The sequence below is a fragment of the Pseudorasbora parva genome, chromosome 11, assembly GCF_024679245.1.
Source record: "Pseudorasbora parva isolate DD20220531a chromosome 11, ASM2467924v1, whole genome shotgun sequence".
Lineage (NCBI taxonomy): Eukaryota > Metazoa > Chordata > Actinopteri > Cypriniformes > Gobionidae > Pseudorasbora > Pseudorasbora parva.
This window is the reverse complement of record NC_090182.1, coordinates 13087447-13159535: the sequence shown is the minus strand read 5'-3', so window position 1 is coordinate 13159535 and position 72089 is coordinate 13087447. Positions and strand designations below refer to the sequence as shown.

At 39.2% G+C, this 72089-nt stretch overlaps 2 protein-coding genes and 1 long non-coding RNA gene across 4 annotated transcripts; 2 read left to right on the top strand and 1 right to left on the bottom strand.

The window, feature by feature from the left end:
* Window positions 1–41301: 41301 nt before the first annotated feature.
* Window positions 41302–46234, bottom strand: LOC137092728 (uncharacterized). Its single transcript, XR_010908332.1, has 3 exons — window positions 46119–46234; window positions 41962–42089; window positions 41302–41431 (listed from the first exon to the last, which is right to left on the bottom strand). It is a non-coding gene; the product is annotated as an uncharacterized lncRNA (long non-coding RNA).
* Window positions 45730–62320, top strand: cpxm1b (carboxypeptidase X (M14 family), member 1b). Its single transcript, XM_067457133.1, has 13 exons — window positions 45730–46387; window positions 48124–48233; window positions 48645–48784; window positions 48882–48966; window positions 49911–50061; window positions 50552–50640; window positions 51592–51715; window positions 58626–58822; window positions 59346–59525; window positions 59673–59967; window positions 60861–61000; window positions 61124–61226; window positions 61369–62320. Exons 1-13 carry the CDS (start codon window positions 45811–45813, stop codon window positions 61677–61679), a joined length of 2502 nt encoding a protein of 833 aa, XP_067313234.1. The 5' UTR covers window positions 45730–45810; the 3' UTR covers window positions 61680–62320.
* A 274-nt stretch (window positions 62321–62594) lies between these two features.
* cox18 (cytochrome c oxidase assembly factor COX18) lies at window positions 62595–70432 on the top strand. Of its 2 annotated transcripts, none has more exons than XM_067457135.1 (7): window positions 62595–62753; window positions 63292–63721; window positions 66423–66523; window positions 67736–67902; window positions 68039–68145; window positions 69277–69384; window positions 69838–70432. In XM_067457135.1, the coding sequence occupies exons 2-7, from the start codon at window positions 63305–63307 to the stop codon at window positions 70003–70005; spliced, it is 1068 nt and encodes a 355-aa protein (XP_067313236.1). In that variant the 5' UTR covers window positions 62595–62753; window positions 63292–63304; the 3' UTR covers window positions 70006–70432. The 2 variants fall into 2 exon arrangements, with proteins under 2 accessions (XP_067313236.1, XP_067313235.1); XM_067457134.1 differs by having other exon boundaries at window positions 62596–62753; window positions 68036–68145; window positions 69838–70430.
* The last annotated feature ends 1657 nt before the right edge of the window (window positions 70433–72089 follow it).

Genomic DNA, 72089 nt, shown 5'->3' with positions numbered 1-72089 from the left:
GTATTACAATAAGGAGAGGGTGAGATATGAGGACATTACCTATGGTAAAGGCTTATAAATCATGCAGGATGAGTTTTTTTGAGAAAGTAAAAATGCAGAATGTTTTCTGTGATGGGTAGGTTTAGTGTAGGGGGATAGAAAAAATGTGTATATATACACACATTACACACACACACACATATACCTCTAGGTGTGCAAAAGATGACCTGTTGTCTTTACCATCTGTTTCCTAGTATCATTCTTGCTACTTTCCGTTTTGTCTAAACTTGTTTTAAATGGAAGAGTTAATCGTTGTTCATATGGTATGCATTTGAGAAGCCACACAATGAGTGAATGGTTGCTATGGATGCTGGCCCTGTGGGATTGGGTTAGGAGTTGAAGCAAGAGTCAGACTCACGTTGGGCCCAGATGGAGAGCTGAAACACTTCCTCTCCTTCTCACTCATCCTCTCTATTTCTCTCTCCCACCCTTCCAGGACTTACGGTCCACTCCCACACTCCTCTGACAGACGCGAGATACTCCCTAGGGGCTGGCCATTACAAGTTTTAACATCTGAGGTTTGGGTTTTGATTAGTGCACTTGTCTGTGCGTGTATCCACATAGGAAAGCATGCTTGTGTGTATACGTCTAATAACATTAAAAGAAAAAAAATTGAAAATTGAAATTTAATATTAATTGCTTCCAAAAAAAATCATTGTTTAACCCTTTCATGGGTTGGTCTGCAGCATGCACTATGGAACGATTTTTGTTCTACCAGAAAAACTTGAAAACTTGCCAAATGAAGAAGCAAGCATTCATTTATTGACAGACCAACAAGTATTATATTAAGAGTTCTTTGGCAAAGGCCCCATCCGTAGCACATCTAGAGGATAATGGACTCATGCCTGAGGATGAAGGCAGGGGCGCAGCCAAACCCCTGGGAGGTATAGGCAGGGACCATCCTGGAGGTGGTGTTTTTTTGACAGTGCATAAAGTTACGTTTTAAAATATTATGGCCCAATAAAGTGTAACAGTCGGATTCAGGAAGTAAAACCTTCTGTTAGCAACGAGGTTGTTAAGCCATAGTATTTGCTTCGGTTGAAGCTGTCAGCTCACATTATACTTATTTTTATTTTTTTATAATTCTGTTTAACAGTGGAATTCATAGTAAAAAAAAAAAAAATATATATATATATATATATATATATATATATATATATATATATATATATATATATATATATATATATATATATATATATATATATATACATTATGCTGTGCAGAAAATTACACCAAGCAGAGAGAATTAAAAAGTAACATGCCAAAATAGCTCTCTTGCTCCGCCCACTCCCTCCTCGAATGATGTAATCGAGTGAGTCTCCCTATGCTTTCAAAATGCTTCAAATTTTTTTGTGCGTTTATATACATTGAATTCAGGTGTTCCAATCACTTCAATGGCCAAAGGTGTATAAAATCAAGCATCTAGGCATGCAGACACTTCTACAAACATTTATGAAAGAATGTGTTGCTCTGAGGAGCTCAGTGAATTCAAGAGTGGTACCGTGATATCCATTCGTGAAATTTCTTCACTACTAATCCATGGTCAACTGTTAGTGGTATTATAACAAAGTGCAAGCAATTGGGAACAACAGCAAGTCAGCCACAAAGTGGTAGGACATGTAAAATCACAGAGCGGGGTCAGCGCATGCTAAGGCGCACAGTGCACAATAGTCTGTAACTTTCTGCAGAGTCAATAGCTCCAGACCTCCAAACTTTGTGTGGCCTTAAAATTAGCTCAAGAACAGTGTGTAGAGAGCTTCATGGAATGGATTTCCATGGCTGAGCAGCTGCATACAAGCCTTACATCTCCAAGTGCAATGCAAAGTCGGATGCAGCGGTGTAAAGCACGCCGCCACTGAACTGGAGAAGTGTCCTCTGGAGTGTCTAATCACGCTTCTCTGTATGGCAATCTGATGAGAAAGTTTGGTGTGGAGGAACTTGACTGGCCTGCACAGAGTCCTGACCTCAAATCGATAGAACACATGAATTAGACCGGAGACTGCGAGTCAGGCCTTGTGTTTTCCTTGTGGAAAGCCTTTCCAGAAGAGTTGAAGCGGTTATACCAGCAAAGGGTGGGCCAAGTCCATATTAAACTCTACGGCTTAAGAATGGGATGTCATTAAAGTTCATGTGCATGTAAAGGCAGGCATCCCAAAACTTTTGGCAATGTAGTGTACTTCCGGAACCAGCACCACTGAAAAGTCGCAGTAATGAGCTAAAGTTGCAATTGTGAGATGTATAGTTACAATTATGAGAATATATAAAGTTGCAATTATGAAATGTTGTTACATTGTGAGTTATCCAGTTTCAAGTACAAGTAATAAAGTGCAATTGCAACTGTGAAATATAAAAGCACAAAATTACAGAAAACACTGTAAAAAAATGTTTAGAAAAAAAGTTACCTGGTTGCCTTAAAATTTTAAGTTCATTGAAAATAAAATTTTGAGTTAATACAATGAACATTTTTTGAGATTCGACAACCTTTATTAAAATATTATTAAAAGATTTTGTAAGCATATTGGGGAATGGTGTGTGTTTTATTTCTGATGACGCAGTGAAACATGCCAAATAGTGCTATTTTCATGATTTATCAAATTTTTTATGTGGTTCAGATACAAAAATATTTTGAGTTTCTATTTATTAAACAAATTTCCTTCATTGTCTCAACTCAAAATTTTTATTTCAATAAACTCAAAATGTTAAGGCAACCAGGTTACTTACTTTTTTAAGTTAAACCAACAAAAAACAACAATATTTTTTTACAGTGTAGCAATTCTGAAATAACTCTTTTTAAAACTCTTTTTAAGGATGTTTGAGAACGTATGTAAAAATGTTCATACTCCTGGTCACATACTCATTAATATGTGAATGAGAGGCAGCTTTTTATCAGTCATTTTGGGGCTTGTAAAGAATCTGTTTTGATGTGCTATCATTAGAAAGATAAACAGAGCACTCGCAGATATAAAATGCTAGCGCACTTGTTCTCCTAATTTAGTTGTCCATCACCTTGAACAGACAACATGATTACTTCAACAGGAGAATTAGTTTAATATTATATTGCTCTCCTCTGGGGAAATGACAGCTAATCGCTGCTCTGCTATCATTTGCTTTGCCACGCAGCAGTTACGGTTGCATCTAGACGCCCCCAACGTAAATTAATCACGGCGAAATAATGCGAGATGTCACTAATTCCGCGCAAACCACGTGCGACAATGACAGAAGAAATAATGTGTGCGCATTAGCGCCATGATTGCATTTAGCATGCTTTCGCTCGTGGTCATTCACCGTGCAGACTTTATTTCAATGGTTTGACAAGATTTTCAAAATAGCACTCATGAGATTTAGGTGTAACAAAACATGATGAAAAATGAAGGCCTTGGAAGCACGCAAGCACACAGTGTTGTGATGATTTTTACACATTCGAGCTGCCGTGCTGTTTGTGTTTACACATCGATGTATTGATTTGTTTCTACTACTATTTATAATGCTTCAAAAATATTTCCAGAATGCACTGATCATAGCAAGCATGAGCGGTTTGAGCTGGGTTTTGTGCTTGTGTTTGGGGTCATTTCCTCATATTGATCACTTGTATCGGCAGAACTGGGAGCCACACTTGACTAATTTCTATTCAGCGGAGCTGCTGAGCGCCATAACAGCATGTTGTCCCGATATACCATCCGCAATCCCTACCCTATATCTCACAAAACAAGCACATACAACACGCATGCATGACTCTAGGGGGAAAAAACAGGTTCAGACATTCAAGGGCTTCAGGGAGTTCAAATGAAAACAAATGTGTGACGGGGAATCAGGCTAATTATTTCTGAACAATGCCAGTGACTGTCTGACCTGCACTTGTAATAAGTGGCTACATTTCAGTGTAGCAAAGCTATGCAAATGAAACCTTGTTCTTCCATTCTTTCTCTCTCTCGCTCTCCTTTCCTCTATGCACCTACCCTTCTCACCACGATATCAAAAAACAATGACCCCGGGCTAATTATTAGTGAGCAAGTGCCAGCGCGGGGGAAGGAGCCTTTGTTTGTGGCTTGATTTGGACATTAATGATGGACTGGTGAACAAACAGAGGGAGTGTGTGCATGTGTGTATGTGTAAATGAGTGACTTGCTGTGGTGATTTGGGATGCGGCCTCTAACCACCAGTCTAGCAGAAATAAACAAGTTCAGCCTTGACTGAACAAACAGCCCCTTCAGCACCCTATAGTTACTATAGAGTATAGTAAAGAAATATATTGGTAAAAAAAAAATATATATATATATATAGGCAATTCAGCTGTTACGGAGAGGCCAAAATGTACAACTGTGCTGCCCATGAGGAACAATGGATATATGAATATAATTATAACAATATTTAATTGCAGCACAGCTTGTAAAACAGATTTTTTTAAGGAAAAAATAATACTTTCATTGAGCAATGATGCATTAAAAATTGATAAAAAAGTGACAGTAAAGAATTCTATTTTATTTAAATGCTGTTTTCTTAACTTCTATTCATGAAAGAATCAGTGAAAACTATTTCCAGCATTGAAACGAATAAGAAATGTTGATATGTATAAGAAAAATGTATAAGAAATCATGTGACACTGGAGACTAGAGTAATGATGCTAAAAATTCAGCTTTGATATCACAGGAATACATTTTTAAATATATAGAACTGTTATTTTAAATTGGAACAATATTTCATTATATAGATTTTGTAGTTGTTGTTTTGCTGTATTTTTTGATCAAATAATTACAGCCTTGGTAATCAGATCCCAAACATTTGAATGATTTGAAGTGTATTTTTGATCTTTATGATTAAAATAACTAATAAATGGTGTGGAGATGTTTTCCTTATACAATTTAGGCCCCTTAGTGCCAATTGGGCATCGTTTAAATGCCACGGCCTACCTGAGCATTGTTTCTGACCATGTCCATCCCTTTATGACCACCCATCCTCTGACGGCTTATGTCAAGCGTATATGTGGCCGCTTGTCAAGAATGGAAAACAAAAGTTTTATTCAAATTTTTAATATATTATAGGCATATTACTAAAAAAATATAGATAGATAGATAGATAGATAGATAGATAGATAGATAGATAGATAGATAGATAGATAGATAGATAGATAGATAGATAGATAGATAGATAGATAGATAGATAGATAGATAGATAGATAGATAGATAGATAGATAGATAGATAGATAGATCTCATCAAGACTCACCAAACCATTTGACAAGCGCAAATACTGTAACACGCTTGATCTTTTGCCTACTCTTTTTCACTAACAATATGCTATTACCAAGAAAACAGATCCTAGAACTTAGCTTTTCTCTCTAAATGCAATCAGTAGCAAAAGCAGCAGTCGGCAGTGGTTTGAGTGAGAAAATGACATGCAATTATCAAGTCCGTCTCCCTCGGTCCGGAGGGGGGCACAGGGATTTCCAAGGGGGGGGGGCCTTGGACCCCAAGACCTCCCAACCCCGCCACTGGCACCAGGTCTGGTTTTGTGTTTTTTTTGTGGCATTCACAATGAAAACCAATACTGCCGCTCAGTCTTTTTGCCACTCAGTGGGTATAACCACAATCACTCTGGCCAATGGTTACATTGTGTGCATACCCTCTATTTACTGTTTCATTGATTAGAGTTTCACCTGTTCCTCATCAGCCACTATGTATTTAAACCCTCAATTATCTTCTGTTCATGGTCTTGTGTTAAAGTTTCAGGCTGGTGTTTATCTGTATTGTTCCTGGTGTTTATTAAATGTGAATTCTTCATTCTTCTGTGTCAAGTATCTTCATTTGAGTTATCAAGTCAAGCCTGCACATGACAGCCAGAGGAAGTGTTGAAGTGAAACAAAGGAAAATAAATTCAAGTTTCAAGGTCAGCGAGACTCCAGCAGGTTACCGCAGAAGGGCAGAGAGTATGAAATCATACGTTATGCTGATAGGACTCGGATTCTCTCAGGCCAGGCCACACAGCTCAGCTGGGACACTAGAGGAAAAACACAATCAAAATAATTGAGCCTGAGACCTCAGGTCGGCAAAAGATTATTTACATGCTCATTAATAATAAATAGGATAGACTGGCATGAAATATGGAGCTGTGTGCGGGTGTGTGTGGTGTGTGAAATCATGTCATTATGAAATGTGTGTTCTAGGCCCCACTTGTACAGTATATGTGTGTGTTTAACAGCAGGTGGTTACTCAGGTTAACACACAGGTGCATCTTAAAGGTGTAAGAAGTGAAATCATCTCTATATCAAGATGTGAATCTTTATCCTCACGTCTCCCCATACAAACAACATTCATAGATCGTTATCTGAAAGTGTACGTGTTTTTGCAAATTGTCAGAAACAAAAGCTAATTTCTTGTAGAAAGCTCATTTGCATATGTATTTCTCACCCACTGATACATTTAAATAATAAAATATGTTGTTGAAAGTTTCAACACTTTTGATTAATAATTAAATATACAAGTGTTTCTTCAACTATGGGCATTTTTTCATCTTTTTTTTTTACAACTGTTTATATTCTGATAATTTTATTAAATTATTCTAATGACAATGACCAATTGTTTACATATGGGTGTCCCAGAAGAAATCTGTGATGTCACTTTTTTCAAAAAATATGAACAATATCACTACAGTGTAATTCCCATCACATTTAATTGATGTAAAAATCTGCATTTAAAATCTGTTGTAGTGATGGAAATGACATTTTAAACAAATTTTTCAATCAAACTTTTTAATATTATCATAGTTTTAAATTTAATAAAAAAATGTAAATGAATGTTCTTAGTTTAAAATTGAACGTCTGAGTCTGGGATAAAATGTGTATATATAAAGTAGCAATAAAACGAATGGTAAAAGTTTCCAAGGCAGTTTTAAATGAAGAAACATCTTTAATTTAAATATTATTACCTTGCCTAGCCAAATTATCAGTGAAAATTGATATATTTGTATATTTCAACAGCTTCTTGTATCCAGTTACTCATCAACATGTGTTGTCAGAGTTATTCTTTATCACTTTAAAACCTAATGTAATTATAGACGTACAATCTAATAAAAAATCCTGGACTCATTTAAGTTGTCTGATGCAAATTTTGTTTAGCCCTGCTCCTCCCCTAATTTAGTTGGACATCATGGGCAAACACTGACAGGATATTTTTAGATCCTGTTTGAACTCTTTTGACAGATTAAGAAGGAAAAACTGCCCTGATGTTTATCTGATGGAGAAAAACATCCCAGCGATTTTAGAGTGAAACTGGCAAGGCCGCCTGGGTGGCGTTCAGAGAAATCTTTTGGTTAGCGGTAGGGCAGCCCTCTCCCGATCTCTCCTTGACCTAATATAGCAGCTTTATCAGACATCAGCAGTGACCGTGTGAAAGTTGGCCTGGATAAAGCAAAGGAACGAAACCCTGGAGCCCCTGATTGATGGACTGGACGCTTGTCAATGCTTGAGATTATAGAAACCCTGGCTCTCATCTCGCGACGCCCCTTTTGGGCCGCAAACAGAAACATCTAGGAGCCTCCATGCCAATCCTGCTTCTCCTGTGAATTCCCCCCCGCTCCACACAGGAATTCCAGACTGTGGGGAAATTAATGTTCGGATCTGGCGTAGAGGAGGGTAATGCAAAGCGCTGCCAAGTCATCTGAGATCTCTTTTTTTATTATTTTGTTTGCTCCGTCCGTGAAATGCGGCTGATTCCCAGCTCCGCGTTTTCGGCTCCCAGTCAAATCCCAGCCGTCTTTATGGATTCTCCAGATCTCATTACAGTCAATGAGCCTGCAAAGACTTTCAGATCAAAGTGAAAGACTTTTAGCACTGGTGAGAGAGAGCAAGAGTAAGCCAAATCAAGTAATTATAACCAAGGAAAAGCATATTAGAAATACCTGATAAATAAATACTGGTCAACAAAAAATTTTAGCCATGGGAAAAAAAATCATCCCCATGCAAACAATTTCAGGGTCCTAAATCTATAGCGGCTTCATCTGAACAACATTTATTATTCACAGCCAGGCACAAGTTTCCAAGTTGCAGAAGCCTGCGAGCCATTATGTGATAAGACAAACGAACGCGCGGACCTGACCTTGAATAAATCGGTAGGGCTGGAGGAGCTTCGGGTGAGCGTTCGCCGCACGAGTGTCACATCTCGATGTCGGAATTGAAATGAGGTTTTGTTTATAGACTGAAGCTGTCTGGGTTACGGATGAACCCGAGGAGTCATCCGTCAGACCGCATATGCAAGGCCGAGCAGAAGGAACTGTAGCTTTTTACTGATTCATTGTGTTTTACCATGGGCTTAATCCTCTGATCTAAAATGTATGGCTTGTATCTGTTAGAGATTAGCCCGACGGGACGTGTTGCGAGATGCGAAACAGAGCAAAGGTCAGGAGGGAGCTTGTAAAGCACAGGGCACAGCCAAACACACAGATATGTCAAGCACCTGAACGAAAATAGAGAGCATCTTAAGACCAAATATCTCAACAGCCTGATAAAATGTTGTTACATGGATCCGTTGGCGTCCTTCCTGCGAGTCCAAATACTAGTCAGCGTCAAAGCCAGACCTTCCGCCGTGTTGCCGTGAAATATTTGGACGCGAGAATGAAAAGCATTTTCTCATTACGTGTCAAGCACCTTGTAAATTTGTTTAAAAAGGTCTGCCAGACTGTTCCAGTGATTTTACAGAGCCAAGACAAACTCGAAATGTGCTGTGTAGACTGTTGAGTGATCGCTGAAAATAATAGACATTTGGCTGGAAGTCCAGAGATATATTTACTTTAAGCTATAGAGCATTTCCTCATTTCAAAAGAGTTGAGTTAATGTTATGCGTCTGTGTTTTAGGGCTATTAAAGTTTGGTCCCTTCATTGGAATCCGAGACGAGGTCATTCCTGTAGTACTGGATATTCTAATGCCCCAATTATGGCTTTACATATTGGAAAAAATACTAAACTCCTATTACTTAGTTTTCTTTTACCACAATTAGAAGTGAACACAGGACTACATTTTGAGTTATTTCACTAATTTGGTTAAAGAAACTATCTAACATAAAAACATGCTAATTTACTAAAACTAAAAATGCCTTTCTCCAATAAAAAAAAATATATTTAATTTTGAGTCATTTGTAAAACCCATTTGACGATTAAAAAAAAAAACGTACTCAATGATACCATCCTACAGAAAGTTACATAATGTTGGTGCAAACAAAAGAAAACATGAGCAACTATTAGCAATAGATGCGGTCAAAAATTGTGATTAAAATGTGATTTTAAAAAAGCTCCAGGTTTTCCATTGTTTGTTGGGATGGGAGATTTTTTGATTATATATTATGACTATCATTGTTATATTTAAAAAATGTTTATTAAACAATAAATATTGCTATTGTTTTACGGTAAATACAAGTATTATTATTAATATTATTAATTTACAGTACAATTGTAAAAGTTAAATGGTCATATTTATGGCTGTCTTTATGTCTTAAAGCATTAGTTCACTTCAGAATTAAAATATCCTGATGATTTACTCACTCCCATGTCATCTAAGTTTCATGTTCATGTCTTTCTTTTTTCAGTCGACAAGAAATGTAGTTTTTTGAGCAAAACATACAAATTTTCTAGTGGACTTTAACGGGGTCCAATGGGTTGAAAGTCCAAATTGCAGTTTCAATGTAGCTCCACAGTCCCATCCGATTAATACGGGTCTTATCCAAAAAAAACAATCTGTCATTTTCACACACAAAAAATATATAAAAAATGTATATACTTAACCATAAATGCTCATCTTGGCTCTAGTGTACACAACTTCACGTGTAACGTAATCACGTTGGAAAGGACACGCATGATGTCACGTTAGTCTGTGTACTCCAATTTTAAAAGGTAGGGTAGGGTGATGGAGACGGATCTCACGAAAATGCGTATAAATAGTACGAGTTTGCAATCTCGTGGAATGTATTCGCCAAAATGAGTTTTGGCGTGCATATGGTACGCGGTTTTTCGCGTGCATATGATACGCACTTTATGGCGTATTATACATACGAACCCCCCACCCCACCACCCCCAACCTACCCAAGAGCGTGTCATATGCACGCCATAAAGTGCGTATCATATGCACGCGAAAAACCGCGTACCATACACACGTCAAAACTCATTTTGGCGTATACATTCCACGAGATTGCAAACTCGTACTATTTATACGCATGACCATGAGATCGTGTTGGGTGATAATAACTTTGTCTCATTTTCTCCTCCAACTTGAAAATGGTCTGATGTTGTTTTACCTTTTTTTGTAAAGGGCGTTTGACTTAGTATTTGCATGTTCGCTGGGCTGGTACTTCCACCTGCGTGACCTTTCCAATGTAAAAATAATGAAGTCGTGAACGCTAGTGCAAGAAGAGCAATTGAGGTTAAAAAAATTACTTCTCCTGGTGAAAAAAAATAAAATTAAAGCTGCGAGCAGCGATGACGGGCCCAAGCCGGTGGCACCACCACCCCGGTGGCTTCAGGCAAATTGTGCAAGACAGAGTATTTTAGGAGAGTATTTTAAAATCGCTCAAATATGCCACATTTACCGCAGCAGCTGGTGCCGCTATGACCACAAGCCACACCCATGATGGAATTTAAATATAGATGAATTCTAATGTAATATGATATAATAGGTAATTTTCAAATATGTGCAAAGTTATCTTTTGCAGCTCAAAATTTTGTAAGTCCAGAAGGCCAGTATTTAATTCATGGTCTTTTTATTTTATTAACACAATTGTTAAACGAATTATATAAAACTATATTGTTAGTGCCCTACAAATGAAATTGGATTCACCACATTAACTGCAGCAGTTGGTGCTGCTATGACAACGAACCACAACAGTCACATCTATGAGATCAATTAAATTTAATGAATCATTTCATGTCAGATGATGTCACATCAATTTTAAATGAGTGCAGAATACCGTCCGAATGGTGATATTGTATTATCCTAACACTTCTCTACATGTGTTTTTGACCTACCTTAGCTGTTTACAATCTTATGCAATTAAGCATGCTTTCATTTCAATATTTGTAGCATCCAATAAAAAAATGTTAATTACAAAATTACCAATTGGAGCCAAATCACAGAAACTGCAGCAATGGTTTTAATATTAGTGTCAGGTAAGAGTAAGATGCGCGTCTAAATTTTATGGAAGTTTATTATAAACTTTATTATAAAATTTACTTAGACTGACTGGGTAAACCCAGCCTGATCTGCCAGCGATTTGACTTCGCCCTGCAACACAGTCTGAAAACCTGTACATTCATTTCTACTGCTTCTGTTACACTTTTGCGGGAACAAATCACAGACTAACTTACTCACCTGGCACGCTATTGGCGAGTTTAGTAGTCTGTTTAGTTGACTATCCAATTGCATACAGAGTCATTCAAATCATGCTCATTGATCAAATATTAAATTGAGCTTGGTCTGGTGATACCCAGACAACTTATAAACTAGAAAATCATGTGAAATTTACTTTTTAAATCAATTTGATTTTTATCAGTAAATAATTAATTTTAAGACATGTGTCTTTTCAAAAACAGAATGACCTTCTGTAAAGCCCATGTATAGAAAACACGCGCGCACACACACACACACACACACACACACACACACACACACACACAATTTCAAGCATGCTAAGTCTCAAAAACACCCAAAAAAATAATTAAAATGACACTTTGCCATAGCAACAGTTTATAAAATATCAGGAATCCATTCGTATGTCTATATCTGTCATGTTTTCACATTATACTGATGAAGTTTGAAGTAAATCGGGTGAAAGTAAGACAGTGATTTAAATTTTTTTCAAAAAGTGACACATCCTGCTGCCAGTTGGTGGCGCTATAACTTTGACTGAATATTGGAATGTAGATGTCTTCAGGCCAGGACTCTTGTCAAACATGTGAAGTTTGAGGCAGATCGGACATTGTATGCCTGAGGTACAACAAATTCCTGTGTCATGGCGAAACATCAACATTTGTGAGGCCGCCACAGACACACCCTTCAGGGAAAACTCAAGATCTTCCCAATTTAACACCACAAAGGCCTTTAGATTAGACTGTGCAAATACGATGTTGATATGATTCAATCTCTAGGAGGAGTTTGTTAAAGTACAACGTCTGGCAATGGCAAAAACTGCACCAATTTACCAAAGAAAATTCAAAATATCTCACTTCCTGTTGGTTTTTCAGATTTGGCGCCTTGGGTCTTTTTTGTAGGTATTGGGCTGCTGAATGCGTCTACCGAATTTTCATACTCATACATGAAACATAGTGCGAATGACGCTTAATTTAAATTTTGTAGGTGGCGCTATCGAACCATTTTGCCACACCTAATTCTGAAACCCATATCAGATGTATGTTTTCACCACTTCTGATGCGTGTGCAAAGTTTCATGAGTTTTCATGCGTGTTTAGGCCCTCAAAAATGTAATTCATTTGGGAAAAGAAAAATGATGGTTTTAGCAATTACAATAAGGTCCTCACACCTTAAGCCCTAAATATCTGAGTTCCTGTTCGTCGGAGCTAATGACTGTAAATTAGAAAGTTGTTCGGCTCAAAGAGAACAATATATATACAGAGTTTGGGGACTGAAGATAAAACTAACCCCCCCACTTTTGACAAAAGATTGCATTACTTTTGTTAAAAGATGGCGCTACTGAGCTCCTCAACCATGCCCGTTTTTAAGTCTTTGCCCATATCTACTGGACAGCATGTCTGATGTGTGTGTTGAGTTTCATGTAATTTGAAGCATTTTAAGAGTCTCAAAAGGAGCGAAAAAGAATGTTATAGTTTGATGTGTTGCCGTGGCAACAGTATATACAATATCAGGAAGTGCTTACCAGCTTTATATCTGCTATGGTTTGACATTATACTGATGAAGTTTGAAGTAAATCGGGTAAAAATAAGATGGTGATTTCAAAGCATTTTTAAAGTGACACACTTCCTGCTGCCAGTTGGTGGCGCTATAACTTTGACTCACAAAAGTCCTATCCATGTGATCGGCCTCTTACAACAAACACACAGCTGAAGTTTCATCAAAATGAATTAATGAATGCAGAAGTTATAACACACTTCCTGTTTCCCTTTTCTCGCCATAAATTCGTCTCCTCGCCACAGCCTAACCGTTTGAGATATCAAAAAGTTGCTCGCAATTTAGCATCCTCAGTGTCTTGACTTCATGCTGACCGAGTTTGGTGCTGATCGGGTGAATCGTCTAGGAGGAGTATCGCAAATTCCAGAGCATGCGTTTTCCGAACAACCCATAATAGCTCACTTCCTGTTGGGCTGACACATAACTTAGAGCACGAAAGTTGTTTGGCCCGATGAGCTCTATATGTGTACCGAGTTTCATACATGTGCGTGCAAGTGTGTTTGATTTATAGACCATGTTTTCAGACCCCACTTTAGGGGGCGCTGTCGAGCCCCCCTGCCACGCCCAGGTACCAGCCTCAGCCCGGCCCTGATGGCCGCAGATTCCGATGTGTGTGCAAAGTTTCAAGAGTTTTCGAGCATGATAAGGGCCCCGAAAGTGCCCGAATAGTCGAAAAAGCTAAATTGTCCTTAGAAGAACAATAGGGCTCTGCGCCCTTTCAGGGCTTGGGCCCTAATAAATATAATGACTATAATATTTACTATAATATAATGTTTTTTTTGCTAGATAAGAACATTATTCCTCATCTGGGATTGTGTAGAGCCCTTTGAAGCTGCATTGAAACTGCAATTTGGACCTTCAACCCATTGGACCCCGTTGAAGTCCACTATATGGAGAAAAATCCTGGAATGTTTTTCTCAAAAAGTTAATTTCTTTTTGACTGAAGAAAGAAAGACATAAACATTTTGGATGACATGGGGCGAGTAAATTATCGGAAAATCTTTATTCTGAAATGAACTAATCCTCTAACAGTAAACCATCAAGCTTTTATTTTGGCGAAAAAAGGTTCTCTATAAAGCTTCTCTTTTGTTGACAACAGCCGGTTTATAAGCATGGGATGATGCTTGGCACATGTCGCGTTCAAAAAAGCACACTTTGAGAGACCCAAACTCATAGCATATGCAGATTTTGAGTTTGTACTGTGTAGCATTTACATTTTCTGTCTATCACCAGATCAAGCTCTTTTAAGATCGACAAGCATAATTCAAATAACTCTGTACGCAGTTGGATAGTCCTTCAACTAATCAGACCACAAGAGGTAGAGGTCCAACCGAAGAGGCAAAGCCAGCAAACTATAATAACACTATGGAGGGATGACTGCGCGGGCCAGTTTTGCCCCTTTCCATAATCTACTACACTGTGTGTATTTACCACAGTATGCAAACAAAACATTTCTATAATGAAGCGCGGATGAAAACAACGTTCTAATGCACTGTAAACGGAGAGCGCGCATCACTCGTCACTTCAAGCGGAGGTGTGCATTAATTATTCTTAACTCTGACATGCTCATCTTCTGAAAATATTGCCAACGATCTATCAGGTAATAATGTCATGCACACAATGTCAGCGCAGCTAACTACGGCAGCTGGTTTAGTCCAAAAATGATCAGTACTTTTGCAGTTGGTTCTGTTCGAGGTCGGATCACGTTCTCACCACAAACGAACCGCTCCAGAGTTCGTTTGAAAGCGTACCGAGACCACCTCTTCAAGGAGGTCTCGGTACGCTTGTTTATTCCGCTTTTGGTGCGCACCCGAGTGCGATTACTTATTTCAGACCTGACCAAACGAACCGCACCAAAGAGGGAGACGAACTTTAGTACGATTCAACCGAACTAAATGAGGCAGGTGTGAAAGCACCCTTGCTGTACTGCACCAGCTCGCCTCATTGCTTTGTTTGGGCCTCTTTATGTGGAAAAAAATTAAATAACATTTCTGCACCAGCACACTAATAACAACCCACGACCAGACTGCAACCCACACACATACTGCTCTCCTCTCCCTCACTGCCTTCATCTCTCAGATCCCCTTGCTTGCTTCATCTCCAAGTCCCTCCATCCAAACCCCCAATGCACTCAGCATCTGCTTGCAGGATGAATAAATCAGTGCTTCTTCCCGGCTGCGGTCCCCTGACTGACAGAGGCCCGTCTTAATTGTAGCTGAAAGCCGGCTTTCTCTGTGCTAATTAGCAGAATGCGCTGCTAAATGATTTAAAAACTCGGGGCTTATACGAGCCCTGCCGATCATCACTTATTCACATGGAGCGCGGCACTTTGTGAGAACATGGCGCCCGAGGTAAATTAATTTACTCCAATTAGCAGGCCCTGTCAGCGCGCATCAATGTCTCTTCCTAGACATGCCTCTGAAAAAATAATGCACTTGTTTTGTCCTCTGCTTTGGTTACATCTGGTGTGCAGTGGAGGGGAATCGGGTGAAGCAACCGTAGGAAAACATACAGCTCTTGTCTTGGACGACTAAATACCTCCATAATGCCATCCGAGATGAAGCGGAACAGGAAGTGGTCACCCTAAAGTTGGGACTTTCAACCACATGCAGGAAGAAATCGGAAAAAAATGGGATTTTACTATCTGTAAAAATGGACAGAAAGCCAAATGAGTCTTTAAAAAGTGTTTCTAAATGTGCAAGTTGCACCACAAACACTTAGTTAGGGTCCGTTTACACAGGACGTGCTCTTGCATAGATGGGGTGCAACAAAACTGAAAGCAGGGGTCTGAGAGGAAAACTGAAAAAATACTTTTTTTTAATGACACAACATGCAAAAAGTAGAAGGAGAGAAAGTAAACAAACTTATGGAATCTACCGCAGCAAGTGCCCCTCATCTATTATTATTTTTATTTTATTTTTTTCTGGTTATAATTATGTTGTAAATTGTGTATGCAATTTACATTTTTATATGTATTTTGTTTTTTATAAAATTTGTAGAAAATAACATCATAATTTCATATATAAGGGGCATATTATTGGCAATAATTATAATTGCTGAACCATCAAAGAATCCTGAAGAAGAAAAAAAGATTATCATGGTTTCCCAAAAACATTAAGCAGCACAACTGTTTTTCAACTGAAAATAATGAGAAATGTTTCTCGAGAATCCAATCAGCATATTAGAATGAATTCTGAAGGATCATGTGAAAATTCAGCTTTGCCATCACAGGAATAAATTACATGTTGAAATATATTAAAATATAAAACAGTCCATTTAAATTTTAATTATGTTTTACAATATTACTACCTTTAATGTATCCAGTAAATGTAGCCTTGGTGAGCAGAAGAAACTAAAAGAAAAATATTTTACCGGTCAAAAGTTTGCATACATTTCTCTTACCTTATCTCACCAAGGCTGCCATTTATTTGAGTTAGTAAAAATAATAAAATTAAAACAGTAATAGTGTGAAATATTAATATATATTAATTCATAAATATTAATTTACAATTAAAATTAACTGGTTTCTGTTGTAATATATTTTCAAATGTAATTTATTCTGGTGATGTCAAAGCTTGAATTTTCAGCAGCCCATACTTCAGTCTTACTGAAGTAATAATAATAATAATAATAATAATAATAGATTTTATTTATAATGCACTTTTCATTCCGAAGAATCTCAAAGTGCAACAAGGGGGGGGGGGGGATAACACAAAAAATGAATAAAAAGTAAAAATATAGAATACTACAAACAATCAACCAACACAGAAAACAGAACAGAAACAGAGCTGATGGTGAACATAAACAGAGCTGATGGTGAACAGAAAACAGCTGATGGTGGAAGTCTCTGTTAGCTCCGCAGCACACTGTGGTCCACTCCATGTTTCAGATTTCTCCCAGCGGCAGTGTGTCCTGATGATATTGCCGAGGCAGGACAGCTGAAGACCAGATGATGGGTCTTCGTGACGATTCAAACGATGGGGATCGCCGCAGCACCATGCAGGAGGCAGAACATTTTTCCGGGCACTTCTGTGGACACACCGGGGTCGGCGCAGAAGTCCAAGCCGCTCCACGGCCGCAATGCAGGACGGAACAGCGGCGCAGCCGAGAAGCGGAACATCCCAACATCATGCCGGACGCCGATTACGATGGCCCAGATGACGATAGCCCGGTGCAAACTTCAGCCACCATGCAGCTTAAGCCCAAGGGAGACCACCAGTGAGCAGTCGCGGCGAGAAACATCAAATGTCATCCAAACCAGAAACCAACCGCAGCAATTCAAACGTAAACATAAGAAGCGGTGGAAAACGGCGAAACGAGGAACAACGTCCTCTCAGTGGCTGCCAGCAATCAGCAACAGCCCCAAATGTAGCTCTGACTGTTAGACTAGTCACAAACATAAGGAAAAAAAATAAAATCTAAATCTAATAGTACAGTAACATGATTTGTGGGTGGAGAAGCGGCGAACAGACGACGCCAGCGTCCTCTCCCCCACGTTGCCTAGCAACCAAAAGTAAGGGCTGAAGTTATGATCCTTCAGAAATTTAAATTGTAATAATATTTCTTAATATTATTTTTATTGTATTTTTGATCACATAAATGCAGCCTTGGTGAGATTAAGACAATACAACAGAAGAAAAAAAACTGTCTATTGAAGATAATAGAGTATAAATATAATATAAATATAAATACAAATTGCATTGAAGAAAACGTCTCAGGTTACGTATGTAACCCTAGTTCCCTGAGGGAACGAGACGCTGCGTCGAAACGCTGTGAGAACGCCTCTGCGTTAATGCGTCGTGAAGCGCCTGTAGAACCATTCCATCGGAAAAAAGATCGATCGTCGGCGTGATGACGTCATCGACCGGAAGCTATAAAACGTCCGTGAAAACAAACAGGAACTAACTTCTGATAAAGCCTGAAGTAAGTGATCACGGACACGCCGGGAGTATGGCAGAGCGACGCAGCGTCTCGTTCCCTCAGGGAACTAGGGTTACATACGTAACCTGAGACGTTCCCTTTCGGGGAACTCGAGCTGCGTCGAAACGCTGTGAGAACGCTTATACCCACATCGCCATAGGACCAAGTGTCTCGTATGTGTGAAACCGAAGCGCACACGGTTACGAGAGAACCTGTGCCCCTACTGTAGATGCCAGGTCTAGCTCGTAGAACCTGACGAAGGTAGAAGGAGACGACCATCCGGCCGCGTTACATATATCATGGAGGGAAGCCCCCGACAAAAGTGCTTTAGAAGCAGCCATACCCCTGGTAGAATGTGCCCGGACAGCCAAAGGAGATGGCTGCCCGGCAGCTTCATAAGCAAGTGAAATGGCCTCGGCCACCCACTTGCTCATCCTCTGCTTGGATACAGGAGCCCCCTTCTTAGGGGGTCCGAAGCAAACAAACAATTGTTCAGTTTTTCTCCACAGGGCAGCTCTGTGGACATAAGTATCCAGTGCCCTCACCGGACACAGCAGATTTAATCTTTCCTGGTCTGACGTCAAGAATGGAGGAGGACAGAAGGCTTGTAGAGTGATGGGGCCCCGTGGGCTCGTAGGAACCTTGGGGACATAACCCGGCCTGGGATGCAGAAATGCTTTCACCATCCCAGGCGCGAACTCTAGACATGAGGGCCCTACTGACAGGGACTGAATATCTCCTATCCTTTTAAGAGATGAAATGGCCAAAAGGAAGATGGTTTTCAGGGTGAGGAACTTATCCGAAACCTCCTCCAAAGGTTCGAACGGAGGTCCGGACAAGCCCCTCAAACAATGGCCAAGTCCCATGCCGGGACCCTCGAGTGCATAACTGGCCTCAACCTTAATGTGCCACGAAGGAAGCGTGTAATTAGAGGGTGTCTTCCCAAAGACACTCCACTGCAAGGGACGTGGACAGCGCCCAAGGCCGCCACGTACACCTTAAGTGTGGAGGGGGTCAACCCTGCAGAGAACCTTTCCTGCAGGAACTCCAGCACTGTACCAACCGGGCAGTTAACTGGATCCCACTGGCGTTCTCTGCACCAAGCTGAGAAAAGTCTCCATTTCAAAGCGTACAGCTTCCTCGTGGACGGAGCTCTGGAGTGTAGGATGGTCTCTACGACCTCGGCCGAGAGACCCTCCTCTATGAGCCTAGCCCCCTCAGAGGCCAGGCCCACAGTTTCCACATCTCCGGGCGTGGGTGCAGGAATCTCCCGCCCGCCTGAGAGAGTAGATCCCTCCTGGTCGGAATCTCCATCGGAGAGCCTTCCAGGAGAGATATCAGGTCCGAAAACCATACTCGGGTCGGCCAGTTCGGGGCCACTAGGAGTACCTGGGCCCCGTCCCGGCGTACCCTCTCCAGAACTCCTGGAAGCAGAACAATCGGGGGGAAGGCGTACAGAGGCAGCCTCGGCCACTCCTGTACCATGGCATCCAGCCCCAGCGGAGCCGGATGGGTCAGAGAAAACCACCGCGGGCAGTGAGAGTTCTCTGCCGAAGCGAACAGGTCTATCTCTGCTTTCCCATAAACCTTCCATAGGAGCTCCACCACCTCTGGGTGGAGTCTCCATTCCCCGGGCCTCGGCCCCTGTCTCGACAGGTTGTCTGCTTCCTGGTTTAGGGCCCCCGGGATATATACTGCCTTGATTGACAGCAATTTCCCTTGGGCCCACAGGAGGATCCGATGTGCCAATTTGTCCAACGGACGAGACCTCAGACCCCCCTGGTGATTTATATAGGCCACCACGGACGTGTTGTCTGTTCTGACTAGTACGTGGTGGCCCCTGAGGTCGGGCAGGAACTGTTTCAATGCAAGAAACACTGCGAGCATCTCCAGCCGATTTATGTGCCAGTGCCGCTGATGTTCCTGCCATAGACCCTGGGATGAGCGACCACTCATGGTCGCCCCCCAGCCCGTGAGGGAGGCGTCTGTCGTTAGCGTTACGCGACGAACATGAGCCCCCAACACGGGACCCTGAGATAAAAACCCCGGGTTTTTCCACATGACCAGAGCACGTAGGCATCGCCGCGTGACTTTGATCGTGCGGAGCGGATTTCCCCTTGGGGAGAACCCTTGTGTTTTGAGCCACCACTGCAGTGGCCTCATGTACAGTAGGCCAAGAGGTATCACGTTGGACGCTGCTGCCATGAGACCTAACAGTTTCTGGAACTGTTTCACAGTGACGGCTCGGCCTAGCTTCTGTTCTTTGGCGGCTGCCAGGATCGACGCTATGCGTGTTGGCGATAATTGCGCCCGCATAATTATCGAGTCCCAGTTCACACCTAGAAAAGTGGTTCTCTGAGCCGGAGAAAGCACACTCTTCTTGGCGTTCAGCCTCAACCCCAGCTTCGACATATGGGCGAGAACAGCATCTCGATGCTGAACCGCCATCTGCTCTGTATTCGCTAGAATCAGCCAGTCGTCGATGTAGTTCAGTATGCGGATGCCCTGAAGACGCAGCGGCGCCAGAGCTGCATCCACACACTTGGTGAACGTGCGGGGTGACAGTGCTAGACCGAAGGGAAGTACACGATATTGGTATGCCTCTCCCCCGAAGGCAAACCTCAGGAACTTCCTGTGATGTGGACGGATGGAGACATGAAAATACGCATCTTTGAGGTCTATGGTGACAAACCAATCCTCCGATCTGACCTGCGCTACAATCTGTCTGAGTGTAAGCATCTTGAATTTGAGCTTGGCCACCGAGCGATTCAATAGCCGCAGATCTAATATCGGGCGTAAGCCCCCATCCTTCTTCGGCACGATGAAGTAACGGCTGTAAAAGCCAGACTCCCTGCTGGGAGGGGAAACCCTCTCTATAGCCCCTTTTTGCAGGAGTGTCTCTACTTCCTGTGCCATTACCAGAGCCTGCTCCGGGCCCACCACTGTAGGTAGGACACCGCAGAAAGGAGGTGGCCGACTTCTGAATTGAATGGCATACCCCTTTTCTACTATCTGCAGGACCCACTGAGATATATTTGATAGACGTTTCCATTCGTCTAGAAAATCTACTAAGGGAACCAGCCTCTCGAGGCTGGCCTCTGGTGTATTTTGAGCAACAAGCACAGTGCCCTGAAGCGGCGGACCGGCAGGGAACAACTGACTTGACTGCTCGGGGACCCCCCGAAGGGGGTGCGGACCACCCTCGGGTGGCCCGCGGAGACCGACTGCGCCCCGGCATTGCGGCAGGGTTGGCAGCGCGGCCCCCCGAGGGTGCCGTAGGGAAACGGTGCTTACCCCTGCCTACGGTACCCGTTTCCCTACGGCACCCTCGGGGGGCCGCGCTGCCAACCCTGCCGCAATGCCGGGGCGCAGTCGGTCTCCGCGGGCCACCCGAGGGTGGTCCGCACCCCCTTCGGGGGGTCCCCGAGCAGTCAAGTCAGTTGGGGGGGAACCACCCTCAGCGTCCTGACGCTTCTGGCGTCAGGAACGCTTCGACGAAGCCTTCTTGGCGATCAGGACTGTCCGCAGATCAGCCCTGCCCCTCGAAGGCTTCGTCTGAGAGCGCCGCCCCTGGTCCCCGCGCTGAGGGGGAGCCCGAGCGGCGACGCTCTGCTTTTGTTGTGCCCTGTGAGCTGAGCTCATACTCGGCTTGGGCTGCCTGATGTCAGCGGCAGCCCCAGGGACCTGGACTCGGAGAGGGAGAAACTGCTTCAGCGCCGCAGCTTGTTTCTTTGACTCCTGGAACCTCTCGGTGACAGTGTGTACTGCGTCACCGAAGAGGCCACCAGGAGACAGCGGCGCGTCGAGCAGAAAGCTCTTCTCCCTCTCTTTGATTTCGGTGGGGTTGAGCCATAAATGTCTCTCCGTAGCCACCAATGCTGCCATCGAGCGGCCAACACATCTGGCCGTCTCTTTGGTGGCCCGGAGAGTTATATCAGCTGCTGTTCTAAGCTCATTTATGACGTCACCCCCCACTTCATCGCGTCCATCTAGATCCCTGAGCAGGTCAGCCTGATAAGCCTGCATAATTGCCATGGTGTGAAGGCATGCAGCAGCCTGACCTGCCGCCGAGTACGCTTTGCCCACCAGTGCCGACGTTGTTTTCAATGGTCTGGTGGGCAAAGTCGGGGCCTTTAGGGACGATGCCGAGGAAGGCGAGAGATGGCTCGCAAGCGTCTCTTCTACCTTTGGCATCGCCCCATAGCCGTAGTGCTTCAGCCCCATGATGTTACTATAGACCGTAGTCTGAGGGCTGAACACACGGTATGATGCCGGTCTCCTCCATGATGTTGCCACCTCGGTGTGCAAATCATGGAAGAATGGCAGGCCCCGCCGCTGAGGTTCTGAAGCGCGAGCGGGCAGGAATCTTTCGTCTAATTTACTAGAACGTCTCTTTCCTGCCTCAGATCTTTCTACGGGCCAGTCAATGTTTAATCTGGCCACGGCTCGCGTTAGAACCTCAACGAGCTCATCACTCGCAGGAGACTGAAGTGGCGAATCTTCAGTCGCGATGCTCTCAACGTCCACCTCCTCGGAGCTGGATAGTTGGAGCACCGGCGGCTCTCTCGGGGGGGAAGAAACCGCAATGCGTGCTTCCAAGCCCCGAGAAGAACCGCTGGATGGAGCGGGTGAGGGCAGAGATAAGGCAGCGCCCGTCTCAAACCCCTCCGCAACATCCAATTGTGAACCCCACGACTGCAGCCTCCGCTCTGCCTCGGCAGCAGCGGGACCAGAGCCGCGGGGAACACGAGCCGAGGCACCCTCCTCGAAGAGTGCCCGGCGGGAGCGCAGCGTTCTCAGTGGCATACGCTCACAGTGCTCGCAAGCAGCCCCCTCGAGGGCTGCCTGGGCATGCTGCGCTCCCAAGCAGGCAACACAAAGAGAGTGTGTATCCCCACTCGTGATGTAGCGTGGGCAGGGATGAACACACCTCTTAAAGTTACTGCTTTCGCTCGCCATTTCTCTATCTATTTTATTTTCTCTTTTTTGTAAAATATATGGAATATTTAACAAAGGGTGGAAAAACTCTTTCAATAGACAGACAAAAACACCAAATAGACAGACAGGTTCACACAGATCGCTTACTGAAGGCACAGAAGCTAGTTCCTGTTTGTTTTCACGGACGTTTTATAGCTTCCGGTCGATGACGTCATCACGCCGACGATCGATCTTTTTTCCGATGGAATGGTTCTACAGGCGCTTCACGACGCATTAACGCAGAGGCGTTCTCACAGCGTTTCGACGCAGCTCGAGTTCCCCGAAAGGGAATAAAAAGTAAGCCAAAAAGACACCTGTCACCTTTGCCAACTGAGTTACAGAAAGTATTACCACACAAAATTCATACTAACTTATTTCTGTTGTTACATAAAATACTCAAAAGGCAATGAAAACTTCTCCTAACCATTCATCATGAGGAAAGGAATAAGATTTGTTCATTTTTTTTGCCTGGCAGCGTACAACCCTTATATCTCAGTTACAGTCTAGTATCAAGAGACAATAATACTGCTCACTTCCTGTACCTATTTTAATTTCTGCAAATGCATTGCAGAGGGCAAATTCCTCTTCCATACACAGGGATTTGACATGTCACTATAGCTGAAGATATAGCAGCAGAGATTAGAGTGAGTAGACTGTTGAAAGCTGCCTTTAGCTGCTAATGATCCAGCCCACTGCAGGTAAGTAGAAAGAGATGGAAAACACTACAAGCGCTCATCTTTTTCTCATCCTCCACAACTCCTAAAAGAATGATGTTCTGATCCATCTTAAGAGAGAAGCTGCAGCATGAAGGCAAGTGCCAAAAACGGCTTCATCCGGCAGGATTCAGACAAAGGCACAGGACAGGTTTGCTTGGAATGCCTTCCAGATGATGTCAGACTTGAGCACAGGCAAACATACAAATCCAACCCGGGCGTTTTAGACTTATTTATGATTCCACTACGATGAATCTTGCAAGTGGTGATTCTTTACGTGACCCCAGGGATCTCTAAGCATTGTGGGAAGCCCACATGTTATATATTGCATCCTTGTTTTACGTGGAAATTATATTTCAACAAATGCAGCGCCTGGTTATGGCCCTACCCATGATGCATCAGAACCTAGCTGGATGAGCATAGTGTGTCTCCAATTCTTTTTCTACGCTAAAGTAGTGAAGTAGTAAAAGAACACAGCAGTCAGGAGACCACAGCTGAAAGAGAAATAAGGGAGAAATCACTTTTAAATTAGGCTATTTCACACCCCACTATAGCTTCCTGATCCTGCTGCTAAGGTGTGGACGGCGTGAATAAACTTGACATTGATAATATGTTCTCTTCAAATAGGTATGATTGCATACAGTAAAATAGAGTTTATTCAAAAGGATCACATTCTCCTTGTATCAAATTAATATTTGATTAACTGATGTATTTATACTTGTATACACCGATGAGCCAAATCATTATCACCACCTGACATGCTATTGGTCCTCTAGAAGCTGCCAAAAGAGCACCAAGGCATGGATTCTATAAGACCCCTGAAGGTGTCCTGTGGTATCCCGCACCAAGACGTTCGCTTGTAGCAGATCCTCCAAGTCCTGTAGGTTGCAAGGTGGAGCCGCTGTAGATTAAAGTTGTTGGTCCAGCAGCTTGAACTTCGTCATGTTCCTAAAAACCATTCCTGAACAATGTGTGCAGAGTGCGTTATCCTGCTGAAAGAGGCCAGTTCCACCAGGGAACACCATTGTCATGAAGTGGTGTGTCTGGTCTGCAATAACGTTTAGGTGGCATTTGTCAAATTTACATCCATATGAATGGCCAGACCAAGGGTTTCTCAGCAGGACCCCCACACACAGCAAAGTGTGATGCATATTCCCATAACCACCACTAATTTTTTTGTGACTTCTGCCACAGCCAGAGGCGGACAGAGTACACAGCTTCATTAGTTGAGTAAAAGTACAGATACCCCTACTAAATTTTACTCAAGTATGAGTAAAAGTACTACAGTCAGATGTCTAATAAGTAAAACGTTTTTAAAAGTACTTGAGTATCGAGAGTACAAGAGTACATTTTCTAAATATTGCATTACTACTGCCAGTGCTTACATTTATGTACAGAAATGTCCTACATGGAGTTATGGAAAATGTTAATGTTAATACCTTGGAGAATGTAAAAGGAATTGAAAGTAAAATCAAGTCATTTTTATCTTTTAACCATGTTGCTTTTTTCTTTACATTTCTCCCTTGCCCACAAGGCAATCGCACAATGGCAACTGACAAACCTCTCAGTTTTAATTGATTTTTTTGCACCCACATTTGAACCTGACTGTGTTAAACTCACCACATACTCAAGAACATCACAGGTTGGCACATTCCCGGGATGGACCTGCTGCATCTTCATCCATTGTTTCATTCATGGTTTTGTCTTTTATCTAAATCTGACAATTGAGTTGACTTTGGCAGAAAGCTGAAGGTGATTGCTGATAGGCTGTCCCAATCAGTGGCGTCTGCACAATCCAATCACGTTTCAGAGGGAAACAACAAATTGAGGGTTTCCGAGAATTTTCTTTTTTCCTTTATTTTAGAAGTATTAACGGGTACTTATGGATAGAAATGTAGTGGAGTAAAGAGTACAATATTTGCCTCTCAAATGTACTTGAGTAAAGTCATGAGTACTCTCCAAAAATGAGACTTGCCGGTTTGTGGTTTATCCCTCCTCGTACCATTATTGTTAAATTCTCACACTGCTGACCGGGAGCAACATTGCCTTGCCATTTCTGAGATACTCGGACCCAGTCGCAATTTGGTCCTCGTCAAACAGATTTTTTGTTTACCATCTAATCTACCCAGTCCCAGAAATGTCTATGTTTGGAGATGATCACGATATTCACTTCATAATGTTTTGGCTCATCGGTGTATATAAAAACTTCAATTAAAGGTGCACTATGCAACTTTCCGTCCTGGAGGGTGCCTATTCAAAACAAAGGCATAGTTTGATGAAGCAATGTGTGAGCGTAGTATCTTGGGACATGTGGTCTTTACCTCACAGCAGGTGGAAAATAGGACTTGGGCAGAAATCATGTTCATGCATGCGTTTATTAACATTACTGTAGTGTGAAGCAGAGCAGGACAGAGTGTTGAGGAGCTGAACGCGGTTGCTGGAGCGATTGTTAAACAAACACACGGCTCGCGAGCACCGGGTCTTTTATTATGACGGGACGGGACACAGTCGCCGGGCGCCCGCACTTCCGGTAATGATTATAAGGTAAAGCAGCTCGGTTTATCATATTAGATACATTTAAGTGTGTTTAAAATTATGTTACGACGTTACTCGCGTGACTTGTTCACACTGCTAAGAGAAAAGTGCTTCTGCCAAATAAAACCAAGGGTAACGCAGATATGATGCAATTGACAGGCGACTTCCTCAAACGCTATGCTGGTCCTTAGTTAAAATAGCAATATTACTGTAAGTATATTGTAAGAACTCAACTGAACAAAATATATAACACTGGCCGAGTGGTTTTTGGATATTTTACTGCAAAAATACTACATAGTGCACCTTTAAGTGAAACACTACTTTCCATAAATCAATGCTGTATTCATTTTTGTAGAAAAATATTAAATAATTGTTATATATGTATTAACGCAATTATATAATAATAATAAACAACTCCAAATAATTGAATAAATGTAATAATAAAAAACTGATAATCTATCAATTTGATTGTAACACAGCTTTGTCATATGGTATTGTTTATACATTCTATAGATAGAATAACAACTAACTAACCTATCAAACATGCAGCAAAAAAAAGCATGATGTAGAAAAAATGATGTTGCCATATGGCTACTCCACGGAGAGTAAAAAACATGGTGTCACCATGCTCTAACCTTTGCTCCAAATGTGAATGTCCTGATGCATCCTCCGCAGTAATGGTGCTCCCTGTCTTGATGATCAACTGAGAAGAAATTAAATCATGGTTTGTTTTTTGGCCAGCTAAACTCTGAGCAAACAAGCGTCCAAACATCTGGATTAGCATTTGGCAGCTGTGGAGTTGCTGTTTTGTAACCTTCTGGCCCAGGTGTCTTTGTTGTTAAGCACATTTGGCTTTATTCTAAGGGCCACACCTTACTCATCCTCTCATCTTCAACATGTTTGCAGATTTACGGGTCTTTGGAGGCGCTGGTTGGATGTGGTAAGCAGCATGTGTGTCAGTCTGAGGGCTTGTGAAATAGCGATGTAGAAAATGATATGACACAATGACAGAGGAGGACTCACTAATAAGATGAGAGTGGGAACATTGAATTATGACAAGTCTAAAACTAAATTACATGAACCAAATGGACATAAAACATTATAATGTACAGTCCAGTCCACAGTCCAAAATCGTTTTTTTAATGCCACCCAAACAGTGTTGACACTTGGTTATTTCTATTAGGCCTTCACCAACATGAAAAACAATAGCATGTATAAAAACGTTAATAATTATTTAAAATTATTAAAATTATTAAAACGTTAAAATATTTATTTTAAACCGATAAGTGTAAATTTGAATCGATTAATCCCTTCATTGGATGCTGAATTGGAATTTTAATTGTAAGACTACTTTTTGGGTGAGGAATTTAATGCAATCACTATAAGTTTGAAAACAGCATTCAGTTAATACAAATAAACACAAACATCAGGATTCTTGGAAATTAAGGGCCCTACACACAGGTGTGATGGAAGTGTTTTTTGCTAGTTTTAGCCCAACGCAGTTATCATTTTCACATCCAGTGGCCACGGTGTTTAAATAGCAAATGCACTCGCGCTCATCTGTTCACACATGGGCGTGCTGGTCTAAAAACAAGGTGTGTTAAGGTGCATTGTTGGCGTTTTGCTATTTTGAGGCAACTGAAATAGACTTTGACCAACTAAAACCTGCTCTAAAGTCAATGGTGCAGTATTTTTTGTGTTACAGTATTTAAAGGCCGCGTTTGTAATATGTGCCTATATGAAGGTGCACGATGCGTGTAAACTCTGCTTACACACAAAGGGACATGCAGCAGCACACAAACGTTATTAAATATTTAAAAAATAAAACGATTCCTCTCTGGAGAAGCGTTCAGTCTTCCTGCTCGCAAATTCAGCCATGTAAATAGTGAATCCACCATGGTTTGGAGATGATCACGATATTCACTTCATAATGTTTTGGCTCATCGGTGTATATAAAAACTTCAATTAAAGGTACACTATGCAACTTTCCGTCCACTGGAGGGCGCCTATTCAAAACAAAGGCGTAGTTTGATGACGTTACACTAGTCTGACGTGCAAAACCGTTTTGCTTGCTACTGCTAAGGTTTAGTCGCATACAATAGTCCATAAACCGAATCATGTCCTCATAAACTGCGAGTAAACACACACAAATGTTGACAGGCCACTAAATACAGTACATACCACAGAGACGGACGTCCTGATGTTGTTGCTTTTCCTGTTCAATTTATTTCAGCCTCCGGATCTGATTCTGGATCATATATGTATTAGTTGAATCTGATTTAGGGTAGCGTTTTCTTCTCCACGCTTGAGGACGTCACCGCTTTGTGTGTGCTCGTCATTCTTTATCTCCACCCACACGATACGCCTCCAGGTGCTCGTTTTTTTCCGGAAAGACTCAGTACAGCCTATCTTTCTTTTATAAATATAATAAAACTAAAGACTTTTCGGAGATATGAAGGATGCAATACTACTCTATAGGTACTCAAGATTGACATGAGATTGACTGAAACTCAATTGACTGGTGTTTCACCCCCCCCCCCCCCTTTAACGTTACTGTAGTGTGAAGCAGAGCAGGACAGAGTGTTGTGGAGCTGAGCACGGCTGCTGGAGCGATTGTTAAATACGTTAACATGCCATCTCACACCTGGTTAACGCAGCATCAAGCACATTAGAATCAAAGGTTTGAGTTAAACAAACATACGGCTCGCGAGCACTGGGACTTTTATTATGACGGGACACAGTCGCCGGGCGCATGCACTTCCGGTCATGATTCTAAGGTAAAGCAGCTTGGCCAGAATAGTTTTTGTGCGCCAAAAAAATCAAAATAATGTCTTTATCCGCCAAGAAATTGTCTTCCGTGTAGGTCTCTGACGTGAACTCACCTGGAACTCACACGATAGCGGCGCTGCTCCTCTTCTGGATCATGTATTCGAACGGCAGAGCTGCGTCGTATTCTCACGCATGCGTCAAGTTCACATCAATAACTTAGTGGATAAAGTTGTTATTTTGATTTTTGTGCACTTAATAACTATTTTTGTAGCATTGTAAAATGATTGTACAGCCACTGTAGTGAGATGGACTTTGTAATGTCGTCTTTAGTGCCTTTATGGGTCTTGTGAGTGGGTCAGTGGGAATGTACTGAATGCCAATGGAGGCCTATCTGAAGCCTTTCTCAGCCATCAGCTTTCAATAAAAATATCTTCGTTTGTGTTTTGAAGATGAACGAAGGTGTTACGGGTGTCCAACGACATGAGGGTGAGTAATTAATGAAATAATTTTCATTTTTGGGTGAACTTACCCTTTAAAATAGAGTCTTTTTTCCACCGCAATCTATCAAATAAATAAAAAATGATAACACTTTACCTAAAGTCTTTATCTATAATCCATTATGAGGGTATTCATAATGTACGCTATAATATATAACTTTTCATAAATAATTGTAAAGAAAGTTAAAATCCATTGTATTATTTGTAGATACAGTACCTTGTTTTCTGAAATTGTTTGTTTGACATGTGTTTAATGCAAAATAATTCTCAAGGTGTAAATTTATAGTTTAGTAACTGTGGTTACAATTATTCATAAGACCATGGAATGCATTATTAATGCATTCAAAATACATTTAGGATGTATTATACACTAAGCCAAAACATTATGACCAGTCACAGGTGAGGAGAATTGTGTTGATCACCTCCAAACAAGGCCACTGGTTAGATTTGATGGTAAGCAAACAATCAGTTTTTGTTAAATGATGTTCCTACTTTTTGTAGCCTCACACCAATCAGCCTTCAAGTGCCTACAATGAGCATGCGAGTGTCGGAACTGAACCTTGGAGCAGTGGATAAAGCTTGCCTGGTACAAAGAGCCCTGTTTTGTTTTATATCACATGGATGGCCATATATGTGCGTCATTTATGGAGAAGTGATGGCACCAGGATCACCGTGGGACAATGACAAGCCAGCGGAGGGAGTATATCTGGACAATATTCTGCTTGATCCGGCCATACATTATTGCAGACCAGGCACACCCCTTCATGACAATGGTGTCCCCTGGTGGAAGTGGCCTTTTTTAGCAGAATAATGCACTCTGCCATACTGCACACATCATTCAGGAATGGTTTTAGGAACATGATAAGAGTTCAGCATGTTGCCCTGGCCTTCAAATTCATCAGATCTCAATCCAACTGAGCATCTGTGGGACGTGCTGGTCTGGACCAACAAGTTTGATCCACAGCGGCTCCACCTCGCAGCCTATACAAGGCTTGAAGAATCTGCTGCTAATGTCTTTGTGCCTAAAACCAAAGAGCACCTTCAGATGTGGAGTCCATGTGGCTATGCTGTTTTTGCAGTATGCGGAGGACCAACAGCATTTTAGGCATGACTTTCTTCTTTCTGATGAACACAATTAGAGATATATTAATAAATATCCTGATGTTTCCAAGCTGGGGGTTAATAAAGGCCATTTTGGATGCACTTTTTTAGCTTAAAACTCTTGGCCCCATTCACTGCCATTATAAAGTTTGAAAACATATAATACAGATTGTGTTCATCAGAAATATACTGTCATACAACAAGGATGTCTTGAGGGTGAGTAAATCATGGGGTCATTTTCACTTTAAAGTGAACTAATCCTTTAAAACTGAAATTTGAATTACAATTCTGCATGTCTGTTCAAACAGGAATTCAAATTCAGAAACTCAACTAGAAATTAACATGCATTCTCAAATGAATTCTGAATGCTGCACAGCTCTGATGTGCCCAACCTTAGCATCGCTCATCGGTTTCATCAAAGCTGCCCTCGCTGCGGCGGCTTCAAGAGCTCTCCAAGGTGCTGAAAAGGCCACTTCCTTTTACCTGCGAGGCCCACTGACTCCATGTCAGCCCGTCATAGCAGTGCACTGCACAGAACTTTGAGCTGCCTCTTTTGCACTCACTCTTCGTCTCCTCCATCCTGAGCAGAGGACGAGCCTGAGCAGAGGGAGTCGCGGAAGACTCCGGGGTGTCTTTGTTTAGATTAATGACTTTTGAAAATGCAGCAGTCTCACGGATTCATGGCCAGTGCCCCACGTTGAGCTCTTAAGGGGCTGCTGCAGAAGAAGGCCGACTGACAGTCAGGCTGTCAGCATCATTATCTGGCTTGAGTCCTGCCATTAAGGTGGCAAAGAGCTGAAGGGTGTCACCCTCCGGAGCAGAGATTTAGCCTAAAGCTCTCATCTGTGCAGACAGCAAGCGAAGAGGACCCTCCCAGGTGAGAGCGCCGGGGTGAACTCTGTTTCATTACCTTTCTGCACTAGTACATCGACCTGTTAGTAACCTTACCGTGACAGGGAAAGAGACTCTGTTAATGCTTCTCAGCTCTTTTGTCTCAGACTGACAGTCTAAACTGAAGTGAATATGGGAAGTGTAGCAACAGTTTGTGTCCAAACATGCCCTTCAGTTATGATTTCTAGTTGCATTAAAGACAACATTTCATGACAATAATCAAACATCATCTATGAAATGAATATTATTCTTCATGTTGCCACTACAATTACGAAATATACTCCATTTAGATCATCCGATTGCAAACTGTAAGTTGTAATGTACCTAAAACATAAAAAATGGTAATCACCTTTGAGTTGCCGTTTCTAAGCTGTGGGGCTTTTCATTGAGCAGTTGATTCAATTCGCACTTTTGAAAGCATATTTGTTCATTTCACTTATACAATTTAATTAGTTTTTCTCCTTAGTTTTGTATTTTACTATTAGTTTACTCTACTGTTCAAAGTTTTGTGCTAGGAAAATGGACTTCAAATGCAGTTTTTTTGAAAACTACACTGTTGTTGTCTCCCTGTAAACAACAAAAATAACAAATTGTGAAAACGGTGACATCTTGTGCATGCTTATTACATGTTCAGTCTATAGGTGCGTAGTGTCGCTTTACAAAGTCACCTCACTAACTATTGCCCTGGCAGCAGAATACAGCAGTTTTAGTCATTTTTGTGGATCCGTGTGAACGGGATCATTTTGACGGGATCGTTGTCGTCTGTAGTGAAAAATGGCAAGACTTTTCTGCTTTTAGTACATCGTTGTTGTGTAAATTTACCCTTAGACCTGATTAGTGGTTTTTAATGGGAAATTGCGTACAAACGTCACTCGCCAGTGAGCGTTTCATCATATCCGTAAATACCGAAAAGTTGCTCTGCTACCCTGACACATGTATGGTGTGGGAGTGTCATAGGTTAGTTGTCACAATAAGCAAAAGAGGTTGACATGGAATACGCTAAATCTCAAGGGAATCTCCCATTTAAATGTTTTTTGATAAAGCTTGTAATAAAACAAGAATCAACATCGGCTTGGCTTTTCGGAGATGGCAAGAACTGAGGGAATTGCAATGTTGTAAAAGCAAAGCAGAGATGATGTTTTTATAACAGTCTGCATAACTGTATACTGTCTCCCTAACAAATTTACCCTTGAGTACTAATAAAGACACCGTGAGCCTTGAACCACAGCCAAATTTAATGGCACAGCCATTATTTTATTGAACAGATAAATTGCTATATGTAGCTCTCTAACAGAGTTCACTGTAAAGCATATGTAAAGCATTGTCTAAAGCATTGTAAAGCATTATCTATTACCTATCTATCATATTCCATCATACAGAGACGAAGCACAGCCAAAACAATGTTCTTTTGCATGCAGTTTTTTTTTTTACCGCTAGAGGGCCAAAAGTTACATAGGTTCATGTTACTTTAAATATTGCAAGCTATTTTTTAACCCTTAGGTTGAAATGGGCTTCCATACTTTAATTGACATTTTAACATTAAAGTCGCAACTCTGAGAAAAGTGTAATTGTGAGATAAAGTCAGATTATTAAATATTACAATTTCAAGATTGCAATTACAAGAAGTAATGTGTGCATACATGTGAATCTTTATGTACACATTTGTCTTTTTTAAAGAGCTTTGTAAGCATTAAGTGGTGCTACAAAAATAAAGTTTTACTTACTTTTACAAGTGTGCTGATCGAATCTAGTTTGTGGCATTTCCAGGCGCAGTTCCAACTTCTCAGCATCATTTCTGGTCATCTCTCATCTGTTAATTAAAAAGAGGAAGAAATATGATAGGTATGAGTTGTGAAGAAAACTACTTTCCTATCTCAGTGACCAACACAAACTCATCCCTGCTTGATTTAAACGATGTTCAAATGTGTAAATGTTTGTAGCAGAACAATTAGAATTAGCTCTAAACTGTACCGATAACCCACAACACAGACAAATCTCATTTCAGTCCATTCATGTAAACACTATCATCTTCCTAACACAGACAGTCTTCTTGTCAGAGAAAAGCAGCACTGATGTTTGCCACATGTCACGGCTGTGCTGAAATCAACACATTGTCATTCACTCCATAAACAAGTCACTTCTAATTAATCTTCTCACTGTAAGACTCGAACACGTTTATGGTAAGACTTTAAATGTTTCAGCACAGCTCTACAGCTCAAAGTAGTTTTAGGTGGTTGGTAGTGGGAGTCACAGCTATGTAAATCAGTGGCTCTGTGGTTTATTTTATTTGGCAAAAGCTCATGGAGGAACGGTGTATCCGAGTGTGGCTTTACAGTTGGAAGTGGTCTCAATGAAGGCCTCTGTGAAAACCTATACTCACCAGGAGTGGTCAGAATTAAGTGTAGAAAATGACACAAGCCAGTTAGCTTTTCCACAGGGCCGGCCACATATGGCAGCAGTTCAGATGCGAGGCCGTCGCCGCCACTGCTGCCGCTGCTCGGGAATGGTCGATCCAGAGCAGCTGGGCTGCACTGTTTAGATTAATAAGCTCAACGTGGAAGACATTAAGCACTAAGCGCTGACCATGCCAACTCCGGAGAGGACCGTAATGGCTTCAATATTACTGGGGCATGTATGAAAGAAACCTTACATTAATTCATTTAAACAGCCATTTACATCCTGTGGAGAAGGAGGCGGGTGTGAGAGCAAGCCACGAGAGGGTTGGGCAGTGATCTAGTCTCGCTGTCATTGTAATAGGGTCACTTTGACGCATTGGGCCAAGTCCAGCTTGTCTGATAACGGTCTGGTTTAATCTTCAGGACGAACGCGTGGAGCAGATTGTTTCTGAAAAACTAAAAGCACAATCCAAAGTGATTTAAGTGTGAGTAGCACAAACTAAAAGACATTTTAGTTACAACAGTGCTACAACTCAATACTGAACAGAACTTTTGAAGCTTTTGAGTGCTAGGTTTTTATGAACATTTAGAATTTATTTTTTATTAATTTAATTTAATTGTATTTTTTTGTTATTTATGTTATAAATATTCCTATATATTTTTTATTCATTTTATTCAATTTTAGTTTTTTAAGAACATCAAATTAAACTATATGTAAATTAAATGTTACATTGGAAAATTGCTCAAATAAAATAAATAAATAAATTGTAAAATGTATTTATTTAATGGTTTTAGTTAACTATAAGCTAATAACCCAGTGAGGAAACAGTAGCAAAAGTAACAGGTTGCAACACTAAACTCCTGCTACAAAACTTGCATCTACCCTGGAAAATCACACAAGAAATCCTCATTGTGTCGCAGTCGGCTTTGAACAGTTCTCTTGAAGGCGTCCCTTGCGTAATTGTCAAGATGTCCTTCAGCAGCGATCAATGGGGCACCCAGGCATAAATGGAAGTTTCAGAGTTTTGCGATGATATGAATTCTCCTCAACGTCCCATCTATCAAGATAAAACAAATGCTGCTCATTACTGGGAAAAAAATACACCAGCGTTCCAGCAAGGGCAATTTTGCCTCCCCAAAAACGTGTGGGAGTTTTTAATATTGTGGAGTGGAGCGTGTGTCACCCAGGGACCCACTTCAGCTCTTCATCAATCTGCCGTTCCCCCCTCCATCCCTCTACCTCCCACCCCCACGGACCTCGCCTGAGATCTACAGACGAATCTGTGCCTTATCGTTTTAGAACAATGCTTCTTACTGCTCACCAGAGAAATGTCCTATTTGATTTCAGGGGAAGTAAATGGTCTTTTATCTGTGGTATAAAATTGGTTAAGTTTTAGCACCAATTGTCTACCCTTGAAGAAAGAGAAAAAGAATATCTCACAGATTTGAAGATTTAAGACTAAGATTTGGAGAGTTTGATTGATGTTTCAGTCATACAAAACCCACCATTTTCATTTTAGATGTGCAGGCTGTTAATGTATTTATCAAGGTGGCACGTGGAGACAAGAAAAAGCTAAGTAGGTACAAAGAAAACAAGGCAGGTGAGAGCATGAAAACGGTTCATCTCATCTCTCTACAGACCTACAATTTAACTGAAGAACGGAGCAGGGGTGCTTGGGGGGAATGTTCAGAGAAAACTTCTGTATTAAAATACAAGTTTACATTTACTGACTTTGCATAAAATAATGATAAAAAATTACAAGGAAAATGTAAAAAATATTCTATTGGTGTACGATAACGTACTACAAAAGATAATGTCGACTTAAAGGCGCAATATGTAATTTTCACTGCTAGAGGTCGCATATTCAAAACAAAGCCGTAGCTTGATGACGGTGTGAACTAGCGTGGAAATATGGGTGTTGTTATCTTCACCTCCACAGCCGGTAGAGGTTAGATCGGGCTCAAAAAATCAAGCTCGACTGGTGACTGGTGAGGCTCATGATAAAACTACATTTAGTTTTCAGTTTTCTCCACAGCGACTGTACAGCCGAATAACATTTTGTTGCAATATTTTCATGTTTAACACTTTGAAGCTGCTTTGAAACAATCATCATTGTAAAAGCGCTATAGGCTATAAAAAGCGCACACTATAATCGTGAGGTGAAGTCGTGGGAGTGATTGCTTTCATTGCTCATGAACTGGAGCGCACGTCTCATAAATAAAACGAAACTCAGCAGGCTATACTTGCCTCACAGACATGAGAAATATGCGTATAGAAAGCTTGAAATGACCACTTTTAAATGAAACGATTCGAAGATATTTAATTAAGCAAAGTGCAGTGTTCACGCAAGCAGCTCTTGACACAGAGCATTTCTGTTTATAATGCTGCGCTCCATAACTGCTCTAGCTGTGAGTTTAACACGCATTTTTACACTAATCCTGACTTGTGCAACTTTGTAGCCTACACATTTGTTTCTTAGTTGTTGTATTAGTTCTTACTTTGCTGTATATATAATTTCTGATTATAGCATAGCTTTCTGCCCACCCAATTAGACTAGTAAAGTAGGCTAATGATTAAAAAAACAAATGCTTGGTCACGGGCCCGGCCCTACCCGGCCCGAGGATAGTGCAGGGAAATCTCAGCCCGACCCGGCCCGCTGGTCGGTTCGGGTCAGGTTCGAGCTCGGGCTCGGGCAGAGAATCTAAACTCTAATAGTTGGTGGAAAGGAATCCAACGGTCATGGGAAGAAATCACGTTCACAGATGAGCTAATATATTAAAGTTTTGTTAACATTACTGTGGTAAGTATGGCGGGCCAAGAGCTGTGGGGGCGGAACGAGGCCGCTGGAGCGAATGCTAATGAGAGAACTGCAGTACACACCGGATATTTGCCAATGCAGCACTGTTTTACATGGTTGAAATAACTTTCAATTCACTCAAATGTATTGATTATGTTATAACGTAGCTCTGTGCATTCGCACTTTGGCTAGAAAGAGACACTTGATGCACTTTGCAGTAATCTATATAGATATAAGAATATTATTTTAATATAAACTGGATGACAGTAATTTTTGACATTGAATGACATTCATTTTCTGGAGAAAGCTCTCTCTGATTATGATATATTAGCCACTTGTCAAAATTGTCTCTGAGGCATGGTAAAAACATAGTAATAACTGTGTTGAGCTATATAACAATGAATCATTTTCCTTTTAAAATGTATCCAAAAAGTTACTCATCAGCCTAATAAAAAAACTGGAAATTGATGTAAATGGTCCTGGTTGAAATTACTGATTTCTCTGGATTTAAGCAAACATTTGGAATAATGTAAGTACACAAGTCAAGAAAATATATAACATTCCTTTTTACATATTTTAAACAAAAATATATTTTTACACATTTTGCATGTTTTTACAGCATAAATGGGTCTTTATAGATAGCTTTTTATTTTAGGAAGGGGTCCTTCACGAGAAGATCATCATATTTTCTGGTCTGTGGCATCAGAAAGTTTAAAACCCCAGGTTTAAGGGACCTGATTTTGGGCATTACTCAAAAATTGCTAGTTACTGCACTTTGTGTACTCAATTTGATTAATCCAAATACATTCTCTAAAATCTCTATGACCCCTTATTATTTTTCCTTACCCCTTATTATATTTCCTTACTATGTGTATCTGCCGTTGAAGTCTAGGTACACTGATTTAGCTTAGTCGGGAACTATGCTTCATTCCCCTGGGCTTTTGGGATCTAAGCCATCTGGTTAGCGTTCTCACAGTCCATTTCCCCGTGCTTCGCTCTCCACAACACTGGCTGAGAGGAACTAATGTGAAAGTGAGGGAGAACCATTGAGCACAAAAGCTCATTATACATCACCAGGCCGAGCAGCTTTCACTGGGTCACACACCAAGCAAAAAAAAAAAAAGAAGAAAAAAGTTGCAGGTAGATTTTATTTAACAACCAGAGGAAGGGATTGTTTCCCATTGACAAGACTTTGCCTTAACCTTGTGCTTTTCTCCTTGGCTTGTCATAAGTTTCCTATCACAATGCAGTGGAAAATAGCCCTGGAAAGAAAGGGATTAGAGATCCTTACAAAAAAAATCATTTCCATCTGGACAAAGAAAGGTGGGGGGCGGTGGGAGGGAGGAACTGAGAGGGGTGGGGGATTTCTTCCCCAAAAAAACATCTGGAGAAGCAATTTGGTGTAAATAAGGAGACAGCAACTCACTGCCCACCCAATAAATAACACACAGGGAAGGAGCTAGTTCACAATCTGGGCTTCCCCGGAACACGACACTGAATTAGACTCAGCCAGCAAGTATAGGGAAAGCTGGGAATGGGGTGGACACAAGTGTGCATACAGCGTTTGCTTGCGTGCATGTGTCTGATTTGCCATTCCAGGGTTTGTCTATTGGCTGCGGGACAGTAACTGGCTGGTAACGCACATTCTCTTCTCGTCCACACACACACAAAAAAAAAAGTATCCTGCCTTCTTGGGTGACTGCATGTGCCAACGCTCTCGAGCAGAGGTAGGTGCAGAGGTATTGTGCTGGAGAGAACACAGCTCCTGTCTGCCCCCGTGGGACTTTCAGCGCCTCTCTCAACTAGAAATATTTGTTTTCTCTGCTCAGATAGTGGTTTAGGTAAACAGCATATTGCCTGCTCAAGTTGGCACAAACATGGTTTGTTAATTACATTTTCCATGCCAGACAAACATTCGAAGTAAGGCGTATATTTTTGTGCGATTTGTGAACAAAAACAAATATTCTTGTATCACAACAGCCGTTGTTTAATCATTTATAACTGCTAAATGTTAAAATACTTTCTCCTATCCTAGTTTAATATACAAAGACGACTATAAGCAAGTCATCTAAAAGTTGTTTTACCGGAGTCAAAACATGTTTGTTTGAGTATTCCGACCAGCAGGACACAGCAATACTGGCTCAATCAATGGTGTGGGTGGTTGGGGGTGTGGATGACCAATCATATGACCAATGATAGGGTCAGTTTGGGAAACCCAAGCAATTTTACATTTTAAAGGTTTGAAGGGCATTACGATTTTAAAAATGTTTTTGAAAGAAGTCTCTTATGCTCTTAAGGCTTAATAAATTTGACCCAAAATACAGTAAAAACATAACTCGTGAAATATTACAATTCTGATAACACTTACAATAAGGTCTCATTTATTAACATTAGTATTAACTAATATGAACTAACAAGAGCAATACATTTGTTACAGTATGTTAATGTTAGTTAATAAAAATCCAGCTGTTCATTGTTTGTTCGTGTTAATTCACAGTGTATTAACTCGTGCTAACAAATACAGCTTTATTAATTAATATTAGTACATGTTGAAATTAGCATGAATTAAGATTATGTGGAAGTAGTATAGTTGATTATAGTTCATGTTAACTAAAGTAAATAATGTTAACTAATAAAACTTAATCATAAAATGTTACCACAATTTTAAATAAACATTGTTATTTATTGTTGTTTTCTATTTTAATATAATTGAGAATGTAATTCATTCATGTGATGGCAAAACAGAATTTTCATCTGTCTTTAGTGTCACATAATCATGCTTTTTGGCATTCAAGAAAAAAAATCTTCTAGAACAATTCTGGAAATTCAGAAGAACAGTATTTATTTAAAATCTGAATTTTTTTATGAAACAATGCAGAAGTCTTTGCTGTCAATTTTGATCATTTTAACGCATCGTTGTTGTATAAAAATGTGTTTATAAAAAACTTTACTGGCCCCAAACTTTGCAAGATAGTATATTTAAATATAATAGCAAATCCTGAATCCTAAATCATACAGCAGCATGTAATAAATTGCACAATGACACTATTCATTTTTCTCTCTTCTGTTTAAACTTAATAAACTTCATGGTTCGTAAAAAAGCTTAACTTCATAAAAAAGTAAACTTTCAGTTTACCTATGGGCTGAAAAGATTCAGCAGCCACAGCATGAGCGGGTTTCTTGCAGCAGAAGAGAGAAGAGCAGATGGCACAGGCCCGGGTCTAAGGAGAGACACACGGGGTGCCAGGGCTGCACGGGCAACCCAGGAGAGTCTCTCAAGGAGCAGTAGGCCACCTCTCTACATCTATCAGGGCCGGGGTGTTAATGAGAACGACGGAAGGAAGAACGCAAGGGAGGGAGGGGAAGAACAGAAGAACCACGCATTGATAAAAATTACAAAAGAACAGATGCAGGTGAACAGGTAGAGAGAGAGGGAGGAGTGGAAGAGGACAGGTTGAATGTCTAATGATAGCTGTGAGATTACTGGAAGTGCATGAGTGGGAACATCAGGTGCATAGTGTGTGTGTGAGTGTGTGTGTGTGTGTGTGTGTGTGTGTCGGGGGGGAGAAAAGAATTTCAAGTCTTGGAATTGAAATAAAAGTAAAAACTCAGAGCTGGTCTTTACCGCAGGAGATCATGCTTATATATCGCACCATTCTTTGCTCTTGCAGCCAGGTGTGTGTTTTTGTGCGAGCGGGCCCAGCAGAACATCACACATGCATTACGGGATGTTGAGGGGGCGGGGGCAGGAAGGGGACAAGAATCATGAATATTTTATACAACATGAGAGGGACCAAACTGGGGTCGTCAGGAGATCATCAGCTGAGCCCATCAATATTACATGACACCTCCACATTTATTGTTCATGGAAGGGGGAATGTCGTGGGAGGGGATTTCATCCATGTATTCTTTTCAGATGAATCAGTGGAAGTCAAGGGAGGAAAGTTTTATAGGTTAAACTTTTTCTCGAAGATCTCAACATATATACATGGCTGGTCAACTTGACATTTAGCAGAAAAGCTCTGTTCGATATAAGATTACAACTTTTTAATTCTCAAAGTCGAGACTGCTGCATGTTAATGCCATACCGTTATGCCTTAAGAAGCTTTTGCCACCTGCTGATCACAGCTTCCGTTTCACTAAAGCACACCAGATGTATTTACCCTATTAATCTCGATTATGCAATGCAAAACTTAGCATGATTTTACTTCAAAGGCTTTACATGGGAGTTAAATAATAAAAACAAATGTCAAATTAGCATAAATCTACACATGCACCATCCTGCATTATTTTGTCTGAGAAACAAGATAAAATAAATATTACATTAAAAATGTAATAAACATATTAAAATATTATATTATTGTGATGCATCATAATGCATCATTCATGAATTAATATATTTTAAATAAATTACATCACTTTTTTATTTTACTTTTTTATTTACTTAACCAGCTGTTCCACGAATTCTTCTTAACAATCCAGAGATTCTATACTTTTATAAGCCTGCTGGAAATCAATAATTGAGCAGTGAGGTATAGCATGCTGTTAGCTTTTCAGGTGAGGGGAAGAATTAATATTTATTATTCTGAATTCCTGTAGCGTTCAGGTAGTACACCGTGGTAATGAGAGGACACATCGAGCAGATCCCGGGGAAAAAAAAATAATCAAGCTGTACAAGAACATGAAAGAAACATCTGAAGGCACTTTACTTAGAGTATGTCCTGTGTTTTATTTGCTGTTGTTCACATCTCTGGTTTTAGGTCAGGACAGTGCGGTTTTCATCAGGAGGTTAAATTTCTCAGGCTGTGGAGCTCTATGGCAGACTCCAGTGAATTGATGCAGCTCACCTGCTGTATGAGCAATATTGTGGTTCATTTGAGTGGTACAGTAAGCTGAAAATGAGAGCACAGAGTCAATGTGTTTCTTTAAAAGCTCTCTCTCTCTCTCTCTCTCTCTCTCTCTCTCTCTCTCTCTCTCTCTCAACTTCTTTGTGTGAAACAGAAACTTTGTGGCTTATTATAGGACACTAGCTTTTCAATTCACACATAACTACGATTACAGACGTTAAGATGCAGAACTGAATCTGACATCTTTGGCAAACAAACAAACTCACTTAGAGTGAATCATAAAATGTACAAGAACTGATCAGAGAGTAGCATACCGAGCTATCAATAATTCAAAGAACAATCGTGCCATAAAACTCCCCATACACAGACTCAAAGTCTTGTCCCCAGATCTCTCTCTCTCTCTCTCTCTCTCTCTCTCTCTCTCTCTCTCTCTCTCTCTCTCTCTCTCTCTCTCTCTCTCTCTCTCTCTCTCTCTCTCTCTCTCTCTCTCTCTCTCTCTCTCTCTCTCTCTCTCTCTCTCTCTCTCTCTCTCTCTCTCTGTGTCTGTCTTGCAGGCTGGAGTGTGGGCCCCTCACCTGGCTTAGATCAACAGAAGTTGCTCAGCAGGTTCTCAGGTTCCCTGTGTATGGTCTGGGTCCACAGCTCTCATAGGTCATTAAAGGAGCGGCATGCTGCTAGCTCTCATACAACCGCTGCTGGGTCACTGTACAGGACACACACACACACACACACACACACACACACACACACACACACACACAGACCTGCTCCTAATGAAACTCTCATGACTTCAGAACTTACAAAACAGACCAGCTGAAGAGTGCAGGGAACCAGATATCCTTTTAGAAATAATATATATATATTATTTGTGGCAATAGTCAACATTACATTATGGGTAAAAATTATAAATTTTTCCTTTATGCCAAAAATGATTAGGATATTATTGGGATTATTATTAGAAGATCATGTTCCATGAAGATATTTTGTACATTTCCTACCATAAATATATAAAAAATCTATTATTAGAAGTAATATGCCTTGCTAAGGACTTCATTTGGACAACTTTAAAGGCGATTTTCTCAGTATTAAATTTTTTTGCACCCTCAGATTCCAGATTTTCAAATAGTTGTATCCAAATATTGTCCAATATCAAAAAATGTACCCTTATGACTGGTTTTGACATATACGTCTTATACGTATGTAATGTATGTATATATATATATATATATATATATATATATATATATATATATATATATATATATATATATATATATATATATATATATATATATATATATACACTTTGCATAGACATTTTACATAATTTTCACAAAATTGCTCAGACCCCTAAACTTGTTTACAATCTGATATAAAAACCAGGAGGCTATATTTAATTGATATGTACAATCAAAGTCTAATTAGTAACTCAATTTATAGAGCGATAACCACAACAACTATTGCCAAGCAGACCGCTGGGAGCAATACAGCATGTTTTCTTCCAGTTTCATTGCAGTTTCTAGTACCAATCCAATTTCATATACTATAAGACACCATCAGCCACCTGACAAATGCATCTCTTATGGTTTGACATGAATAGTTAACACAGTACTCCAGGTAAAGATGACCTCAGACAGTGTTCAATGAAGTCATGCTAACACCTATCCAGCACAACAACAGACACTATAGCACATTATATTTAAGGAGCAGAGCAGGTTATGAATATTTCGCAGTGTTAAGTTTCCTATTAAGCGATGACATTTCACTCCTCACTGTAGGTGGTACTGGGGGAAACTGACAGGTTGAGGAAAGGAATTTCCATGCAAGCTTCATGTTTTTTTTTCTCACATCCGGTGTGTGCATGTGTTAAAAGGGTAAATTGTATTTTTCAGGAAACTACAGCCACAGCTTATAGACCTTAAGTTAGTTTTAGCTTGTTTCAGACACTATTGTGTTTAAATTAAAAATCACTATAATCAAATAATACATATTTCCATCTTCTGAGTTTACCTGCATTAACCTTCAATCCATAATAGCACTAAATTAATTTATAATGTAAAAAGACACTGAAATATTTATATGAAAAAGACAAACTAGACCAAACATTACTTAAAGAAAAGAAGAAACAACACTCATTCAATAATTGATAGAACATAAAATGATAAACTGCTTAAATGCTCAAAATTGTTTGTCTGTTTTTCACAATTCTGAAATGGTTGTATGAAGTTTATTGATGCGCGTAATGCATTAATAATTGATGAGGATGTGGTCTCTAACCTCGTTACTATAGTAAAGCGCAGCGGGAGCTCAGATTGGACATGGAAGTCAGTCACTAGAGCAAATAACATCTTTCCATGCATAAACAATATCGTATTGTATTTAATTGATCAAGACCGCTTGCACATTTTATTTCGTTCATGTCCAAAAAAAAAAACCTTGTAATTAAAAACTCCACAATATCGGTCCTCGTGTTTAAAGCGGTCAAACTTTACGTCACATTAATAAATACACAGTGTTTTGTCGCCATCTAGTGGAATGTTTTATGTAGCATTCTTTACAAAATGTAGGCGTAAGTGTTTTGCGTCATGTTTGGGATTGGATACAAGTTACTTTGCTATTCGTTGTTACAGTCATTAGGAAACAAAAACAGGACGCCATTGTTGTCATTCATGACAAATATATTCTGACTATTAATTTTCCATATGGAAGTTTCTAAAAACTGCTATTTCCTGAAACTTTCTTATTTACAAACGGTCAGGGGAAGAAGATGAGAATATTTAGAAAATATTAATTGCTACAGTTTTGTATTATTTTTATATGAGGGTTTGCAGAAAAATGCAAACATGTAGCACGGGTTTTAAAAACCCTAATGTCATTTTATACTTTTTTTAAATTATGATTGTAATTAGGTCATATGTCAAACTTAAATAAAAAATTTAATAAAATAAAAAACTGACAAATAAATTGATTAAAAAAATTAATTACAAATATTTACTATAATCATAATTTTTACATAAAATGTTGAATTAATATTAAAGGAGCCTAATATTTTAATTGTTGGATACAGCCAAGAAGGTCAGGAGCTTCTGAGGTGGGACAGGCCAAAATTACCATTTAAGCAGGACTGAGACATGTTAGATAACAGTTTATCAGACATATCTAAAAGGTCTAGGTATCCAAATAACGTTTTGTGTAAAGAGCACATTCAGGACGTTTGTTTTTTAGTTTTCACCAGGACAATAACTTCTCCTTGGTCTTTAAAAATGACCAAATTATCAAATTTAGCACTCACATGAAAATATGATCATGTTTTGTAAAAATTTTTTTTTAAATATTATCATTTAAATGTGACTACTTTTGAAATTGTTTGTTATAAATCATTATTTTAGGAAAATGTTATGGGGTTTCTAATTAAAATATGACTTTTTATTACAAAACAGGGATTTCATACATGTCCACTGTAGAGGACACCGGGACTAAAGCATGTTTATCAGGCATTTTGAGAGACACAACAAGTGAATATGGAAATAAATATCTAATATTTTATGCAACTGTTGGCAACTATTACATCCATTTTTCATTACATGTTGCTCCAAGAACACATCACTATGCAAATTAGATAGTGTTAGATACATTGCATTGAATGGGAAAACTCATGTATGGCCATTTTACCCATATAGAGTAAAACGGTAGCTTATATCAATTCATTCCATTATGTCTTTCATAACTTAGTTGAGAATCACCTTTAAACAGTTTGAAAAGTTTGTTAAAAGTTTGGTTTTAAAAAAAAATCCTGAAACATGAAAACTAATTGGTGAATAAAGAAATATCCCAATGTCTTTTTTTGCCTATAGGCCTTAATGGCGTTTTTTTTTTTTTTTGTAAGTGAGTCCTAGTGTCCACTTACGAGGATAGCGTAACGTGAATAAAATATATATTTTTCAAAAACAAAATCCATTTGTTTCTTATTCTCTAGTCTAGATAATGTAATGACATTAAAAAAACTACTAAATTCTAAAACTTTATTCCCCTGGGAGGTTTAAAAAAAAGTATGGTCTATGATCGCCACTAGATGGCGGGCTGCTACAACTAATTGGAAGTAGCCTACAAGCCTTCAACATTTTTGAGTTGAAAAGTGTGGTAAGAAATACCACAAGTAAAAGCGTTAAACTAATTCATTACATTTGGCTTGATGCTCAAAATATATTTTTTTTTCTTAACGAAATCATTTGTCCCTAGCTAAGGAATGTGTTTTGCACACATTTCCCCTTCAAACTCTCCCTCTCCCTCTATTCACAGTATTATGTCTCAAGTGTGCTTTGCAACTCGAGTGGCGCGTGATTTTGCAACATTACGGGGTTTGTGCGTTCGGATAAAGCAACATTTCTGGATAAGAATTTACAGTTGGTAATAAACAGTGAACCATGGCACCAGCCCTTATACTTTTATCTTTGTTAACGTTGGTTGTTTTAGTTGGAGGGCTAACTAATTCACCTTCTCTTAAAAAATCAGCTACAACTGCATCATATTTAAATGACACTCGGACAACATCTGTAACTGGAATCGAAAGAGCCCGTATTAAACACAGGACCACAGGCACTTATGGAAACATCTCACCTACTAAGGTAAGCAGATTCTCCAAGACGGTCAAACCCACTGACGCGACCACCAAAACTCTGAAACCCACTGAGGGTAGCACCAAAACTCTGAAAGCCACGACATATAAACCTACCCGGGCGACCACCAGAGCTCTGAAACCCACGACAGTGAAGCCATTCAAGTCAACTAAAGGAACCACGAAAGCCCAGGAGCCCACAGTGAAATGGACTGAGGTGAGCACGAAAGCCCTGAAACTAACAACAGTGAAGCCAAAAATAACAGCCACAAGGGCGACGACCACCCCAGTACGCTTCCACACAGAGGACCTGAATGAAAACATTGATAAAAAAGTGGAACGCAGAGTTTGGAACACAAAGGAAAGTGAAGAACCACCGGTGTTTGGTAAGGAAATCTGATTTATAATTGCACCATTAATATCATGCAATTATAGCTTTATAATTATTTTAACACCGACAATTTGCTGTTATAATTTGTTCAATATAAAACATTTTATCATAATGATAAAAGCGAGGAGAGGAGAGTATGTCTGTCTGTCTAAAACTCCCAGATTATCAGTTCAAAAATATGCTTGCAAGCATTGTTACATAATTCTGGTCATATTAAAACACTGTATAGTCCTTTTCCTGTTTCAAAAGCCAATTGGGTCACTTAGTCAGTGAACTCGTTTTCTCCATTAAGCAAACAAACCACAGACCTGAAAAGCATGATTTTCCTATTATATTCAACTGCAGGAATTCTATGGTCAGAATTAAAAGAAAATCAGTTTGGGTCATGTACCACGTGTATCAAGTTGACAAAAAATGAGGACGTACAAAATATCTGCTAGAAATATAAATCTACAGTTGAATTCTTTAGACACATTCAAGAACATATTGATTTAATGACGCACCACAAGCAACAGCTCATCTTTTCAACTACTCAGTTGATATTTTATGCTCTGCAGAAACAAACACAGCAGAATTGCTGATTTGTGGAGATGTAGGGGGAGGTGGTTGTGTAAGAAGGCCATTTACATCCTCTCCAAACACTTCTTAAAGACAAGCCCAGGGACATTTCACTCCACAGCCCTCTGTCCACTTGGAGCATAAAAAAATTAAAGAGCAACTGGACAATAGTCCAGGTCAAAGTAGTTGGGCCATCTAACCATCAGCAATGGCAGGAAATCTCCCCCACTTTCAGATGAATTGGTAAGGAATGCTGACTCCACAAACCATCAGACTGACTCACCCGCCACAAGAACCAGATGTGCTTTTCTCTCCTGATCATTTTTACATAATGTCCAGATAGAAGTTCAGATGCAACAGGGCACAGTCAGCTGCAATAATGCTAACCAACAAACAAGACATTTCTAGAAATGCTATCCAAGCTTTTTGCTTGTTAAACAGTTTACAAGGTTAACTGGGAGATCTACATATGAACCCTAACCCCACCGGCAGCAGTTAATGCAAATGGAAATTACAATATGAGCAGGATTTCCTGCACAAAGAAATATATAAGTCTATACCATGCATGCATAATGCAGCATTTCTATATAATTAAATAATATAAACTAAACATCCTGGCAGGATGCGGTCCATCACATGCAGTTAGTCAGTCAGTATTGCTTTTAAAAATTATTTTGTTTACAAGAAAAAGTTATGATGTAACACTCACATTGTTGAATATTAACATCATAAAGCTTGTATATAAACTAAGCCAGGGCATTATATCAACACAAACCTGTTTAGAGAGGATGATTATTGCAAGTATACATTACAAATTAATACATAACCATAAATACGGTAAATTTGTCAAATCATCAGAGGTTAGAAGGACTGAGGCAAACCATGTTCATATTATGACAGTTTTGGGTTCAATACAAAAACAAACCAAAAAAAGAGCTAAAGTATTTGGAAGATGGGACAAGCTGAGCTATTCAAACAATAGTTTCCTGTCTGCCCTGCAGCTGCACTGACTGTATAATCTGATGGACTAATTTTACTCAAATGTTTTTAGGAAATTGCATTCAAAATCACTTGGCTCAAAAATCTAAGGAGCCAATTATATGATGCTTCTGCTCTCAAAATCTTTCCTTATTTCCTTCCTTCTCTTTAAATCATATCTATTTTCTTTCTCAGAGTGTCCTCCTTTGGGTCTGGAGTCTCTAAAAGTTAAAGACTCGCAGATTCAAGCCTCCTCTTATAAGCGCATGGGCCTGGGGCCACACAGGGGCCGACTCAACATACAGGTTGGCTACACTGCAGAATAATAACAAACTACCACCCAAAAGTTTAGGATCGGTAAAGAGTTGTTTGTGCAATGTCATGAAAATGCATGACGGGTTCCACTAAATTTTCAACATTGATAATAATCATATCAGAATGATTTCTGAAGGATCATGTGACACTGAAGACTGTAGCAATGATGCTGAGATTTCAGCTTTGCCATTACCAGAATAAATTTCATTGGACTGTCTTTTTTATGCAGCCATAGAATTAGAGATGTTTTCAAAAACATTCAAAAAATTATACTGACCTCAAACTTTTAAACACTGGTGTATATGTATGTCATTATCAATATTGTTTATAAATGATGCATTTATCAGTATATATGGCATATTTGGTTTTTGGTATTTATATTCCATGTTCGTTTTTTGCAGTCTGGTGTAGAGGATGGGGATATCTATGACGGAGCTTGGTGTGCCCAGTATAAAGACCAGAACCAATGGTTACAGGTAGATGCCAAGAAGCTCACACGGTTCACAGCAGTGATACTACAGGGTCGCAGCTCTATATGGAGGTACTTCATATCATATAATATATTTCTCTATCATAATATCATTATTAAAACAAATAGTAAATTGCAATATTAACATTATTTTACTCTTATTCTGTAGCTTGGACTATGTGGAAACCTTCAAGGTTCAGGTTAGCAATGACACCATTAAATGGAAGCCATGCATGAATGGGACAGAAGAGGCGGTAGGTTGTTCTCTGTTATTAACTGTAAAAAAAATAAATAATAATAAACAATTACTGGTCAAAAGTTTGAAATCATTTTTTTATGGTTTTTAAAGAAGACATACAGAAAAATACAGTAAAACAGTAGTACTGTGAAAAATTAAAATAATTTAAAGGTGTAGTGTGTAGTATGAGGATCTATTGACAGAAATGCAATATAATATACATAACTATGTTTTCAGTGGTATATAAAGACCTTACATAATGAACCGTTACATTTTTTTTAGCTTAGAATGAGCCATTTCTATCTCCATACACCCTTACAGTGAAGTCACCATTTTGCGCCCATGTTTCTATAGTAGCCCTAATAACTTAATTATTACAAACTATTGACCAGTAATGTATATTAAAATAAGTTATTTACATATGATGTCAGAAAGTTGCCGTTTTTGCTGCTTAGTTTTAAGAAATCTCTTTGGACTTAAAATTGAGTTCTAAGAGTTACAGTATTTTCAGAGAACACTGATCTCTGAAAAAAATGTAGAACAATTGATTTTTTTCATTATATAACCCTATTAAGCATAAGTACTATGAGGCTACATTACAATTTCCCTCTCAATTAACTGAAATCCTCTAAAAAAAAGTCCCATTTTCCAGACAGTAGGTTGTGCCATTCAACTCTGCTGGTGTATATTAGCTTTGCTATCTTTGTAACATCATTATATCCATTCAGTTTCCAGCTGGCACAGGGTCATTTGTACTAACAGAGGTTGGAGGCAGGCGCTGGCAGTAGTTGGCAGGGTTAAGCGGCTCTTTTGAAAGAATAGCCTGCCTACTGCGGACTGCACTGTGCCAGCCTCTCGTGTGCCCTCCTTGGACATAGACTGTGCCAGCTGCCACTGGCAAATGTCACTTGGATTGTATCAATAGGATCACTCACCAGAAGTGATCTTGTATGCTAACAGGTGTTTGAGGGGAACAAGGACAGCGAAACGGCAGTCTTGGCCGTTTTGCCGGAACCGGCGGTGGCACAATACATACGTATTAACCCTCAGACCTGGTTTAAGAATGGGACCATCTGCTTGAGAGCTGAAATCATGGGCTGTGAGATACCAGGTATGCCAAACACAAACCTTTCACTGATCTCACATATGGAAGGTCTTTCTTTTACACATCATAAACCTTACACTCCTGGTCTCAGGAGGTGTGTTTGCAACTGACACCAGAGACCGTTCTTAAGCGTCCTTGTAAAGGGCTGGTTAGATATGCAAATGATAACAGTACTACTTAAATGTCAAAAATGGCCCATTTACACCAAGTACTGTAACAATAATCATAAAGATGTTGTTCTAAAAATCGTTGAGTCCACAACCACCACTATAATGATAACAGAGGAGGCACAGAGGAACAATATGTTTAAAATAACTTTCAGAACCATTTTTTCCCAGATGATGAATGATAAAAACATTGACAGCCAATCTAAATCCATTAAAGAGCTTGAGCATTTAAAGCAGATGACAAACCTGCAACACAGTTATCATTATATAGTTATCATTCTTGATGTGAACAGGCCTTAATATTCATGAACTGTACATCATGTTTTAAGATCCAAACAATATCTACCCGTGGCAAGCTGAGGAAGGCACCAAGGACAAACTGGACTTCAGACATCATAACTACAAAGAGATGAGAAAGGTGAGGAAGCATCAGTAAGCCTTGTTGCTTAGTAAACATGAAATGGTGCAACTCACTGACATATTGACCATTAAAATCATGATATAATAGGTTCAATCCTATATTTACATATATGTAAAATGGGCTATTCTTTTTGGAATTAATTGCTCTTCAAAGTGAGGAGCCCTACATGCTAGTACAATCCACCGCGGATTGACAGAGATGGTCTTTTTAGACGGCTGCATGATCTAAAAACCAGCCCTTGATAAAAATACAAACCTTTTCCCAGATTGTCACATTAGTATGTGAGCACTGCCTTGCAGATCACTTGTGGTCAGTCTGACCGCCATTATTCAACAGTGTCTACATTGACACAAGCCTGCGGGCAGGTAACAAAAAACACATTTATATACACACAGAAAGATTAATGCAAGGAATGTATTAGTTTATTCTCCAGTCCTGGATGCTTGTTTCCTGTGCTGCTGTTTAGAAATGTGGTATCAGTAAAAAGAAATATGTTAATTAAGTCTCTGATTCTTATGCTCAACAAGGCTGCATGCATTTATTTATCAAAAATACACAGTGATATTGTGAAATATTATTACAATTTCAAATAATTTTCCATTTTAATATATTAAAAAATTTAGTTATTCTAGTGATGCCAAGCTTACTTTTTAACATCATTACTCCAGTCTTCAGTGTCAATCATTCTAATAGGCTGATTTGCTGCTCAAGAAACATTTCTTATTTTTATAAATCTAGAAAAAGGTTGTGCTACTTAATATTTTTGTAGAAAATGTGATTCCTTTTTTTTCAGTATTTTGATGAATGGAAAGTTAAAAAAATAGCATTTATTTGTAATAGAAATGTTTTGTAACATAAATATTTTTACTACCACTTTTAATTGAATGTATGTAATGTACATTAGTAGTGTACATTATGTAAGAATAAGCTGTGACATTTGTCTTTCAGCTCATGAAGTCTGTGACCGAGCTGTGTCCTGATATCACCCGCATTTACACCATTGGCAAAAGCTACATGGGCCTTAAACTGTATGTGATGGAAATCTCAGACAATCCAGGCAAACACGAACTGGGTGAGTTTGAGTCCCAAAATACAAGTTAACCTACTACCACTAACGATACATGTTTAATGGTGCACTATGCAACTTTCCATCCACTGGAGGGTGCCTATTCAAAACAAATGCGTGGTTTGATGACGCAAAGTTTGAGCGCAGCATCTTGGGACATGTGGTCTTCACCTCACAGCTGGTGGAAAATAGGACACGGGACATGGTCCGCCATCGACCCCTAGTGGTCCGCGAAAAGATGACCTAAACTAAGTGTTTATAAAACCGTCACTTATTTAAGTAGATTTTTTATGTACTTGCGAAACAGTTCTTGCCATTCTGTTTTAATAACGTAAAAATAAAATCCACAGATCTATTAGTTTGGTAATGTACTAGTTTTTGTTTCATGTGTAAAATCCCAGTAATTTCAGTGATATTGGACATTAAAGGCCCTTTCACACCGGACGCGTAACGAAAAAGCGAAACGAATAAGCGAATATTTTGCATGCGAATACTTTGCGTCAAAGCCATTCACATCAGCCGCGACACGAATTTGCAACGTTCAGAGCTCCAACATTCCAAAACATTTGCTGCGTCAGCTGAGAAAACACGGACAGTGAATATGAGCTTTTCATTTTATTTAAAAAACGATTTCGGGTGCAACCCAGTCTTGAAGGACAGAGAGTCTGAAGGGGAGTATGCTAATCATGTAAAGGAGCTTAATCTTTATCATGGCCGGTTCTGCACTTTAGTACTTTCTTAAGTCTGTGGGACAATTTGAGGATCTCATCCCGAGACAGCAGCGCATCTGACGAGACAAACCGCGATTAAATGTATCATATTAGTATACATTTAATATGATTAAATGTATCATATTAGATACATTTAAAGGTGAGGGTAAGTGCTATCTGGAAACCGTTGTTGATATTTCAAATCACCAAAACAAACACGCTTCTACCCCCAAAAAGGGTCTCGGCCCTATTTTAATAGCTCCGCCCCATACATACGTAACCCAGGCAACGACTATGGCAGAATCTGTGTGTAACTAATCCAGGTCGAATATTTAATGAAAAAGTCACCCCTTTCATCACAAAAACACAAACCGTTCTCATGACAACTCGATAGCACAACAGTCCAATTAACGACATATTACAATTATGAAAAGATTAGAGTTATAGCAATCGCAAAAACACAAACCATTCTCATGAACAACACGATAGTACATGGGCATGACAGTCCAACTGAAGACACATTACAATTATGACCAGATTAGAGTTATAGCGATCACAAAACACAAACTAGTTCTCATGAACAACTCGATAGTACACAGGATTAGGATTATATAGATCATGAAAAGAGGAAAAAAACATATATTAGGAGTATAGTATCTTACTTGTAGGACACATTTTGTAAGCTGACGCTTGAGACAGTGAGGAGATTCAGATGCTCATTACGGTGTGGAAATGAACGGGTCTTTATCATCGCTGAAGTGAGCGACAATACGATCGCAAATGGACAAACAAGTGAACATGACACACGTGCATATTCAAACAAAAGCCAGTGTATATTAGTTCTCGGCTAATGTCCGTTATGTGTGTCTTGTGTTTTGAATAATGATGCGCACTGAGCCTTTCTTCTCACCATCATTAGTAGACACACCTCTTACCTGCTGATTGGCTACAAGTTTGTTATTCCACTCGGCCCGAGTCCTTTTTCTAAAACGGTTTTGAAATAACACTTACCCCACCTTTAAGTGTGATGAAAATTATGTTATGATGTTACTCCGTGCTTTCACTTGTTCACACTGCTAAGAGTAAAGCGCTTCTGCAAAATAAAACTCGAAACCGAGGGTAACGCAGATATGACTCAATTGACAAGCGACTTCCTCAGAAGCTAATGCTGACACCTCTCGTCCTTAGTTAAAATAGCAATTTTCTCACAATTTACAAATAGTTGGAAACATTTGGGATATTGTAGTTACTCAACTGAACAAATAACACTGACCGAGTGGTTTTTGGATATTTTACTGCAAAAATACTACATAGTGCACCTTTAATCGTGCATTAAGGCTAATTTAATTACAAACATTTATGATAAATCAAAGAAATTAAAAGTTTTCATCTGCTTTAAAATAATCTAACCTTATATGGGCTAAAAGCAATCGTCTTCAGCTCACTTTCAACATGTTCGATATTGAATTTTTTTTTTTTTAAATCAGTAAGCTTGTTTTGTGAGTAAATTCAAGGGCAAACGTCAGCCCTTATGTTATTAGTTATAAATCTTTGTGCCTAAAGCAGAATTATCAAATACTCCATGTAATATGCAGACTTTTCAGTGCAATTTTGGTGGGGAAATCTGTGGAAAGTCTCAATGGATTCAAACATGGTAAAATATGTTGAACTAAATAAACATATACAAACAAAGGGTATGTGGAATTTTGTGAATAATTGAAGTTACCATGGCTGAAATCTGGGTTAACGGGTTAATCTGGGTTTCTTTGGGCAAGATTCAACTAGGTTGCATCTATCAGTTTGTATGCTGTAACAAGAGCAATTGGAACTTAGCTCATAAAACCTCTGCCTCTCTTTCACTCACTCTCATTCAGTCTGATTTGCCCTGTCTATTTACACTGGGCAACTCTAGTGTTTGCATTGGCCTGTGGGTTAGAGATTGGTTCCTTGGTGAGAGAGGCTGCCAGCTCTGGCAGTGGTTTACTCATCTCCTGCCAGCACTCATGATGCAGGCTGGAGCCAGGGATGCAATCGCAGAAGGCCATGGCGGCAGACCTCAGAAAATGTCTAGAGAATGAAAGTGGGAAGAAATAACCTCACCCGGTGTTATAAAACCATAGAGCATTTCACAAGTGGGTCAAGGCATGTGGCGATTCTGTTTAAAAGGAAATTTGACTTGATTAATCTAAAGTCTCTCCGGGCACAGTGGAGAAATGCCAGTCTACAAGAATCCACAAGTTATGGCCTCTTTGGAAATAGATTAGCTTTATGTTGGCTGTGCTTCTTAAATGAGAACCGTATGAAAGTGTATTTGTATGCTCTAGTGTTAAAAGCCACATGCATCATGTCTGAGGTTGAATAAAGCCCTATTTGGACAGTAATAAAGCCCTATTAGTTTTACGTGGAGAGGTAAAGTAATTATTACCAGAACTTCTCAGTGATTTTCATCCTGTCTGAATGTGCCATCTCAGTAATCATTATGGAAAATGTCTTTAACCTTCTGTAAAAAGGTCCGGAGAAATTAGGTAATGCTCACGATTATTTAGGTAATGCTCAGGTAATATTTATCCTGTGCGAATAGACCAGCTGTAATTATACAGTATATGTTCATAATATTCAGTCATTTCCTGTTTAAAGGGGTGGTTCCATGTTTTTTTTCTAGGCTTGCTTGTGTTTATGGGGCGCAGTATAACATGTATTAATACTTTTTTTTTTTAACGCCGTATTTTTCTTATATTTGACCTTTATTCCACACCGCTGTCTCCACTGTCCTTTGAGCGGCTCGTTTGCTTTCTGCTTCTATGAAGCTCATCCCTCTGAAAAATGCAATGGTCTTAGATTGGTTAGATGGCCAAATTAAGTTTCCTGTATTTTTATTGGCTGAAGTGCCAAGCACAGGTTGTCCGGAAACGCCACGCCTCTTAACATTACGGGCAGAAGTCACATCTGCGGTGACTAGCAAGGGTTTATGATGCCACCAACCCAGGAAGAAGCTTGTTGTAGTCCAACCAGCCTTTTTTGTAGGCAATAAACTGCCATAACTTTAAAAGACAATATCTCTGTTTGCATTGAACTTTCAGCGCTGTAACTGCAGACACTGTTTATGCTCAGGCAGCAACATTACACACTAACTAAAGTTTAAAAAAGTGAAATTGCATGCAACCACCCCTTTAGAGGTAGTTTCCCATGATTTTCAAGTATGGAGGTGCTTGAAGAAATTTTTGGTTGCATTTTAGATGGAGGAACAAGACTTTGGCAAGTGTTTTCCAGTGGTTTGTTGTTGTGTGTTTGCGCATGTGATATCAAGAAGCAATTCTTCTCTACAGACCAGTGTAAAGAATTTGCATTAATCCAGTATTTAAATAACATTACCCCTAAAACTAATACCGTCCGAATAGGGCTTAACACACCTAAATGTCATATTGTCATAAACCCTTTTTCATAACACATCGTCATAACTCATTGTCTGAGTTCCACCTAAATTAACCATTAGCCTTTACAAATCGGTTTTGATATAGTAATTTAAAGAGATGAAATGAGCACAACAGTGACCAAACACTTTTTCAGCAGCCTTGATGAAATCAAGCCTGCAAATTAATGATACCTAAATTGAAAATGATGGTACAATTTAAAACAATGAATTAGTAATAAAACAGTATATTTTATCTCTTGAAATACATAAACACACTCACAAATATGTCATTTGAGAGAGGCCATTCCAGTGCTCAGTGCACAGTTTACTACAGAGCTGCTTTATAGATGAATTGATCTTATTTCATATTTGATCATCTTTACACAGTTATTTAATTGAACTGAATTAACACTGAATTTAACCTCAGAAGAACAATGACACCATTTTCTTTTAAGAGTGGCAGAATTAAACTTGGTGTGTGTTATTGAATCATTCTATAACAATCTGTATTGTAGAAAGCGTTATATAAATAAAGGTGACTTGACTCAAAAAAAATAGACTGAAATTAAATTGACTAAAAGAAGCAAATCAATAAAACCAAATAATAAAGAACTGAATTTGAAGTTATTTGTAAATAAAAACATTTCTATGGAGAATGTTTTACTTGACTTATCATGACTGCTGTGCTCTGCACAGGAAAGGAGACGTTCTTATTCTGTCTGATGGGTGTATAATCTTCTTGGTTGCACGCTCAATACGAATGAGTCGCTTGTTGTTTCGGGGGTTTCCAGACTCATGCGTTTCCTGCCTGTATTTAAATCAATGGCATATCAATGCTCTGCTCTGCAAGTGGGGGGGTCAAAGTTCAGTTAGTTACTCCTCTGGAAATTCCTTCTCTTTGGCGGGATGGGTGATATTTTCTTAGTGAGGCTAACGTGAGCCAGATTTCTGAGACTGAATGGGTCAACTGTTAGCCAAATACTGCAGAGAAAGAGGAGGGGGATTTAACCTTGCAGAGGACCTGAACCTAATGACGTTCAGTTTTGCTGTCAAAACAGACACAACTTGTGCTCCTCTTGACTGACAAAGAGGCAGCAAGCTGCAAGCCGAATCAATATTTATAGAAATAAATCAGCTGAGCTTGGTAAGATATGCACAGATGCAGCTGCTGCACATAAGCTATGTCCTGTTTTTGCTTAAAAATTCAGAAAAATGGCACAATGTGCCTGTTTTTTCAATGCATCCTAAACTGTATCCAAAATTCCATGATAGTATGATTGAAAAAGGCCATGAATCCCTCAATCCTTCGTTGTCATTATATATCATGCAAAGTATTGCCCTGTCATACAGGGCCATAGTTTTCTGAAGACAGAAACTGTTGACTACAGATTCATTTTTATAATTTAGCAAGCTATCTAAGAGTCTCAAATGTGTAGATCATGTTTTACCACATTTAAAAGCATTTTCCCCCACCAGTTTTACATCAAAAAGAAATGCATGATAGATACTTTTCACAAATGTTTAAAGTGGTAAACTTACATGGATCAAGACTCGGACAGAAAAATCGTTTTCATTTTACATAATGGTAAACTACTGAATGCTACTCACTGTCTCTCAGTATCCCAACTATCAAAAAATTTAATTTGTGAAATACATTAAAGGGGGCATAAAAACACATCGTTTCCGCCAGTCTCATGTTATTATTGAGTACCTATAGAGTAGTATTGCATACTTCATATCTCTGAAGATTCTTTAGTTTATCATATTTATTTAAAAAAAACGCTGTACCGATTCTTTCCAAAAATAGCCAAACTCGTGAAGGCATGCAGTGGGCGGAGCACACACAACACACATACACACACTCCCTGGATAACTTTCGATTCCCTATACATTCTTGTTTTTTACATTATATGCACTTATGCACCGATTTCCAACAAAACAGACATTTGATGGAGTTTCACTCACCGCTTGCGGTTTCGACTCATGACTGGGAAAAACACAAACACTTGCACAACTCTTCCAGAAAAACAAACTGCATCCACTGTTCCCTTAATGCTGAGTTATTTGGGAAGCTGAACAACGTTATCTTTCCCTCGCAACCAAAAACACACTTCTTTAGAAAGATTGTTGATTTTGTGGTCTAAAAACCAAATGACAGCGCTGCTGAGGGTTCCCATAACCTCTTGCTCTAGTTCTGGTTGATGTACGCACATGCATATACAAGGAATTCCGGCCTTTATGATGTTGTATAGGGCCATACTCACAAATTTTTTAGTTTCATCATAATTGACATTTAGCTAACTATGACTACTTCCACTTCTAAGAATCCTGGAAATGGGAAAATGGTCCACTGCCGATAAAGCAAAAACAATAGTGTGAAAGCGAAATTTTATATGAATATTGGTTGCACTTTTGTAAAGGACAGTAAGTAAAATCTTTTTTGCCTTTTTTTTGTTCTCCCCACCTGACAGCACTGGATATTTTTTTTGAAAAGTTTAAAACAAAATGTTGGCAAATTATGAAAAATATTGAACTTGAAAACAAAACATTTAACAGACAGAGATTTTTGCCTCACTGAGCTGCTAGAGAGAGGGTGCCAGATTTCAAACACCTCTGTTAGCACACTCTATAGAGGAGGAGGAATCTAGGCAAAGCATGGAGTTCAAATGTTCTTCAAAACAGAGCCCCACATCTGTATACTGAAGTACCATAATGCTCCTAATAACTGCACACACCTAAACTAATTTCTGTGAAGAAGCATGACCAACTAAAAACAGTTGGGCTCCCCCTGCAGGTGAACCTGAGTTCCGCTATGTGGCCGGCATGCATGGAAACGAAGTGCTTGGGAGGGAACTACTGCTCAACCTGATGGAGTACATATGCCAGGAGTACAAACGCGGTAATCAGCGCATAGTTCATCTAGTCAAGGAGACACGCATCCATCTTCTGCCCTCGATGAACCCAGATGGCTATGAAATGGCTTACCAAAAGGTAGAGTTGGGAAAGCAAGGAATATTCTGGCATTTCCAAAATGTTTCTCTACCAACACACTACCGCTCAGATGTTTTTAATATTTTTGAAATAAATCTCTAATGCTTATCAAGGCTGCATACATTTTTAGTAATATGCTGATTTGATGCTCATTTGATATTATTATAAATGTCAAAAACAGCTACTTAATATTTATGTTAAAACTATATTTCGTGAATATAAAGAAAAAAAAGAACAGCATTTATTTGAATCTTTTGTAATATTATAAATGTCTTACTGTCACTTTTAGACAATGTACTGTGCCCTTGTGGAATACCTAATTTCTATTAATTTCTGTCCTAATCTTACTAACCCTAAATGATTAAACTGTAGTTATTCATATCATGTCACCATCATAACGTTATTCATTGCACACTAAATAACGTTTATATTGTATCTTTACAAGCAATCTTAAATATTCTAAACAAAAAAGCTAATTTAATCAATGACTTTATAACGCTTGTGAACGTGTTTTGTTTTACAGGGTTCAGAGCTGGCTGGGTGGGCACTGGGTCGCTATAGTTATGAAGGCATTGACATGAATCACAACTTTGCAGATCTGAACACAGTGATGTGGGATGCCATCGAGCTAGAAACAGACCAGTCTAAACTAATCAATCACTACTTTCCCATTCCAGAGCACTACACTTCAGAAGACGCTATGGTAAAGTAGGCCTATAAAGCTCATATATGGGATCTCACTGATTAAAACATCCCTCCCATCGTTAAACAACTTTAAATTATCGTTCTCGTGTAATTTGGCCATTATAAATTTTAAATAAATCACATTATTCTGGTATTTATATTGAAGGTGGCTCCAGAAACGAGAGCCGTCATCAGTTGGATGCAGACTATACCGTTTGTTCTCAGCGCTAACCTGCATGGAGGAGAGCTGGTGGTCACGTACCCGTTTGACATGACGAAAGACTGGGCCCCTAAAGAGCACACGCCCACCCCCGATAACAGCTTTTTCCGCTGGCTGGCCACCGTTTACGCCAGCACCAACCATGTGATGTCCAACCCAGACCGAAGGCCCTGTCACAATGAGGACTTCCTTCGCCACAATAACATTATTAATGGAGCGAACTGGCACACTGTGCCAGGCAGTGAGTACTGCTGCTCTATATATATATATATATATATATATATATATATATATATATATATATATATATATATATATATATATATATATATATATATATATATATATATTGATATTGATATTGATATTGATATTACAGAAATAAATAACATTTTCTAAATATTCACATTGAAAAACGTTACTTTAAATTAAAATTATATATATTTTATATTTTTATATGAAATTATATTTTATTTTATACTACAATATTAGTTGTTACTGTATTTTTGATCAAATAAATGCAGCCTCGGTGAGCAGAAGAGATTTTTCTTTCAAACTGTAGTGTGTGTAAATACTGACCCTGATTGAATGCATTTAAAGGGTTAGTTCACCCAAACATTCTGTCATTAATTAATTACTCACCTTCATCTGTAAGATGACACCCGTAAGACCTCCGTTCATCTTCGGAACACAAATGAAGATATTTTTGTTGAAATCCGATGGCTCAGAAAGGCCTTCATTGACACTAATGTCATTTACTCTCTTTAAAGACCCATAAAAGGCACTAAAGACGTCGTTACAAAGCCCATCTCACTACAGTGGCTCTACAATAATTATATGAAGCAACGAGAATAGTTTTTGTGTGCAAACACCCCCCCCCCCCCAAAAAAATAACGACTTATATAGTGATGGGACAATTTCAAAACAAAGATTAGAACGGTTATGAATCAGCGTATCGATTCAGGATTCGGATCGCCAATGTCACTTGATTTCAGCAGTTTGGCAGTTTGACACGTGATCCGAAACATGAATTGATACGCTATTAGGGTAAGTAATTAATGACAGAATTTTCATTTTTGGGTGAACTTACCCTTTAATGCTTCATATGACCTGTGTCTCATATGACCTGTGTAGGTATGAATGACTTCAGTTACCTGCACACCAACTGTTTTGAGGTGACCGTGGAGCTGTCCTGTGATAAGTTCCCTCATGCCAGTGAACTGCCTATAGAATGGGAGAACAATAAAGAATCTCTCCTTGTCTACATGGAGCAGGTACAACATATCGCATACAAAAACCCAACAGCCACTAAAAATTTGTCTAACGATATCATGCAGGCCTAAACACCTGCCAGTGTCAGGAAAAGCAATAGAAACAGTGCATTTATTCGTCAACAGGTGCACAGAGGAATCAAAGGAGTAGTTAGGGACAAAGACACTGACGCCGGCATCGCTGATGCCATCATTAAAGTGGATGACATCGACCATCACATAAGATCAGGTAATGCTATTCAAAATAAATAAAATGATCAAATACACATTACTTGGATTTAAAGCCAAATATTTTAAACGGTCTCATTTGTTCACATAAAACTAAAATCTTTTAAAAATAGAAATAAAATGGTTCTTCTATCTTTTTTCAGCTTTTGATGGGGACTTCTGGCGTCTGTTGAACCCGGGTGACTATGATGTCACAGTGACCGCAGAGGGATATTTCCCAGCCACTCGAAGTTGCAGGGTCGAGTACATGCATTTCCCTACTATCTGTGACTTCCGCCTTACCAAGACACCAAAACAGAGGCTGAGAGAGATCCTGGCCAAGGGCGGCAAGATTCCCAAAGACCTGCAGCTCCGACTACACCAGCTGCGCATACGGAAGCTGCGTGCCAGTACTAAGCTTATAAACCAACGCAGGGCGTCACAGCAGCGCAGGGCTAGGGGGGCCCAAAACTAGACTGACCTTTAACCTTTGACCTGTTTTGCTGGCCAAGTTCAGGATGAAACTGTATCATTGTATTGTATGGGGCAAATTCAATTTAGATGCACTTGTACGTAGGTTGGCCTTTTCTGTGGCAACATACATTGTGTATTATACATTGAAGGAGCAGATACTTTATTCAGTGTAAATTAAATTCCACACAAAAAATGTCTCAAAAAGCTGTTTTATACTTTTATACTAGACACGTTATTTCTAACGTTTTTTTTTTGTTTTGTTTTATGCAAATGTACACACATTTGTGCATAGATGTGCAAAACATCTTAGTCTGGAACTGATGTTTTGTCAAATAGTTTCTTCAGCTGTTTAGTGTTTATATTTTGTCTGCTATATTTCATTTTAACCTTGAAAGACAACGAGAGCTAATATCTTCTGAAATATATATTTAAGAGTTATTTATAATGCTCATACAAACACTTGGATATTTTGTTTTTTAAGGTATCAAGATAAACACACAAAAACCAACATACCTCAATATGACAAACATAGTAATACCATGCGAGTAGCCTAATTACAGAGATCCAGGTGAAATGGAAATCTTTTGTAAATAATTAAACTTGTGTAATAAAATATTTCTCGAAGTAAAATAAATGAATGAACTTGGCCTAATTATATCCAAAACTGTGGACGTTACTCACACGGTCTCCTCGGTTTAACCAACAGATAGCGCTGTGGTGCTTTTGGAGATTTCAATGGCAGAGAATTATAGAAATATAAATAAATACGTTTTTAGAATACATTGAATCTAGTCTGTATTTTGTAATGCGTGTGATACATTCTTAATTACTTATTTTAAATAAAAAGTGAGCGATTCAGAGACGCAAATATGTTATGCGAAATACATGACGTCATATTCCAGCGACTTGTCATGCCTTCCTTGCTCATTTTGACATTCCGAAGGAAAAGGATGAGTGTGTATGTCTATGGTGTGTACACACTGCGAGTGCGAACAATACACTTTCAATGAACATTCAACGCGCAATGGATGTAATAAACAACGTGCTAATCTAAAGTTTGGAACTGCAAACGAAGGTGAAGATTTCGTTACTTATAACACAGACCATGTGGAATAGGTTATCTTTGGTGATTTTATTATTAATCAAGTATTTTGTTTTAATTGGTATTTTTCAGATTTTTCCATGAATTGAGTTTTATTATAATCTGACTAGTTTGTTTAATTAAAATATTATTTGAATGCAGTATAAGGTTAATTATCTAATATGGCTGGATAGTGCCAAGATCAAGAGAGAGCTAGTGTGTAAAACATAACATGTAAGTTAATTATATATCATCCAATAAAAAAAGAGGGCACAAACTAATCGTTATTCTTAAACATGCAATGAATGCTTGCATGTTGTTAAAATTATGCCATGCTGTAGCTTTAAACAATTGCTAGATATGTGCACAAACAAAAGTCGGATGTTTTCTTCAGACAAGGAAACAAACGCAGGATATGTGGGTAAGGTGTGATTCTAGAATAGTTCAATCTGTTCATAATGTCGGCCAAACTTAAAACAAAAGAGTGTGCAGACATTTCCTCCTTTATCCTTTACTATGTTATTTTTTTCAGAGGTTCATCCATAATGATGTGGCTGAAGCTTACCAGGTCGGCGACCTATTTGACTATGTCGATATGTCGGCTAAGCAACCTAGCAACACTGAGGCCTGACATCAGAAGCATCTCTCAGGGTTCCTCCTGCTTTGACAGCAGAACTCAAACCATCCAGCCTCGCTGCAGTAGGTCACTTCTCTTAGCTGGCCATCCCTCCATCACACCAGACCTGGGTCTTCAGCCCAGAAGAACTATAACCACAGACCGGTCAGGCTGGTATGAGAGCATTGCCGACTCCACACCCGTATACCTCACGGAGCAGCTCCTCGTGTCCGCTCAACAGATGACGGGATTGCCGTGGTGGGCCAGCATCGCGTGTGTGACGCTGACACTGCGTACCGCTATCACTCTCCCCCTGGGAATCTATCAGTCGATCATCATTGCAAAGGTGCAGCCAGATCATTGCAGCAGGAGGCTGTTGTTGTCGTCAATGTCTGAATCTTTGGATGTGTACAGTCGTGATAGCAATGGTGTATTTAGCTATACACAACCAGTCAAATGTTTGGGGTCAGTGAGATTTGTTTTTGTTTTTAAAGAAGGTTGCATTTATTTGATCATAAATACAGTACAAACTGGAATATTATTACAAGTAAGGGTTTTCTATTTGAATATATCTTTACATTTTTATTTTTGTAATGCAATGCTGAGTTTTCAGCATCCTTACTCCAGTCTTCAATGTCACATGATCCTTCAGAAATCATTCTAATATGATGTTTTTCTGCTCGAGATTCTTCTTCTTCTTCTTCTTCTTCTTCTTCTTCTTCTTATCAATGTTGAAAAGAGTTCTGCTGCTTTCTGTTTTTGTGGAAACCATGATGCATTTTTTTCATATTTTTTGAATAAAAAGTTCTAAAGAATCGCAATTATTTGAAATATAAAAAATGTTATAGTATTAAAAAAATTATGTCAATTTTGATCAATTTAATGCATTCTTGCCGAATGAATGTATTAATTTCTTACAAAAAAAATTTTGCACTGACCCCAAGCTTCTGAACGGTAGTGTATGTTGTGATATGTCTATTGTCATCAAATACTTCTTACCCATTTCTGCTAATTCACAGGCTCATTTTGTCTTTTCTTAAAGAGAATATAATACACTGATCAGGCATAACAGTATGACCATTATGAGTAATATTGTGTTGGTCCCTATTTGGCTGCCAGCAGCTCTGATCTGTTGAGGCACGGACTGCACAGGTAAGCGTTGCACACGCACCCGGTCATCCACGTGAAGTAAAAGAAAACGTAATTCATTCATCATACCAGGCCAGCCAGGGCCGGCCCTGACCAATGTGCTGTCCTTATAACCTACAAACTGCGATGCACTGTGTATTCTGACACCTTTCTATCAAAACCAGCATTAACTTCTTGAGCAGTTTAAGCTTACAATAGCTCATCTGTTTGATCAGACCACATGGGCAAGCCTTTGCTCCCCATATGCATCATTGAGCCTTGGCCGCCCATGACCTTGTCGCCTGTTCGCCACTGTAAATTACTTGGACCACTTTTGATAGATACTGACCACTATACGGGGACCACACCACAAGAGCTGCAGTATTGGATATTCTCTGACCCAGCCGTATCACAATTTGGCCTTTTGTCAAACTCAATTTTTTCCTGCTTTTACAGTCTATGCTTCTAACGCATTAACTACTTTGTTCAACTACAAAAGAACAAAATGTTCACTTGCTGCTTAATATATCCCACCCACTAACAGGTGTCGTGATGAAGAGATGATCAGTGCTATTCATGTTATGCCTAATTGGTGTATATTTTCTGTAGAATTTAATTATATCCCTTTTAATAATCCCTTTTAGTCAGAATTTCTTTCAAAAATAGTACAAATTTTTCACCTTCTTTCTGACCCTCACACTGACCAGATGCGAAAAAGCGCCAAGCGATATGTCTATTCCGTGTTACCATTCTGGTTGTGGGGATTTCTGAACATTTTTCATTTTCATAAATGGTCTGAGTGGGCTAGGGATGGAGCTTTTTCTTGTGAATGGGTGGTACATAAAACACAGATTGCAAAAACTATTTTCCACAATATGTCCCTTTCAATAAGGATGGAACATGCGATGATGTTGGTTCCTGACTAGGTTGAAAGTGATTCATTGAGTAAACAGCCCCTTCTCATGAGAATTTCTCTGTTTATCTGCACTTAGTAAGGCATGGGAGGTACATCTTGGAGGTCAGCAGATATTGCAGAGTAAACACTGTGCCTTATTGAGAATCTCTCTCTCGCCCACTCTCCCAGCTGTGGGATGTTTCTTTTGCCAAAAAGGAGGATTGAAATAAAAAGAATGTGCCTCCCCTCCTTCTTCTGTCCCTACTCATGTCCCACAGTGTGAGAACATTAGCTGTAGAATGTCAGACCGTCTCTCTAAACTGATGTCTTGATGTAAACAAGCAGAGATGAGGCCAAATCAGTTATCCTTTTAAATTCAAACTTGATCTGATGGCATTGAAAACATGTGTGGGTGCCTGTAATGGAATTTTTTTTTTTTTTCTATTAAATTGAGTTAAACACTGGCCCATCCTGACTCTATTTCAGATTTTAGCATCAGTGGCAGTGCCCAGTATCATGACAACAATGTGACAACAAACATCAATGACAAAACATCCTGGTCAAAGTTCAGTTTGAATAACTAGTTCTTCCAATATTTCATCGATTCGGACTCAGAGTGGGATTGATGTAAAATCAACGTCATCGTTACTGTCTTTACAGTGTGTTCTGTTGAAGATGGCGCTGAAGTTCAGTTTATTGTAGTGGGTATTTGTTTCCGAAATACCTGGTAGACCAATCACAACAGACTGGGCCATCTGGCCAATTAGAGCAGAGTAGCTTGCAGAAAGAAGAGATTTTTTCATCCGTCGAGTTGTTTTGAGAATCACTTAAAACTGTGGTGATGTGCAATGTATATTATGAGAAAATGAAACTTTTTGTTATAAACTTTGATGCATGTTAACCTGTTGTTGGAGACCTCTGAAACTAAATTAGAAAACTTTAAAATAGCATAATAGGGGCTCTTTAAAAAGTTCAAGAGTTTAAGCTGGAAAAAGTAACCCCTGTGCCCTTTTGCCTCAGCTAGGTTGAAGCTCTGCAGAAGGAGATAGCTGTGTTAGCCCGCCAGTTACGCTTTGAGATCTCTGTGAAAGCCAAAGAGAAGGGCTGGTCAGAGAAAACGTGCAGGTGGGAGATCTTTTTTTTGTACCATCTACTATGGCTGCGTCCAAAATCGCATACTCCCCCTTGTAATCGGACATACTTTGTCACATATTGTTTTTTGCTTACTATATAACAGGGAAGTATGCAATTTGGGAAGCAGCATCTGTCTTGAGTGTCTTTGTCATATGAAAAGCCTGTATGGAGGAGTCTCATTTCACTGCAAAAAAAATTGCATAGTAAAGGTGCAGTGTGTAAATTTTACCAGCATCTAGCGGTAAAGTTGCAAATTGCAACTGCTCACCCCTCCCTTTTGAAGCACATAGAGGTTGTCGTTGTTGTCCATTTAGGGCTACTGTAAAACATGGCGGAGCAAAATAGTCACTTCATTATAAGGGGACCCAAGGTGTATGTAGATAGAAATGGCTTATGCAAAGTCTTCATACACCACTAATGTATATAACTATATTGCATTTCTGTAAATAGATCGTCATAAATACTACACACTGCACTTTTACGACATTGTTTTCAGAGAATAGAGCTTAGTAAATGTATATTTTAGGTTTTTTTGGAGAGATTTTGAATAAAAGAAAAATATGGTGAAAGAAAAATTTGAATAATAAAATATATTTGTTTTTAAGTTTGAAATTCTAAACTTAAAATATAATGAAAGTTATATTTAATATTAAAACAAGTTTTAATATTCAGTTGTTTATATATTTTTACTACAAAACATAATTCACTTCCCTCGCCTGCATTTATCCCCTGATAAAAACAGTATATTTAATTTCTTAGCTACACTAAATCTTTAAAGGATTCAATCAACCGTTTGCTTAAAGGAACTGTATGTAAGAAATGTATTTCAATTAATCATAAAATGTCCCAGATATGTCATTAAGAAATAATGTTAATTTCAAATACTTATATCACTGACAACAGTAGTCTGGCGAGGATATTGTCATTTAAACGTTGTTGTTGCAGCCTTCAATTGATGTTGATGTTTTGGCCTGAAGCTCCGCCCTCCACCTGTCTACCAATCATGAAGTCAGTAGTGTCCACATCCGGGTTGCCAGCTCTGCTCTAGTTACCACAGCTGCAGCTACAAACATTCCTGCTGATCCTGCAGCCTATCTGACAACCTCGAGTCAGGGGGGAGGGGGAGAGGGGATACACCTGCAGTACCAGTTTTGGCCACAATCTTACATACACTTCCTTTAATTACAACAATTGCATCCACAGGTTTCACTTTAAGAAGAATCTGAAGCGAATTGTGTCTGAACTTTATGTTCGTGATAACTGCCACCCGTTCAAGGCCAGCTTACTGATCTGGGTCCAGCTGCCCATGTGGGTGTGTCTGTCTCTGGCCCTGCGTAATCTCAGCCTGGGAATGGGACATGTTCCCATGGGTGAGTCACGTCCATTGTTCGATTATATTTTCTGTTTTCTGTGCTGTTTAGTTGTTTGTATTTAACAATGGATCCAACTTCCAGCTTTTAATGAACTAACATAGGTATTTCTGTACACATTCATCAACATCAGAAGCAGGTTTGGCAACAGGGGGCGCTCTGTGGTTCCCAGACCTCACTGTCCCAGACTCTACCTGGATCGTGCCTGTTTCTCTTGGTCTTATCAACTTGCTCATCACAGAGGTGAGGCACTTCTCCAAATTTGGACTTGCTACCTCATATTCATGTAACGTTCTGTTTGATTTCTCTTGGCACTTTACACTTGGTTGAGATGAAGATTGGAGTACGTTGAATTAAGATGGTCTGATAAATAACACCAAAGCTAACGCACATCATATGAGGTGCAGGTCAAATAAACCTGTGTAAAGGAGATATGACCACACTCTTCACTTGCAAGATACTGTACTTTATTTCACCAACATTTTGGCAAAGAGCCTTTGTTAAGGTGTGCTCAAATGTCTGATACCTTTAATGAGAATTCAATTTACTTTTTTTTTTTTAAATTACAAATTATTTATTTTTGTTGTTTTATAATATACAAATTGAAGTAAAAGGTTACATTTTATAATTTTATATTTTTGTATGTAGTTTTCCTAATTAAAATATAAAAAATCCATATTTTTATGTAATATAAATGATTATATAATCTAAAATTATTAGTCACACTTTACAATAAGGTTTCATTTGTTAACATTAGTTAATGCATTAGCTAACATGTATGAAAGTGTGTTTCCACCACAGAAAAAAAAAAAAAAAAGATAATTGCGACTTTATATCTCACACTTGTGACTTTAAAACTCGCAATTGTGTGTTATAAAATCAAAATTGCGTGATATAAAGTCGCAGTTGTGAGACAAATTATTTTCTTTTCTTTTTTTGTGGTGGAAACAAGCCACATGAACGAACAATGAGCAGTATATTTTTACTGCATTTATTAACTTTTGTTAATGTTAGTAAAAATCATATTTTTTGTTGTTTGTTCATGTCAGTTCAGATTGCATTAACTAATGTTAACAAATACAACTTTGGGTTTTAACATGTGTTAATAAATGTTGAAATGTCCACTAACCAAGATCAATAAATGCTGTAGAAGTATTTTGTATTGTTACTTCATGTCAGTTCCCAATTAAAACCTTATTGTAAATTTGTTAGCAAGTGATTTGTCTAATTCAAATGTATTTTTTATTTTTATTTATTTATATATTTTTTTAAATATGACTCGTTCTTGGCAGGTTTTATGGGGTTTACCTATTATTCGCCAGTTAATGCTGGTTTCTTTTTCTTTCTTTTTTTTATCTCGATCTGATTTTCCAGATATTCGCCCTGAGACAACTAGAGCCTTCAAAGTTCCAGAAGTACGTGACACACTTCATCAGAGGAATATCCCTGGTGATGATCCCTATAGCTGCCACAGTCCCATCAGTAAGTATTCAAGCAATTATCTGCTCAATCTGTATATAGTAACTTTCTATGTTTCAACATGTACGACATGAATAAACATCAGTCACGTTTTCAAGCGATGATGTTTTTCCAAAAGAGAAGACATCAGTGACACATGATGTCCTAGACAGATATGCTCTGTTGTCTGATCTTGTGAAAGGTTGTGATCATACGAAGGGTTGTTTTTGAAGCCCACCTGAGACTGGTTACAAAAGAAAGAAAGAGATGCTGCACCGCTTTGCTGTGATATCTCCCGCAGATGTGAAAATTGTTGTCTTGTGCTTATCTAGCTGTTTTAGACGTGTGTTGTGTCTCCAGTTCTTTCTTGTAAGAGCAATAGATGAGAATTTTCTCAAGATGTTGGTCATGGGAGTGCTTCATAAGAACAAAGTGAATCCCGAAATTCTAATGAAGTTTTGTTTGTTTGTTTTTTAGTCCATGTCTCTGTACTGGCTCAGCTCCAGTTGTGTTGGACTGGCACATAACCTGCTCCTAAGATCCCCTCGCTTCCGGGGCATCTGTCGGATCCCCCCAACACGTTCAGACTCTGACACTCCATACAAAGACATTACAGCTGCCTTTGTAGCCAAATACATCAAATAGATGAATCGGGACATTGCAGGTTATTATTAGCGCATCAGGCTCTGATAATGTAGACCAACATGTGGATGTGTGCAAACCGGCTGATTCATCCAATATGACACTGTAACCAGAGAAATATGGCAAAACAAAGGATGTTTATGCATTTGGAAAGAAACTCCAATGAATAGTACAATTTTAAGATGATCTCAAAATTAAAAAAGATTTGTGGGAAAAAAGATTAGGGCTCCATTTTGTTATTAGTGTTGTTGCTCACACTTAGGGCAATTTTTTTTTTTACAATTCTGGCCTGGCAGAAACAAATCACTGTAATCGAAGAAGTGTGACTTTTATTATCCCCTTGGGGAATTAAAAAAAAAAAAAATTTAATATGCAGAAACACAAACAAACAATATACATAAAACAGCCCTACCCCCACCCCTCCACACAAACCCACTTAATCGCCACCGAGACCCACTCAGTAGACAATTCAAAAAAATGCTATCTTAAGCCCTGTTTCCACCAAAATTACCCGGAACAATTTGTACCAGGAACTCCCCCCCCCCCCCCCTCCCCCCTCCCCTGAAGAGATTCAAGCTGTGCTGCTTTTGCTGGTTATGTATAGGTTTACTAAGGTAATTAACAACGACAGAAAAGAGCACTAATATGCAGATTCAGCAGCATATTCAGAAAGCTTGTAAAGCTAGATTTAAAATGACAATGTATATTATTATCTGCTATTACGGACATTGCACATGAGATGGCTGAGACGAACGCGCGCCATCAGACAGAGAGCAAGACTGATATTTACTGAACGTAGACCGAAACCTCGCAAAAGACTTTTAAAAATGCCGGTTGAAATAAAATGCTAAACCAATCAGCATGTTCAGCGCCCAAGTCCCGCCCTTGAAAGTTCCTGAACTTTGAAAAAGTACTGCCTCGCGAGCAGAGCCGTTTGGAGGGGGAAATATTTACCCGGAACTTCATTTAGACCCTGGTTCCTGCGGTCTAAACACACCGAGTACCACCCAAAGTTCCTGGTTCCTGGGTAAAGTTCCTGTGGTGGAAACGAGGCTTTACATTTAAGCATTTAACTGCTTGTGACAGGAAGGATTTTTTTCCCCCTCTATTTAAAAAAAAACACTGGCATTCTAAATCTCTGACCTGGTGGTAATCTCTCAAACTTATTAAACAGAGGATGCCTATTATTTTACAGTTTACTGTTGTTTACAGTTGTTTTTATTACCTTAGAATGGGTCATTTCTATCTGCATACACGGCGGGTCCCCTTACAGTGAAATCGCCATTTTACGGCTTCAGGTTTCTAGAGTTGGACAAAGTACACAACTCTATTACCTGAGTAAAAGTAAAAGTACCACTGGTTAAATCTTACTCCAAGTGAAATTTCTAAAAACTGTTATTTACTTAAGTAAAGGTACAGAAGTATTTTTTTTTAAGTACTTAAGTATCAACAGTAAATTTCCTTTTTTATGTCAACGCATTGTTTTATTATTGTTGCATTGTTGTTTAAATGCACATCATGCCATCATTGTTTAAGCCAGTAGTGATGCTTCATAAGACATGCTAGCATATGACCACCTTAAACTCATTTCAATACTTGTATAAAAGCTCTTTATAAAGCTGCTGTCCCTTTAACCCTGAATGTACAGATCCAATACACTGATATTCTCCCAACTTTACTCTTCTCTTTCTCCCAGACATTTACATTTTTAACATTTTATTAGGCATTCATCAAGTGTATGCCAACTAAACTAATCTTGAATTTAAAAAAAAAATACTAAAAAATACTTTCAAAGTATAGCTATGGGTGCACACACTGTGCAGAGAAATCATCTTCATTTTTTGCTATGAACTGATCAGTGTTCAAAAAAAGTTTGGAGTTGTCTGCAACAACAACAACAAAAAACCTTTTAAAGAAGAAAAAAATTATCCACAGACTTTCAAAGCTGCCATAGAAACAATTTTCGACCTTGATAGATATGTAGTGGAGTAAAAAGTACAATATTTGCATTTCAAATGTAGTGAAGTTAAAGTCAAAGTTTCACGAAACAATAATACTCAAGTAAAGTGCAGATACTCAAAAAGTGT

What these genes read in the sequence shown, in the direction of transcription:
- cpxm1b (XM_067457133.1), top strand. Translation starts at nt 45,811, where the DNA reads ATGGCACCAGCCCTTATACTTTTATCTTTGTTAACGTTGGTTGTTTTA. An exon ending in TCCAGGCAAACACGAACTGG is followed by an intron (nt 51,716 to 58,625) that starts GTGAGTTTGAGT and finishes CTCCCCCTGCAG; the next exon opens with GTGAACCTGAGTTCCGCTAT. An exon ending in CGACCATCACATAAGATCAG is followed by an intron (nt 61,227 to 61,368) that starts GTAATGCTATTC and finishes ATCTTTTTTCAG; the next exon opens with CTTTTGATGGGGACTTCTGG.
- cox18 (XM_067457134.1), top strand. Translation starts at nt 63,305, where the DNA reads ATGATGTGGCTGAAGCTTACCAGGTCGGCGACCTATTTGACTATGTCG. An exon ending in TGGTCAGAGAAAACGTGCAG is followed by an intron (nt 66,524 to 67,735) that starts GTGGGAGATCTT and finishes TTGCATCCACAG; the next exon opens with GTTTCACTTTAAGAAGAATC. An exon ending in TAGCTGCCACAGTCCCATCA is followed by an intron (nt 69,385 to 69,837) that starts GTAAGTATTCAA and finishes TTTGTTTTTTAG; the next exon opens with TCCATGTCTCTGTACTGGCT.